The 71740-nt window shown below is 35.6% G+C and overlaps 5 protein-coding genes and 1 pseudogene across 7 annotated transcripts; 2 read left to right on the forward strand and 4 right to left on the reverse strand.

Moving 5' to 3' along the window:
* Nucleotides 1-2858: 2858 nt before the first annotated feature.
* Nucleotides 2859-4465, forward strand: LOC118036995 (translationally-controlled tumor protein homolog). The gene is made up of 5 exons (XM_035042870.2): nt 2859-3013; nt 3370-3443; nt 3559-3687; nt 3803-3960; nt 4131-4465. The coding sequence occupies exons 1-5, from the start codon at nt 2986-2988 to the stop codon at nt 4246-4248; spliced, it is 507 nt and encodes a 168-aa protein (XP_034898761.1). The 5' UTR covers nt 2859-2985; the 3' UTR covers nt 4249-4465.
* A 7861-nt stretch (nt 4466-12326) lies between these two features.
* Nucleotides 12327-20195, forward strand: LOC118036996 (kinesin-like protein KIN-13A). 2 transcript variants are annotated; one of them, XM_035042872.2, is made up of 13 exons: nt 12327-12612; nt 12720-12985; nt 13387-13608; nt 14477-14668; nt 15289-15390; nt 15546-15623; nt 15924-16005; nt 16365-16527; nt 17021-17350; nt 18580-18798; nt 18891-19482; nt 19576-19641; nt 19876-20195. In XM_035042872.2, exons 2-13 carry the CDS (start codon nt 12776-12778, stop codon nt 20056-20058), a joined length of 2439 nt encoding a protein of 812 aa, XP_034898763.1. In that variant the 5' UTR covers nt 12327-12612; nt 12720-12775; the 3' UTR covers nt 20059-20195. The 2 variants fall into 2 exon arrangements, with proteins under 2 accessions (XP_034898763.1, XP_034898764.2); XM_035042873.2 differs by lacking the exon at nt 12327-12612 and having other exon boundaries at nt 12814-12947.
* A 265-nt stretch (nt 20196-20460) lies between these two features.
* Nucleotides 20461-26174, reverse strand: LOC118036997 (ubiquitin-like-specific protease ESD4). 2 transcript variants are annotated; one of them, XM_035042874.2, is made up of 9 exons: nt 25097-26173; nt 24777-24856; nt 24604-24697; nt 24350-24448; nt 23731-23826; nt 23522-23641; nt 22497-22600; nt 21346-21418; nt 20461-21092 (listed from the first exon to the last, which is right to left on the reverse strand). In XM_035042874.2, exons 1-9 carry the CDS (start codon nt 25898-25900, stop codon nt 21030-21032), a joined length of 1533 nt encoding a protein of 510 aa, XP_034898765.1. In that variant the 5' UTR covers nt 25901-26173; the 3' UTR covers nt 20461-21029. The 2 variants fall into 2 exon arrangements, with proteins under 2 accessions (XP_034898765.1, XP_073267744.1); XM_073411643.1 differs by lacking the exon at nt 20461-21092 and adding an exon at nt 21107-21244 and having other exon boundaries at nt 25097-26174.
* Nucleotides 26175-38439: 12265 nt separating this feature from the next.
* Nucleotides 38440-40763, reverse strand: LOC118037003 (uncharacterized). Its single transcript, XM_035042880.2, has one exon. It carries the CDS (start codon nt 40755-40757, stop codon nt 38568-38570), a length of 2190 nt encoding a protein of 729 aa, XP_034898771.2. The 5' UTR covers nt 40758-40763; the 3' UTR covers nt 38440-38567.
* On the reverse strand, nt 40759-42274 carry LOC140954317 (receptor-like protein 32; annotated as a pseudogene).
* Nucleotides 42275-51971: 9697 nt separating this feature from the next.
* LOC118036998 (chaperonin 60 subunit alpha 2, chloroplastic) lies at nt 51972-57001 on the reverse strand. Its single transcript, XM_073411666.1, has 5 exons — nt 56968-57001; nt 53510-53619; nt 53202-53409; nt 52971-53116; nt 51972-52625 (listed from the first exon to the last, which is right to left on the reverse strand). Exons 1-5 carry the CDS (start codon nt 56999-57001, stop codon nt 52305-52307), a joined length of 819 nt encoding a protein of 272 aa, XP_073267767.1. The 3' UTR covers nt 51972-52304.
* Between the last annotated feature and the right edge of the window lie 14739 nt (nt 57002-71740).

Below are 71740 nucleotides of genomic sequence, written 5' to 3' on the forward strand. Positions count from 1 at the left end.
AGAATTTTTTTTAGTTTTTATTATAACAAAATTCAGTTGAGTTGCATAATAATTGTAAATTCTTCATATGAAATTCATAGTAAAAATATATATCAATTCATCAAAATTCATTTCACACCCCATTACCATGTAACATGTTGTACATAATACATGGATATGATGCAACAATTAAAATCAGGCTTGCACGCATGTGTTAATTCTTCTCCAACAAAATACAAATTGTTTAACGAAAATGAAAAAGAAAACAAAACAAATAAAATATGAATTATTTAATTATCTGTCCTGATTATTTTATAGAAAGGCACAAGAAAACTATCATAAAAATGATCAATTTGAAGCTAAATTTTTTTTAATTATGCAAATACCAATCTTTACTTGCTAACAACAATTTGAATGTTTATTTGTTTATCTCATGAAAAAATTTAGTTCCATATCATAATCAATTTAATTGCAAATAATATAACCTTTAATTAATTCAAAATAATCAAATTAATGTTTATTGTTCAAAATCTTCCAGTCTAATCCATTATTGTTCATCTTTAATTGATTCAAAATATTATATTTATCAAAACCTCTAAATTATTATAAATCCTAACATTTTAAATAACTAATTATAAAAAAATGAAACTAAAATTAAATAATAAAATAAATAAAAATGAAATTTTTTACCTAAAGTTGCTCAACTGGACGTGAAAAAAAAAATTGTACAAGGAAGAGAGCAGCTGGAAAAAAAGAAGTAGAAAAGCTCTTTGAATAGTTAATGGGAAAAAAAAAAGGAAAAGGTTGGGGAAATGAAAAATGAGCTGGGATGCTGCACATATATTATATATATTATTTATTATATTAAGACACAAGTCAACAAGAATAACTGTATATCAACCCTCACCATATTATTATATTAATATTTTAATATAAAAAATATTTCAAAAAAAAATTAAAAGGGCAATTTCCCTCTTTTGCTCCTTCACTGCTAGCACATTTGTACACACTTATACTTGGGTTAAAAATTATATTTAATTATTATCCAAGAAAAAAAAGAGAATAATAAAAATAGAATATACATGTCTTCATATATTTTATATTTTAAAAATATAAAATAAAATGACATGTTCTTATGTATTTTGTGTTTTAAAAAATATAAAAATACATGGTATAATTTTTTATATACTCCCTGTTAAAGTATTGTTTGATTATTGTCTCGAGATAGAAAAATAAAAATAATAAAAATAAAAGAGTCATGTTTTCATGTATTTCTATGTTTTTTTCAATAAAATTCAATATATATATATATATATATATTTATATATATCTTAGAAATACCAACTAGACACAATGTAATGAATTAGAATAAAACAAAGACAATAACTCATGTACATATCATATAACTCACCTTCCATTCAAAGAGGGCCGGGGGGGGGGGGGCAACAACGTTGCTGCTGAGACAAGAATAACATTAATATGCTAGAAAGATACTCCAAATATTGATTGTCAATAAATATATATGATAGCACGAACATGAAAATGGAATACAGTGACTACGAAACTTAATAAGATATTTGAAAGTGCAATAATAATAATTTTTTAAAATATTTTTTTTGTTTGGAAATGTAATAAAACATATATTTTTAAAATTATTTTTGATATTAATATATCAAAATAATCTTTAAAACATGAAAGAAATTAATTTAATATACATACTTTTAATTAAAATAAAAAACAAAATACCTCTAAAACACACTAGTATATATAGAAAGCATGGTTGCCTATAGGAGCTTGTGTAAAAAGAACCTCTTTGGATTGAGGTACTCGGTTAGCCATCATAAATTTAGATGGGCTGAATATCTAAAAGACAAAAGCATAGAAATTGGAATTGAAAATGAGAATGAAGAGCACCTGTACATGCTGCTTATAACTTTGGCATAGAAATAACATAGCATGGGCCAAGTGATTTTAACATGCAAACATCATTATTGGGAAAATTGTTTTGCATTTTTCTCAACAATGAGCCCATTTGACATTGTAATAAATTTTTATTTTAAAAATATTAAATTAATATTTCAAGTGTATTTCAATGATTTTAATAATTTATATCAAAAATAAAAAACATAATTTTAATATATTTTTTATTAAAATTACTATATATCACATCATCAAACATGCAATAGGCTGAGTTTGATTGATGACAAAATAATAGATACTGGATGAAATTAATCAAAACATGTATTAGAAAGAAGAAGGATTATATCAAACCCATTCAAAATAAATATTTTTGTTCATCTATTTATTTTCATGAAAGCATGAAAAATACAAATAAAACATGTACATCATAATTAAAATGTTTTTTTCTTTTAAAAATAAAAAAGGATACAATTAAAAATATAAAAAAAACTATTCGGAACCAAATTAATCAAAATACGTACGAGGAGAGGAAGGATTAAATCAAACCCAGTCAAAATCAATATTTTTGTCCATCTATTGATTTAAATCAAAGCATGAGAAACACAAATAGAATTAAAAAAAAAACTGACAAAAGGATATAATTGAAAAACATAAACCACTATTCGAACCTAATCCATAAATTTTACATATCTAGGAGGTTCCCTCAAAATTCTAAACAAAATCCATATCCCTTTCGGTTTCGGATTGTTCGAGTGCCGTGTCCAAGCAAATATTAAAAATTATTGCGAATTTGTCCCTTGCCCCCCCACAAAAGAGCAAATTCCCCACTTACCCCAAACTAAAAATAAAAGGTTAATCTTAATCCCACGGCCACAAGGACTCATTGGACAGTATTTAATTCTAACGTGCTTTCTTGTAATTTTACAATCCCATCTGATTACTCCTGGTTCCAGCGAAACCCTCGTCTATAAGTACATACTGTCCCTAGCCTGGCAAAGCCTCTCTCGCTCTCTCCTGCTCTCGCAATCGCTGCCTATTTGTCTGTCTTTGGGTCGATCCGACAGAGAAGAGCTCTTCTGCGCAATCATGTTGGTCTATCAAGATCTTCTCTCTGGTGAATTTTTCTTTTCTGCTCATTATTTTCTTAGACATATGAAAAGTATAATTGTGTTGGATTTTGGATCTAATAATAGTGTTAGGGGTTTTTGGCTAGTTCTCTGCGATCTATAAAGAAGAAACTGAGATGGGTTTTTTTTATCTGGTCTGATTAAATTTCCAGTGTTTGTTTCTTGATGATTAAAAATTTTGTATTTATTTGATTTGATTTTAAATTTTAAGTAAAGCACATCTGTTTTTGGTAGTTATAGACGGTGTCAGTAGTGTTTAGCACGTGGTATCTTGAATTATTTGGATTGATTTGACCAATATGCTAACCATAGGGTTGGTGTGTTTTTTTGTGATTTTTATTAGGTGATGAGCTTCTCTCGGATTCGTTCCCATACAAGGAGATTGAGAATGGGATACTGTGGGAAGTTGAAGGAAAGGTTGGTGTTATTAAGATTTTTTGATTTTGTGATTTGGACTGTTTATGTTTGAACTGGGGATGTTAGATTGTTGCTGGTTGTGTTTGTTGATTTTTATTATATGATTTATGTGTAGTGGGTTGTTCAAGGAGCCGTTGATGTAGACATTGGTGCAAATCCTTCAGCTGAAGGAGGTGATGAAGATGAGGGCGTTGATGACCAAGCTGCCAAGGTTGTTGACATCGTCGACACATTTAGGCTCCAGGTGAGTTTGTGTGCTATTTGTTGAATGGCTCAAGCCTTCTTTTGTTTCTTGTTTTTTTCTGTGTTGAGAAACTATTGGGGCAAAAGCTGATGAAAAGTTTGGTTGATGCTTTCAGGAGCAACCTCCATTTGACAAGAAGCAGTTTCTTACACAGATTAAGAAATTTATCAAGAATCTGTCGGAGAAACTTGATGAGGATCAGAAGGAACATTTTAGAAAAAACATTGAGGGAGCAACCAAGTTCTTGCTTTCAAAAATCAAGGACTTGCAATTGTAAGTTCCTTTTGATAGATTGATGCTCTCATCCGTTGTTTGCTTCAATGTGGTCTTCTATTGGTTTCCGCTCCACACAATTTGTTTTTGTGAACTCATGTTGCATGGCTTCCACTCAATTTGTTTTTGTGAACTTTCATGATATTTACGAGGTTGCGCTTGTCTTACAGCTTTGTGGGGGAGAGCATGCATGATGATGGTTGTTTGGTCTTTGCTTATTACAAAGAAGGTGCTACCGATCCGACATTCTTGTACTTTGCCCCTGCTTTGAAGGAGGTCAAGTGCTGAAGAGTGCCAATAGCTGGCTTTGATGTGCAACTGCTAGCTTTATTAGTTTTAGTTTTATCCCTGAATGCTCTACTATCTTTTGTTCTGGTGGACTTGAGGCTTTGCGTGTCCTATTTTGGTTTAATTGTTGTCTGCAAACCATTACAGGTTCTTTAATGGCTCTTTATGCTTTGCTTGACCAAATAATCCAATTTCTGGTCCAGGTGTGCTCTTATAATTTCCGGTGCATGTGGCTGTTTCATTAATTTACAATGTTATTTGCAAACCCCTTGTTTACAATTAATGGCACCTGTGCTGTTGACCTTCTAGTCTTCTACCGGAATTCTCACTTGTGTAGAAAGATTGGTGCTTGCAATGCAGCACGACGGCCCCTATGTGAGGGGAACTGTTTGCCAGGTAAAATGACAGTAGCGAGGAATCTTTGTTTTAGGAGGCAAGACACCTTGATGAAGGATTTTTGTACAGCTAATTTGTCTCAAGGTTGCTGCCAGTACAGTACAGCTAGAGGAGGCGAGTCGATAGGTTGCAATGCTTTATTGCAGAAGTGCACTTTCACTCTGAGTCGTATCTTCGAGTTAGGTTACGCTTTAAATAATTTTAAAGACGAATCCTACATGAGTGCTGCATTAAAATATTACGAGGGCGTTATATATATATTTAAAGGTGAATTATTCTTCACTCGCCAAAAATGTAGCAATAAAATATTAAAAATTCTCATCAAACACTTGTATGTTATTTCTAATTGTTTTGTTTTAAAAGAACGAAGATAAAGTCTAAAACAACACAGCAAATAAGTTCAAAGCATCATAGAGATAAGGAGATTGGAATTGCAAAAGAAGAGGGTGCAAACCTGGGGATGAAGAAGAGGAAAGAGAACATCACGAACACGAAGACAGCGAAAGAGCCGAGGCTATCCCTTATCTTTATACTTATCTAGTCAGTTCCCGATAACCTTATCTAAGTTAGAATTCAAGTAGTTTTAAAACCCTTGGTTTTTGCATTTCTGTTTTTTTAAAAAATAAATTTTTTTAAAAATTTTCACTTTAAATTAAAATTTTAAAAAATATTTTAAAAACTAAATGCTATCAAAATACTTATTTTAATGGGTTGTCTAGAGATGCACTTCCTTGTAATGGCTATAGATACCAAACATTTCAATAACCTAGATATCAAAGGTGTGTTTTACAATGTAATGACGATTGTGATTTAAAATATTTATTTTTGTTAAAAAATATATTAAAATAATATATTTTTTAATTTTTTAAAAATATTTTTGATATAAATACATTAAAATAATTTGAAAAAATAAAAAAAAATTAAATAATTTTTTTTAAAATTTAACGTAACAGGCTTTTAAATACTAAACCAAGGAGCATTACTGTTCTTTGGTGACATGGTTATGGATGCAAGAGTGGAAGGAATTATCCTCCTGTTGTTTTGGCAAACACAGAATAGTGTGCATTACGAGCACACAGTAAGTGATCATTGTCACTGCCCACGAGTGCCCTGAAACATAAAAGCTTCTAGGGTTTCACAGGATTCACATTTGCAATGAAATTAGGATAAACTTTGAACTCCAGTACGCTTTTTAACAGCTCCATGATCATGGCCGCCACCTGTTTCCTACGTGGATGCATGGTTGCTGGCTATTACTTACAAATTCTATTTATTTTTATATTATTAAAAATATTTTAAATTTTTTTTATTTTTTTTGTTTTAAATTAATATTTTTTAATATATTTAGATATTTTAATATGCTGATTTAAAAAATAATTTTAAAAAAAATATAAAAAAATATTATTTTAATATATTTCTAAATAATAATACTTTAAAAAAATAACTATAACTACATTTTCAAAAAACATCACACATCACGTTCCTAGCATCACCCTCTACTGCTTCTATTATCACATCATTTACCTACAAATTAATAATCATAAAAACAAATTATAAGAGTTGCCACCTTCTCCCTCTTTTATTAATAAAATCAAGCAGTTAAATTATTTGTTTTTTTTTGGCCTTGGGTTGAAAAATTTGATGCCTCTAGTTTGAAGCAATTCAGTCTTTTTTAATGATTTGTTATTCATTAAAGAATCGTTTAGAGGTATATATGTAATTTCAAGTTTTTTATAATAATAAAATGACTTATTTATCTAAGATAAAAAAAAAAAAAACTGTTGATCAAACAATTTATATCTTTTTATTTTTTAGTAAACAATTAAAAAAATATTTTTGCCTTTAAATAAGGAAAAAAAAGGCAAATGTAAAAGGGTCTTTACATCTTTTCATAGAGGATTATTTATTATTATTATTATTATTATTATTTTAATTCCATATTGATTCATGGAGGATTTTTTTTTCGCTATGTTGAATAATTAATTTAAAATTTTTAAAAGTTATTGACATGTGTTGCTGCTCACACATCAAACATGTGAGAGGCCATGCTTTTTTTTGATGACGAATGCGGCACCTTCGTTTGTCAAATATGCCATTCCCACCAAGTTATTTGAAGCGTCACCACGGTCCTTTTTTTTTTTCCACTCTCCTGCCTCTAAAATTACACCTCAATCTCTTTTATTTTTTGGCATTTCAATAGTTCAATTATAATTTTTAATATTATTATTTTTTTCAATTCGGTTATTATTTTTTTAATTTTTTAATTTTATCCCGGTCCTTTTATTAAAATCTTATTGGTTTTCAGATTCATCCTTCAATTAAATCTTATGGTGTATTTTCTTCTCAATTTAGTCCTTGTTTTTTTGATTTCTTTTACCTTGTTTAAAGTTTTTTTCTTTTCAATTTAGCCCTCCAATCAAATTTTTTTGTTACTGTCTCTATTTTTATTTTTCACCCTCATTCTTTTAATTATATATTTGTATATTTTATTTTAGATCCTTTTTGTGTAATGATTTTCTCCCAGTCTCATCTTTAAAACATTTGATTTGTTAGGAATTGAACTTCATGGTTTCTTATTTTATTTATTTATTTATTGTACTTTTGGTCTAAATGACTAGGTCATGGATTTGAATAGTTAACAGAGTTAACACCCTTTTTTTGGTCATTTTCTTTTTCCGGTTTCATTGTTCAATGTTTTTTTTTTTTTAAATTGGCTTTATGATTTTTTTTAATTTCATTTTTATCGGGTCATCATGATCTCATGACTTGGATCATGAGTCTTGTAGGATAACTCGCCCCTTATTACCTAGGTTACATGTTCATTGTGCTAACTTGGGTTGAATTTGGTTATTTCTTTGTTGCTTTTTTTTATCCAATTCGTACCCCCAAGGGTTTTCCCAAGTTATTAAGATCTTTATATATATCATGTTTTATTTTATCATCTAATTAAAATAAAATTAACTTATTAAACCGGTCGAGCCTATTATTAAAGTCAATTGTTTTTTTTTATTATTTGTTTTTAAACATGCTTGCAGCACGGAGACTATCGATCATTGCCTTTTTTTAATGGGAGCACTAACTAGGATATATATGGTAATTCATTCAAGAAATCATTTAACTTCAATTCTAATTTTCACTCTTAAGATGATATTTGAGAATATGGTTGTGGTTGTTTTTTAAAGTTATTTTTACTTGAAAAAACATCAAAATAATATATATATACTTTTATTTTTAATATCAACACATCAAAACTATCAAAAAATATTAAAAAATCAAATCTATTTTAATAAGTTGATTTAAAAAATATTTTTCTTTAAAATAAAAAATATATTGTTTTAATATATTTTCTAAATAATAACACTTTAAAAACAACCTGTAACCACATTTTCGAATAACATCACACATCACGTTCCTTGCATCACCCTCAACTGCTTCTATTATCAACATTCATTTACCTACAAATTAATAATCATAAACAAATTATAAGAGTTGCCACCTTCTCCCCTCTTTCATTAATAAAATCAAAGCAGTTAAATTGTTTGTTTTTTTTTGGCCTTGAGAAAAATTTGATGCCTTTAGTTTGAAGCAGTTAAGTCTTTTTCAATGATCCGTTATTCATTAAAGAATCGTTTCAGAGGTATATATGTAATTTCAAGTTTTTTAGAAATAATAAAATGACTTATTTATCTACTATACAAAAAAAAAAAAAACTGGTTGATCAAACCATTTATATCTTTTCATATTTTAGTAAACAATTAAAAAATGTTTTTGCCCTTTAAATAAGGAAAAAAAAAAGGCAAATGTAAAAGGGTCTTTGCATCTTTTCATAGAGGCTTTTTTATTTTTTTTGTTTAATTCCAGATTGATTTATGAAGGATATTTTTTTATGTTGAATAATTAATTTAAAAATTTAAAAAGTTTTTGATATGTGCTGCTCACGCATCAACACGTGAGAGGTCCCCATGCTTTTTTTTAACGATTGTGGTGTGGCAACCTTTCGTTTGGCCACATATGCCTTTCCACCAAGTTATTAGAAGTGTTACCCGTCCTTTTTAATTTTAGTAGTGTGGCATGTGTCAAGCGCGATAGATGATAGACAATTTATTTCCGGTGACCTTTTTTTTTTTCTTTTTCTTTCCCCTGCCTCTAAAATTAAACCTCAATCCTCTTTATTTTTTGGCATTTCAATTGAGTCAAATTATAACTTTTTATATATATTTTTTTTTAATTCGGTTCATTATTCTTTTTAATTTTATCCCTAGTTCTTTTATTAAAATCTTATTGGTTTTCAGATTCATCCTTCAATTAAAACTTATGGTGTATTTTTCTTCTCAATTTAGTCCTCGTTCTTTTGATTTCTTTTACTTTATTAAAGTTTTTTACCTTTCAATTTAGCCCTCCAATCAAATATTTTTTGCTACTCTCTATTTTATTTTTTCACTCTCATTCTTTTAATTATATATATGTATATTTTATTTTAGATCCTTTTGTGTAATGATTTCCCCCATAGTCTCATCTTTCAACATTTAATTTGTTAGGGATTGAATTTCATGGTTTTTTTTTTTTTATTATTTATAGTGCTTTTGGTCTAATGATTGGGTCATGAATTTGAATAGCTAACAGAGTTGACATCCTTTTTTATGGTCATTTTCTTTTTCGGTTTCATTGTTTTATGTTTTTTTTTTAAATTAGCTTTATGATTTTTTTTAAATTTTATTTTTATCGGGTCATCATGATTTCATAACTTGGATCACGAGTCTTGTAAGATAACTCGCCCCTTATTACCTAAGTTACATGTTCATCGTGCTAACTTGGGTTGAATTTGGTTGTTTCTTTGTTGCCTTTTTTTTATTCCAATTCGTACTCCCAAGCTATTATTAAGATCTTTATATATGTATATCAATCATGTTTTATTTTATCATCTAATTAAAATAAAATCAACTTATTAAACCCGGTCGAGCCTATTACTAAAATCATTTGTTTTTTTTAATTATATTTTTTTTTAAACATACTTGCGGCGGGTAGACTATCATTGCCTTTTTTTTCATTGGAGCACTAAACTAGGATATATATTTAACTTCAATTCTAATTTTCACACTTTTAAAATGGCGTTTTGAGAATGTGGTTGTGGTTGTTTTTAAAGTTATTTTCACTTGAAAAAACATCAAAATAATATATATATATATATTTTTAATATTAGCACATCAAAAACTATTCAGAAATATTAAAAAATCAAATCTTTACCAAAAACAAGTTGAAATCCAGTGATTAAGTCTTTATTGTTACTTGTTGGATCCCAACCTCCATCGGATCGCATGCTTTAAGTTAAAGCAAGGTGCTGCAAGGTTGCTGCATTGAAAAGGGGCGGTTTTTTTTTTTTTTTTTTTCCTGGTTACACGACGAGATCCACCAAGCATCATTCTTCTCATCGAATGCCCCGCTTGACCAGACAGCACGCCCTTAAAAAACCTCATTTCAAGCTAATTACAACCGTGTTGTCCATTGCAAACACAATCCCAGGTCAAGCTTAGGGGAGGAGGAAGCTTATAGATGCATGTTTCCTGCCTTCATGAATTTTCATATCACATTAAAGTTTATATAGAGTATAGAGTACTCACTGCCTATCTTGTTTTTCTAGACATTGTTGTCACCATCATTGGAAAATTGCAATCAACCTTTTGATTTATTTATTTATTTTTTATTATTATTACACATTTAATAAAAATAAAAAAATACTAAAAAATAATATTAATTTCATTTTTTTTCATGTTAAATATACTTTTAAAAAAACACTTAAAATTAATTTTAAACACGCTATAAGTATAGAACGATTAGATTGCACACCTAGCCCCAAAAAAAATCCATACACGCTTAAGTTTGCAATGCCAGGCTTGCAAGCTTGGCCCTCTCGAGGTTTTTTTTTAAATGAATAAATAACATGTCGTTTATTTATTTTTTAAAATAAAATGCTCGATACTTTGTTTTTATATTGTGTTGTTACTAATTTAGTTTTTCTACCACTTTTATTGGTTAACATGTCGGGTTTGAAGGTTTTTTTTAATTCAAAAAACTTATTTTAACTTGAAAATACATACAAAAATTCTATAAATAAATCTATATTAACCCAAAATACCATAAAACTGGTCCAAAAATAAAAATATAAATCAATTTAAAAATAAACTGCATGTATCTATATTTTTTTAGAAAAAAGATGAAACTCTACCCTCTAAAGAGAACCCATTAATATTATTTATTCTGATATAAATAATAAACTTCCTGATGCTAAGATGAATGCTGGTACCTTCTCCCTACTTGCAACCCTGCCACGACGATTCTCGTGCGCGCATATTTTTCAGAGCCATCGGAGAAAGCCAGACCCACACCTGAATCACGATTGAACAGGAGGCATGCCTATCGCATGCAATTTGCTCTCCAGACCAAACATTTTCAACGGTTACAATTATTTTTGATCGCGGTTAAAATATAATAACATGGAAATAAATCTGTTTTTAATATGAAAAGAAAATACTTTTTAAATTTTTTATTAAACAATGAGAGAAATACAGTATATATACAATACCACTCAAACTAATATGAAAAAATAATTATATAAAAAAACGAAAACCTAATAATCAGGAAATTAATTCAAGGGCATTCTTGTATTCCTGTAATCTCTTCTATCATACATGTAATAATAATAATAATAATAATAAACTCATTATTTTGATTTGAAAGGTAGGGGAGGTTGTTGACATGCTAGATCTTATTTTAATAATTGGTTTTGAAATTAATTATTTGACTTGGCGTAGAAAAAACATATATGTCTTTACCTTTTACCTGAACAAACAAACATGTCCATCCACGCACCTCTAATATTTTAAATTCAATTTCTAGCATATGGTGTTGGTATTTTTTTTTTTTTGGATTTATTGCGGGGTGTTCGGGTTAGTTTGCACATATTTTGATTAATCTTCACGAGCTCTGAAGTTAATAACCAGATAAATTTCTAGTGACCATCAATATTAACAACTATATGGCTCAAGAATTTTAGATCATAGAAAAAGCAAACTCTTTGATCCTAAATTTTTATTATTGGATCACCTATAGATGATTTTTATGGTGTTGGTATTTTGATTCCTCCTCCAGTGCCGTCCTAACAAAGGTGAATTTTTAATATTTACATTATTATTTCAAGTAATTTATTACATATATTTTAGTTGAAAATATTTTAAAATATATATATTTTTTATTTTTTACATCAACCCATTAAAATAAAAAAATATCTTTAAAATATAAATGCTCCAATGTCATTTTTTCATTTTGAGATAATAAATTAGTATTTTTAGGATTTTGTTGAAAACCAAATTAATAATCAATTCCAAAAAATAAAGAAAGCTTAAAAACAATCTTCACCTTGGAATGAAAAAAAATCATAACATATTCTTTTAATATTATTAATATCAAATACATTTTAAACCATCTATCCTTAGCCTTTTTATTTTATTTTATTTATAGAATTCTTTTTTCAGCCGTTAAATAAGTGGAAATTGTGAAAATAAAAGGAGGGGCAGATTAGTCTTTAAAAAGAAATAGCCGTTAAATAAAAAATTTGAAAACCATAATACTCCAACAAGAAAATAAAATTATCAAGTACTAATGTCCCACGTCAGCATCACATCATCACAAGCGTTCCCTCCCTCCCTCTCTAGTCTAATGCCAATAACATTTCTCCTCCTCCTCTCAAATAACAGCAAAATAAATTCACATTAGAGCAAAAAAAACTAAAAATTAGGGTTTTGTTTTCAGTTTCAGATCTGAATCACAAATTTCTATTTCACATGGTAGATCTCTCTCGTCTCGATTAAGAACTTCGTCTTCTAAGTTCGTAAACAAATTGAATTTCATCGGAATAATTGGGAATCAAATTACGTTTCATGTTCTGTTTTGGATTCGGATTCTATCCTCCTTGTAAGTTCTGCTTCTCTAAAAAATTAATTTATTTAGTAATTTTTGTTTTAATTTGTTTCTGCATTGCTAATTTTGTTTTGTTTTTTGTTTTTAATTTGTGTGTGAAGCGGTGGTGATAAATAGATCTTGAAAATTGGCTCCACAGAGGCGATCACAGCGCCACATGGGCGGCAAGATGCAGCAAACGAATGCTTCTGCTGCTTCCACCGCACTCTATGATCATGCCGCCGCCGGTGGTTCCTTGGGCCCCTCTGCTGATGCTGGTGATGCGGTCATGGCTAGATGGCTTCAGTCTGCCGGCTTGCAGCATCTGGCCTCTCCCTTGGCTTCTACTGGTATCGATCATCGCCTCCTTCCTAATATTTTAATGCAGGTATAAAAAGGAAACTTGATTCACTTTTAATTCGCGTTCCTTGTAAGTTGATGGCGGTTATTTGTATTGCCATTTGTAATGATTATGATATCTGAGGGAAAGGAATATACATAATTTGTTGTGTTTGTGGGTTTTGGTGCCAAGAAGTCACATTTGGAGTGCGGACTTGTAGTATTTTCCAGATCATTTTTTTTCTTCATATACTGGATCAAGTTCTTGATGCACAGTTGTTGTTCAATCTTCTTTATGTCGAGTTTTCTACCTGTGAAATTCATGCTTGTTGTTCTTGGTTTTCGAGTATTAGAATAAGTAATCAAATCTGGTTTGTTGCATGTGCTTGGATGGATTTGTGGTTCTGCTTGGATCTGAGTTGGATGGTTTATTTTATGTATTTGTTAAAGGGTTATGGAGCACAATCTGCTGAAGAGAAACAGAGGCTTTTAAAGCTTATGAGAAACCTCAATTTTAATGGAGAGTCTGTTTCTGAGCCTTACATCTCATCTGCCCAAACTTCAGCTGGCGTGTCTGCCTCAGATGGCTTTTATTCTCCTGACTTTAGGGGGGATTTTGGAGCTGGCCTTTTGGATCTTCATGCTATGGATGACACAGAACTTCTATCTGAGGTACCGCATCTAACTTGGTGGGAAGAATTTACGTATACAGCTTTCATGGGTCCCAACCTTAAAATGAGCAACCAGTAAAAGTAATGTATTCATCTTCTGTGTTTGGTATTGAACTGCATGGTGCTTTTCAAAAGTGTATTTTGCTTGAAAATGCATCAAATAATTTTATTTCAGATTTTGTTTTTATATTTGACATCAAAACATCAAAATCACTAGAAATCAGTAAAAAAAAGCATCAATTTAATGTTTTTTCATGCCAAACGCACTTTTGAAACACACCTAGACATAAGTAGAAAAGCAATGCCAAACAGATTCACAGTTCCTTGCACCAAATTGTTTACTTACACTAGATGATAGGTGGTATTGTTATTTGCTTCTCCCTCTTCCACATGTCAGTGATGTGAAACTCTGTTCACATTCAAGTATGAAGAACATGAGGAAAAATAGCTGTCTATTTGATGATGCTCTTTAAGATAGTGATATTGCCTTTGGATTTTGAACCATTCCACTCCCACAGTCCCTCTTCTGTCCAATAGCGGGCCTATCTCTTTTTTTCCCCTTTTCTCTCAAGGGGAAGCTGGTAGTAACTAAATCAATTTAACTGGAAGTAGGTAGTAGTTGCTGACTCTGGAATTGGATTCAGGAGTTTAGAATCAGTCATTGAGGCTATGGAATTCTGATAAGGCCTTGTTTCTCCTTGATGGATTTTTCCTTAGCCATTTTTGCTGCACTGTTTATCATTTCATACATGCTAATATATTCGTTGGAATGTTTAGTGTTGTCTTTTTTCTCACTCTCGTTGTTTTCTTGATATTGGGAGGATACTGCCCCTTATTCCTTTTCGTTATTGTTTTTGTAACGTTTTCAGCATGTCATCTCAGAACCATTTGATCCATCACCATTGATGCCTGGTGTTTCAAAAGGATTTGAAAATGACTTCAATTTGACTAGTAGCAGACAGCAAAGAGAGCAAACTGATGCAGATTTGTCAGTTCCATTCCCCACTAATGAAAAGGAGAACAGCACAAAGGAAAATAATGCGGCAAAGATTAAAGTTGTGGTAAGTTGATTTGTAGGATTGTAAGTCTGCGTGTTGTTATATGTGTTCATTTGAATGCCTGCATGCAGAAATGTGGTTGAGTTGTGAGCACGTGATTTTGATGTGAAAACTTATCATTTTTGTTGGGTGAAGAATTACATCATCGCTGATGATATAGACATAATTTGCTAGTTTTGGTGAATTTACTGCTACATCTTCCAAGCTCAACTCTCAGATTCTTCTAGTATTTTATTCTAACTTAGCAAACGTGTCTTGCTATTTGTAGTATTTAGGAGAAGCTATCTTAGATGCCTTGTTTGTTACTCAACTCAACCAAGTCAATCCCAAACCTGTGGGTTTTTAAGTAGAAATGTTGGTGCCATGTGCAATAGTGCTTTTATTTTCTCTTCTTAGATAGTATTTGCAGAATCACATTATACTAGCTTACTTGACAGACCAGGCAAACATTCTTTAATTTTTTTTTTTGGTTTCTCACACTCTGAATCCTTTCTCTTCAGCCTTGGTGAATACCGGCATATGGATGATATCCTGTTTGTCTTTGTTCTGTTTGTCATTTGCTTTATTCACAAGCACACTAGGAAAAGTTTCCTGGAAAGCTTTTAATAATATTTGTGCCATAGGTACGTAAAAGACCACTAAACAAGAAAGAGCTTGCTAGGAAGGAGGATGACATTGTAACGGTGTATGACAATGCTTTAACTGTCCATGAACCCAGGCTAAAGGTTTGTTTCCTTGATGTTGAAAAAAAGTCTTACAGTATTTCGTAAGATTTTTCATATGCAGGTTGGAATTTTTTACTGAAGTTGTCCTGGTATTCTGTTCTCTTCCTCTTCATTTTTCATTTTTAGAGGTCTGATATTTCTTTCTGATATGTTAGGTGGACTTGACTGCATATGTTGAGAAGCACGAGTTCTGTTTTGATGCTGTTCTGGATGAGCGTGTGACCAATGATGAGGTAATGTTTTGCATGTCAGGGATAAAAGTTGAAATGTAACAACCACTATGAAATCATGCTTGGTTTTAGTCACAAGAAAGTGTAAATCCTTTAATAATTTTTGCTATTATTTTAGTTACGAGAATGTGTGAATCATGGCAGTTTTTAAATGAGCTATTTATTTTATACCTGTATTCAGCTCTTATGACATTTTTTGCTATAATCCAAATCATCTTTCTGCATGTTATTATTGAAGTAGTGTTCCTTTGTAGTTGCTAATTGGTTAGCTCAAAGAAATGATTGCTTCCCTTGCTGAAACAGGTATACCGGGTTACTGTGGAACCAATTATTCCCACTATTTTTCAGCGAACAAAAGCCACATGTTTTGCATATGGTCAGACAGGTAGAAATTCTGTCTTATTGTTCTTGCAACAGATGTGCTATATATTTTTTTCTCATCATGTCCCTTTTTTTTGTCATAGCTGCATTTTCACATATAAAATGTCCCAGTTTAATTTTTTGGATCTACGTTTCCATGTTTCCTGGAAGAAAAAAAACTAGATTTTCCCTGCTGCACTTGTTCTTGTTTTCATCTCCTGCATATTTATTTTGGTTTCCTTTGAGGTGGAATGTGCATGGTGGGATGATCCATTTCTTATTTCTACTTTGAAGTTTTCTTTTCACAGATGCTGCCTCTTCTGAAGCTAAGTTTAGCTCAAACTGTTGTGGATAACTGAAATCCTGATACTGCTTTTATTTCAGGTAGTGGTAAGACATTCACAATGCAGCCGCTGCCTCTTAGAGCTGCTGAAGATCTTGTTAGATTGTTGCATCAGCCAGTTTATCGTAATCAGAGATTCAAATTGTGGCTTAGCTTCTTTGAAATATATGGTGGAAAACTCTTTGATCTTCTCAATGAAAGAAAGTTAGTATTTCCCTGTTTCTTGTTGGTTTATTTCATTTGTCTTCTCACAAGTCGTGTCTTCAGAACTTCGTATCAATTAGATTCAATTTGTAATGGGGTAAAGATGACTATGAAATCTCTGCTGATATTATTCCTAACACGCACCATGTGTTCCTTGGGTGCTTGCTATTGTGACTTGAAGTCACCCTTTTATGAGTTCATCTGATGTGGTTGTGGCATAAGAAGTAATAAAAAAGACATTTTTTTTTACAAACATTCTATAAGATTCATTTTCTGTGTAATTTCACCTTTTACTTTTGGCTAGCTCAGCAACTTAATTTAATTGAAGTAACCATAGAAGATGCATTGTCCCTTGTCAAACATGCATTATCTTTGCTGTATGTTTTCTTCAGAATCATTTTTATGTGTTTATTCATGTATCTAAAAGTCTTAAGCTGTGAATGGTTAATGAGTTCAACCACACATGCTGAATGACATTATTCTTCTCAATTAGGAAACTTTGTATGAGAGAAGATGGTCGGCAACAAGTTTGCATTGTTGGATTGCAAGAATTTGAAGTTTCTGATGTACAAATTGTTAAGGAATTTATTGAGAAAGGGAATGCTGCCAGAAGTACAGGATCTACTGGTGCCAATGAGGAATCTTCAAGGTCACATGCTATTTTACAACTTGCTGTTAAGAAGCACAGTGAAGTTAAAGACTCCAGGAGGAACAATGATGTGAATGACTATAGAAGTGGAAAAGTGGTTGGGAAAATTTCATTTATTGATCTTGCTGGTAGTGAACGAGGTGCAGACACCACTGACAATGACCGGCAAACAAGGTATCCTTATCTGAACTACACTCTTCTATTTCTTCTTTTGTTCTAACTGCAAGTTTGTCACTATAGTTTTTGACAATTACTTACTTGAGTTTTTAAGAATCTGTTTATTGGATTCCATGCTGATCAAATATGATCCGGTGATTATTTTATAAACAACACCATTTGCTGCACCACTAGTGTGCCAATAGGGCGTGTTTCCTCTGAATTCTTCTCTGTCCAGCTTGGGCTGTCTAAAGATTTTGGGAACAGAAAAATACGAGTTTCTGTGGAAGAGATGCTAAACACTCATTTATTATGACTTGTTTGGTAAAGTTAATGTGGGGAAGAACCTTCAGGATTTAAAAGTAAATTCATAAGAAATCAATAAAAATTTCTAAATTTTCTAGAATGAATATTAATAAAGACACTTCCATTCTTTCTGCACCTCTGTCAGTGTTTAACTATTAAATGGATTTGGCTTTTGTGATGAAAACTGGTAGCTCTAGCTATTGCAATCAAGTTGCCTCTTTGGCATTGCCTGGTAAATTGGACTCATCAATCAGCTGAGTATCGTTTACACATGCTTAGAACTCATTGAGCTTGAGGTGGAGAAGCAACTTTTCTTCTAATTAAGGTGCTGGATTTTAGATTGTATTATCTAGTTGTTTAAGGAGAGCCAGGTCTTGTTATTTTTTTGGTATCTTGATCCATTTTAATGTTGATGTGAGCATTCTGTTTGCTGTGGGGTTATTTAAAGATTTCATAAGAGATCCACCTTAGGACTTCCAAATCTTTTGCATATTTTCTTTTTCAGTTCCTGGTACCAGAACTAGCAATATAAGTTCTGTACCTATTGATTCACCAAAACTACCTTGATCTATTTTAATGTTGATGGGTGAGCATTCTGTTTTCTGTGGGGTTATATGTAAAGATTTCATAAGAGAGCCACCTTAAGACTTCCAAATCTTGTGCATGTTTTTTTTTTCCATTCCTGGCACCAAAACTAGCAATGTCAGTTCTGTACCTATGGATTCATTCTCCAGATGCTACCTTAAACTTCATAAACTAGATTGGCATTGTCATCTCGCCTGATGTCCATCCTTGTGGTGACTGATGATGGATATCTTTTACTCATTGCAAAAAGTTATCTTGCCTGATTTGGCAGTTAAACAATCACTAGGTCTTTGAACTAGTTGTTGCAAGGTAAGCTTGGTTTTGCACTTCTTGATGCACCTTTTGGTTCTTTGCAGGATTGAAGGTGCAGAAATCAACAAGAGCCTTTTGGCTCTTAAGGAGTGCATTCGTGCTTTGGACAATGACCAGATCCATATACCATTCCGTGGGAGCAAACTCACAGAAGTACTCCGTGATTCCTTTGTGGGCAACTCTAGGACAGTTATGGTCTCTTGCATTTCCCCAAATGCTGGCTCATGTGAACATACACTCAATACATTGAGATATGCGGATAGGTAAGTGCGATCCTATTGCCTCAAGTGGATATAGTTGCAGTTGTCTCTTGTCTTCACCTTTGATGATAAAGCATGCTTATTTAAATGAACAGGGTTAAAAGTCTTTCTAAAGGCGGAAATGCAAGAAAGGATCAGGCTGTAAGTTCATTACCGCCAACTAACAAGGATGCTTCCTCTACATCATCACTGCCGGTCTCTGTTGATGTTGATGTTGATGATGTTTATGAGCAACAAGAGGTCAGGGTGCCAGATATGGGTAGAAGGGTTGTAGAGAAAGAAACTCCATCTTACAATCCTTCTGTTGATTATGATAAACAGCCCTCAGGTTTTTCCTTAAATGAAAGAGAAGAAAATGGGTTGAGTTCTGGCATAGCAGACAGGGAGAGGTTTGAAAGTAGCAGTTCCCATGGTGGTTTGGCAAGTCAAAAAGTCAATTCATCATACACCCAGCTCTCAGCTGATACAGAAGAGAAAGTGCCGAAGGTGTCTCCACCTCGCCGAAAAATATCCAGGGAGGAAAAGTCAGAAAAATTTGGAAACTGGTTGAAAAAAGATGGCAGTGGATCTGATCTCCCCACCGCAATCCCAAAGCTGCAGAATACAGGAAACTATAGTGCAAGCAACACTGGATCACGACAGTACAAACCAGACCCTCCTGTTGGGAATATAAATGCAATACTTGAGGTTGGTAGCATATTTGGTATTTATACTAATTTTGTGGTGTCTATTTGAAAGTTTGTTATGCCCTTAGATGACCATTTTATTGGTATTTTTTAGGAAGAAGAGGCCCTAATCGCTGCTCATAGAAAAGAAATTGAGGATACAATGGAGATTGTTCGTGAAGTAAGTGAATGCCCATCCTCTTCCCTTGCTTAAATTCTGAAACATGTTTTAAGCTGCTTTGTAATAACTCGGGGTGTTCTTTCTTCTTGTCTATCTTCTTTCCTTTTTTGAGCTGGGGGTGGTGGTTCAATTTGGCATTTAAGACAGTGTTTGGGAACGCTGTCCGTGTAATCCTTAAGTTTTAATTGCATGGTTAATATCCTTGTGCTAATGTTGTGTGGCTTGGGGTACCAGGAAATGAAACTGTTGGCAGAAGTTGACCAACCAGGCAGTCTCATTGACAACTATGTAACCCAGTTGAACTTCGTGCTCTCACGCAAGGCAGCTGGCCTGGTTAGCCTCCAAGCACGCCTAGCTCGGTTCCAGCATCGACTAAGAGAACAGGAGATACTTAATCGGAAGAGAGTCCCTCGTTAATGCAGCACTTTCTATACCTGCTAAACTAAAGGCTGTCTTGTAATTCCAAATCTCATGTATTTCACTACTACAATATGATTTTGTCCTTGTTGATTCGATATGATCAGCTCCCAGCAATGGAAATTTAATTTCAATTACCCTTGCATAAACTCAAATTTAATTCTTGCAGTCAACTAGCCGGGAAAGGTGTTTGGTTTTTGTCATGATCTTATGCAACTTGGCCGCCGTTGACAGCCAGGCTTCCAACTGTTGTGGTGGGGCGGGATTCACGTTGAAGGTAACTGGAACATGATTATGAAAGGATTTAAAAGAGAGAAAAAAAACTGAAATAGAAATTTTTTTTTGTTCTCCTGCAATTCCTCTTCTTCCTATTCCACTATATGCTTTTAAGCGTTTACAAGAAAAGAAAACTTGGAGAAATATGTGAAACTTAAGTAGTCTCAGATCATGCGTGAACTGAGGGAATTTACACGCCCACACACCCAGAATAGCAAAAGAATACCCTGTAACTACAGGCAATCACTGCCTATTATGTAAGCAAAGAAACCAGATAGAGCAAGGTAGCAACACCAGGAACGTGACCAGTTTTCCCAAAGAACACAGAAGCCAAAAAACCTGACCATGCATCTCTTCCCCCCCAAAGCAGGACTTCTATCATTACAATTATGAACCCACCAAGGGATGGCTAGAATAACTACTAGGCTGAATGAATCAAACGGGTAGAGTAAGAAACCAGCCACAGGTCCTGCCTTGTTCAGTGTCAACATCGGTTTGCATGACTGCACAAGGAAAATAATCCTTAACCCATCAAGCCAACAGGGCAACCTTGAACTGCTTGCCTTGCTTTGCTACCACATCGACACTTGGACGGAGGCTGAAGGACACCCTCTATTCACAAGAAGGCAGATCTGCTGCCTGCAGACTCACTAATACAAAATAATGGATATTGAGTAGCACGTTTAAACTTTCAATCAGTCAGCTTTCAGTCTCAGAATCTCCTTGGCTGTCCTCAACCGAAAATAGGGCATATGCTCCTGCAAAACAGAGATATACAGATTTTGGTTCACTGGCTTGAAACCTTGAAGAAAACATGAAATGATATTCACCACAATGGGCTGTTGGAGAAATAGAGGCCATTGCTTATCTATGACAGGTGGGTGGGCTTTCAAAATTCCATATTTTTAATCTTCAACAAATGCAGGTCAATGACTATAAATTAGAGACCTAAGCAAATCTTTTCGATACAGAAGAAATATATCAGCATTGTCAAAAGCATAATCACCTTACCTGGCCAAAACACAGTCCTAGACCTCTGCTATAAAAATCAGCATATTTGATCATAAACACGCCACAGTCATACCTGCTTATATGGAAACGATGTTAATACTAGAAATAGTTTAAAATAGTTGATAGTAAAAAGCTTATTGTGGATTAAGGTATTCAGCAGAATTGAATTGGGAAAAGCCATGTGAGCAGGTTGAAGCCACACATGCAGTGTACATGAAGAAAATACACTAGTTCGTTGAGGAAACTCTTAAAAATGGTTTCATCATAGAAAAGAATAGATGGAGATACTAAGGGACTTAGGCACCTCAGCAGTGAAGCATCAAAAGTAGCCCCAGTGTAAATTTGTTGCGTGGTTTCTTCAAAACAGCTACGGCATAGACAAGAACAAAACTATTGAAACTCAGACTAAGTGAAGCAGTAAATTGAGGTTCTTTTATCAACTGATCCATCATGTTCTAAATACCGAGTAAGCATTCATTATACACATGCCTATTTGTTTACTCGATTCTATAGTAACAATGAATATGATTCAGGACTAAGAAACCACATCGTAGAACTTGACAGTACATCACATCCTAAAATTTTAAAGCCAAATCATATTACATTAGATAAGGGAAAGTGTAGCATTTAAGACAGGTGGAGAAAGAAAGAGAACAATATGTTGCATCCATCTTCAGGCATGTTAAATTTATTCTGACTCCTACAGACCAATTTTTCAGGAAGATAACTCACTGACAAGTAGAATCACTGACTGTAGAGCTGATTTTAACCGTAAAGCCAGGGAGGAGACCATGGTCAAGGAACATTTTCCAGAGATTTCTTTCATTTATTCATACAACATCACAACAGCTCACAAAAAATTTTAGTCCACGGGATCATGATAGAACTGAATAGTGAAGGCCAGTCCATTCAGCTGACCCCAACTATTTTGCCTCTGAGCCTTAGTTCAGTTAAGTTGTATTTCTTTTATGATTCATTCTTTGTTGTATAAGTTATGCTTCTATACCAAGGTACTTATTTTTGATCCTCTAACAAGCTTCAGAAGACGTGATAATTTAAAAGAGAAACCATTTTTTCTTTATAACTGATAACAGAGTAAATATCTTGCACCTGATTCCAAAAGAAGATTACTAAGAAAAAAGAATACACACCCGTTCTGCTGTTCAGGAAGGTCTTCAACAAATTCACGCTCCCAATTACTTATGTCAATGTCTTTCTTACTTTTGTCTTTCACTTCTTCAGCATAGTATTTAGCCTAGTACGCATCAATTAAAAACATCAGCCAAGAATTGAAGAAGTTGTGAGTAAATATCATAGTTGAGCATTTTCCCATATATTTTTCATTTTCCCCTCCTTTTCAGTTTTGCAACTGCCAGCAACAAGAATAAATATTTGGAGCCACTGAAGTGCTAGATCACAGATTCACAACGCAAATTTCCTAAATACAAGAAAACCATCTTAATACTACAAAACCACAGCTGTTGCAGGGATAGAAGTTAAGATTTGCAACCTTAACTTCACAACATACATGAGCAAACCCACAATCCTTGATAAATTTACCTTTTTTTATAAATCCTTAATTTACAAACTTTAGAATTTAGTCAAAGTAAAAAATCAAAGAAAAACTTTTTTGTCATCAACTGGACTTGAGAGTGTCCTTCTTGTCATCAACTAGACTTGAGAGAGTAAATTTTGCAAATAATTATACCAATTCCAAAACCTAACCAACTTTCAGAAGATCACCGAACCCTTTGTGAGATGATTTTATAGCATCAAAACATAGAAAGAATCATATGCATTGGTTAGTACTTCAAAAATAAAACCCCTCATCCCAACATTTGAAGCTGTCTATATAGTTAGATTAAGCAAGCATCTACTACGCACTTTGGGAAAATTGGAAAGGTATAAAGGGCACAATCCATATCTTTCATTATGTAATCCAACTTTTTAAGCTTCAGGCTTCCAATATTAAGAGTTTGGTCATGGGGACAGGCTTTTGTCAAAAACAGAAATGGCTGGATTCAATGGTCCATTAGCTTCTAAAGTAGTCATTAGGACAATCAAACAAAGGAACTCTCAATGGAACCTTGTCACTTGAAAATTAGAGAGATTAGTGCTTTAGCGATGATGTCCTTGGAACTAGTTAGGAATAGATAGAAATCAAAACAAAACATACCAAACTTTCAAGAACTCTGATGTCCCTTCCTTTGAGTGAATCGAGATATTGGAACTTGTGATCCTTTTTATTAATGATTGCCAAACACCAATGTATCTCTTGGTGAACAGGGACAAATATCTGAGCACAAGCAAAAAATGAGAATATGTGCAACTTACAGTGAACAAAAATAAGTACTCAGAAAATGGAAAGGATTTGCATCGTTTTACTTTGTCACAGTCAATCAAGAAATATCCCAACTTTTTTTCCGTGGTCCATCTTTTGACAGCTCTATAATCAAAGCCACCCTTACCTCCACCTGTTAACTGGACATAAACATTTAGGATAACATTCAGAGCTTCAACAAAAAAAAAAAAAAAAAAAACAAGAAGAAGAAGAAGAAGGCAAAAGCACAACAAGCACAGTTAGCCGCAAATAATTATAAGTAAAGTTCTGAACTGTAATAACATATACAATCAGCATGAGATGAAAGCAGTAACAATTTAAAATGAACAGCTCCATTCAAAGATTTCCTTTTTTTTTTTTTGGGAGAGAGGTGGGGGGATGAGCTTTGAGAATTAAAACCTTTTTCTACCTGTTGCCAACTACGAACCACGGACTCAGAATCACTTATTTGCATTCAGAATGAGTACTCATATTAAAAAGATGAACAATGTAAAGGGGAAAACATGAAAGCAGATGAACAGGCTCGAAATTGACATCTCAAACTTCACTAATTCTCAAGAAAATTGAACGATGGCTGCCAAAAGAGTACTATTTTTAATATTTCAATGCATTACATCGAGACTAACGTTTAAAAAGATTGAAGGACAGAAAGTAAAGTCATACCTTTTTGTAAAAGAAAGTATTGAAGAAATGGCATTTCAAGAACTTCTTCGGTTCTCTCCTTTCTCTTTCTTTAAGCAACTCCATGTACAAATTTATGACCTGCAAAAAGAAGAAAACACAAACCTATCAACAAGACCATATTAGCAGCTAACCAGTACCATTGCATTTAATGAACCATTCAACTTCAAACTACAAAAAGTGGGAACACATTGCTAACTAGAACTATAGAAAAAACTATAATCCAAAAACACCACCTCGTCATTCAACCATGTTCCCGGTGCAAGGCAGCGCAAAGTTTGTCCAGTAATATCAATACCGGAATTATCATGACTGACCAAGACCCTCCTCCTGAAGGAATGAACAAGATAATGTTATAACAGCAATATCAACAACTCAAACATCAAAAGGAAATATTGATCAAATATACCTATTGTTGGGCAAAAATGCACGCTTAACCTCGGCTTCTTCCTCAGGTGTGAGAGGGATAAAAGGCTCACGAGGTATCTCCTGAAAGTAAAACACACTTTTAATAGGATAGAACAAGAATAAACACCCTTCCACATCATTTTTTTCCCGGTAGAACAACACTCCATTGGCCAAAAAAAAAAAAAAAAAAAAAGCTTTTAGGCATAATAAGAAAGGTACTTCTTCCGTTGCCAAAAAAGGCAGATTCTACTCAACCTCGCAAACAAGAAAATGTATGAAGACCTGAAACTCAAGTTCGATAAAACAAATAGAACAGCTCACCTCTACAGGTTCCTTCTTCACAGGCCGCAACGCCTTAAGCGAATCCCACCTTTTCTCATTGTAATCAATCTCAAATTCCAAAGATGTCAACCTCCTGTTCCTCCTCTCTGTATTCTCCAACAACTTCTTATAAGCCTCAACACCCAAAACTTCAACTTCATTATCCAATGCCAATGAACCCAGCATCTTCCCTGCATCCTCCACCCCTAAATCCCCATCAATAGTAACCACTGATCTCTCCTCCAAAATCTTAACATCCCCACTTCCCAACCTCTGGTCCAAAACCGTGGACCCTCCCTCGATTCCATCCTCTTCAATGAACTCGACTTCTTCAATACTAGAATCCTCAGACACAATTTCTTGCTCAATCTTCTCACTCTCATTATCAACATCAACCACTTCTTTCTCTTTAACCAAATACCTAATCGCACCAAACGCGCTTTGTTTCGCGTAACCCAACTTTTTACTCAAAAACTTCCACATTAAATCGCCACCACCACTACCAAAAGTTCTCTTCTTTTCACTAAAATCACTACTTCTAATCTTTGACAAGCCAAATTTCTGAGGTCTACAAGGGGCGTGAACCTCTCGGCGAAACTTTGTAGCTGATTCTGGGTACCTAGAGATTCTAGAGGCAATACTGTTAGAGGGACCTAGGGTTTGGTTGTTGTATTCAGGAGTTTGATACAAAGTAGAGAATCTGGGCTTTTTAGAAATGTGAAAATCTGGAGAATTTGAAAATAGGTTGTCGTTGTTACATCGGTGGTCTCTTTTGTGGTTACTACTACTTGTTAGAGCACCCATTTTTTGAGAAATCTTAAACCCATCTACAGAATAAGAATTCCTGGCAAAATTAGGGTTTTGCAGTGAAGATTTGAATTGGGGGGTTTTAGAAAATTGAAAAGAAAAATAAAGTTTGGATCTTTTTGAAATTTGAGAGGGCTGATAGGAAATGTTTGACGGGGCGATTTGTGATTGTGATTTGAGATTGGGGTGGTTGTTACATTTTATTTTTGTTTCGCGGCACAGTTGTATTCTGGCAGGGTTTTCATGTTGTTTAAACTGTTGAGCTTATGATTATTTTCAAATTTTGATTAGGTTTGATTTTACATTTATTAAAACCGAATAGCTCCGATTTGAATTAACGAGATTTTAGTTTTTTTTTTTTTTGGTTTGAAGAGTGACTGTTTAAAATAAATGTTATTTTTAACTATTATTTTTTTAAAATAAATTAAAATAATTTTTTTTATTTTTTAAAAATTATTTTTAACATGTTAAAATAATTTAAAAATATAAAATAATTAATTTAAAAAACATTTTAAATAATTTAATTCATTTATGCACCTGAAATTAAAATAAAACATTTAAAAAATCATTTAGAATCAATTTAAAATTATTTTAAATAATTTAATTAATTTACTCACTTAAAATTATTTTTATATCACAATCTATTTCCTAACTCTCAATTTTTAAAAGATTGTGATTAGCGGTTTGTTGCCATGTGTATTGCTAGTGTTTTAAAAGATAACAATAATTGTTTTTAAAATGTTTTTGAATAAAAAATATATTAAAATATAAAAAATTTATTTAAAATCAATCCATCAAAATAATTTAAAAACATTAAAAATAATTTTTAATTAATAGAACGAATGATCCAGATTTCCCAGCCGCCCAATTGCTTCATCGACAGTCAGAGGTGGCATGTCAAGGTGCTTTGTGTGAACAGCCTGAAAATGGTGTAGATAATGAGTCTATGGCAGACAAGAATAACATGTCCAGGTGGGCAAAGGTTTACCTAGCCAAAAACATGCATCAAACTTGAAGGTAATGGAAAATATCTCTTACACTGACACCCAGTTGCAGAGAAGAATTTTGAGTGCGAAGCCATGATTTGGAAAGATGAAGATGGTAATGCGGTTTCCTTTTGCAACAGTCCATAAATATCTATCAAAGAGAACCGATATGGTATTCGCAATAGTTCACAAGTTATAATGCTAAAAAATTATATGCAAATTACATGTGCCGTAGTAATCACCAAATGGTGCAAAGGGGAAAGCCCTTGTTGGATATTAATGAACTATTCACCACAAGTCTATATCAATTAACTCACAAGAGTACATAAGACTTTACATTTGAAGATATGAAGCTACGGATAGTAACTAAATGCATATAAAACAACTAAGACAACATAAATAATAAACCGCGAACAAAAATGTTAAAGAGCCCTACCTCATCAAGATTGTCGTCATCTTTTTGCTGTGAAACTGTATCTGCATCATTATTAAATCCTTTCATGTGTCTACCATGATCGGATTCCTTGTCCTTAATCTTCCTCAACTTGTTGAATAATTGACGACACCAAATCATTACTTGCTTAGATTTCTCAATATATATATATGCAAAATAATGTATAGTTTGCCAAACTACGTAATAATTTACTCTACATTGTTTAAAAAGGATTACAAGTAGAACTCTAGCATATTAATCCCATTGATCCTCGCAAAATCCTTATGTTGTGGAAAACCTTGACAAATACAATGATCTATTTGGCTTTCCTAATTAGTTGGCGTTTGCTGGCTAGCTGACTACCTGATGCGAACCTTGTGATTACGTGGTCACGCAACCAACAATCAAGATTGAGATCTGATCCCGGAAAGCCGAAATAGGTCTGATAAGAGTATGACACAATGAAAACCTGTCCCAAGGCACCAACACTATTGGAATGAGTATAATGACGTCACGAAGCCAGTTAATCTTCGATAAGTCAGATTCAGTTTGTTCAAGAACTGAAGAATGCAAGAATCACTCTCACACGTTAAAACTGAAAAATTCAGAATAATATTCATCAAAGCTGCCAAAATTTTGGCCTACATGAGTTTAAATAGTTCTTGAAAAGTTAACCCTAATGGACCCGTTATGTGGACTTATATGAGGTCCACTCAAAACTGACCCAAAACCCTAAACTGAAAAGCCCATAACTTAATCCAAACAAGCCTTGGGCTGTAGCTAATAAAATAAAATAAAGGCACTAATATTAAATCCATGTTCTGCCATGAGAAGAAAAGAATGAACTAAAATAGTACAAAACTGATTGAAAGCTTATTTATAGCCTTCCATGTAGCCCCTTAATCCTAGAAACAAAAGGAAAAGGTTTCCAAGTTGTAGTAGGATTCTTTTGTTTCCTTTGCTGTCCTTATCTCATGGCCCAAATAAAACACCTAAAGTTTTTGCGACCCTGCAAAGTCTTTCAATGACAATACATCTCATTTTCATCCTTGGCCAATAGAAATGCTCATACAATACATTTCAAGGTTTTTTGCGACCCTAAAAGTGGAAAACCCATTAAAGAAGCCACCCCCATGTGCTTCTTTTCACGAACAAGCAATTCACGTAAAGAACTAGCAGGAACACACAATCTATTCTATTTGAACAAATAACCATCCATCAAATAAAACTTACCAAAAGCTGAATGTCCACATGCATTATAAATCTCAGCAAAGTCAGAATCATTATCATACAATTTCTTCACATATTCAAAACCTAACAATTTAGTATTCATGGTGTGTAAAAGAACATACCTGCGCGAAAGTGCATCAGCTACGATGTTCTCTTTCCCTTGCTTATACTTGATTACGTAAGGAAAAGTTTCAATGAATTCAACCCATTTTGCATGCCTCCTATTCAACTTACCTTGTCCTTTCAGATGTTTCAAGGACTCATGATCCGAATGGACTACGAACTCTTTTGGCCACAAGTAATGCTGCCATGTCTCAAGTGCTCTTACCAAAGCATATAGTTCTTTGTTGTAAGTAGGATAGTTCAAGGTCGCTCCACTTAACTTCTCACTGAAATACGCAATAGGTCTTCGATCCTGCATCAAAATAGCTCTTATTCCTATTCTAGACGCATCACATTCTATTTCAAAAGCTTTCGTAAAGTTAGGTAAAGCCAAAATAGGTGCAGAACATAGTTTGTCTTTCAAAAGAACAAAAGCCAACTCTTGTTCCTTCCCCCATCTAAACCCAACTGACTTTTTAACAACTTCATTCAAGGACGCAACTATTGTGCTGAAATCTTTCACAAAACGCCTATAAAAACTAGCTAGCCCATGAAAACTCCTTACCTCACTTACCGATTTGGGTGTAGGCCAATCCCGGATGGCCTTAACTTTCTCCTCATCCATCTCAATACCCTGTGCAGTTACAACATAGCCAAGAAACATAATTTTCTCCATGCAAAAGGCACACTTTTTAAGATTAACATACAATTTCTCACTACGCAACACACTAAGTACATTACGCAAATGATCAAGATGCTCAGTTAAGTTCTTGCTATATATCAAAATGTCATCAAAATACATAACCACAAACTTACCTATGAATGCACACAACACATGATTCATTAAACACATAAACGTACTAGGTGCATTTGTAAGTCCAAACGACATTACTAACCATTCATACAAACCATGCTTAGTCTTAAATGCTGTTTTCCACTCATCACCTTCTTTCATCCTAATTTGATGGTACCCGCTTTTCAAGTCAATTTTAGAGGAAATACAGGATCCATGTAACTCATCTAACATGTCATCAAGCCTAGGAATGAGATGTTTATACTTTACCGTTATGTTGTTGATGGCTCGGCAATCAACATACATCCTCCATGTTCCATCCTTCTTTGGCACAAGTAGCACAGGTACAACACACGGGCTCATACTCTCACGAATGCAGCCCTTTTCCATCAGCTCATCAACTTGCCTTTGAAGCTCCTTTGTCTCCTCAGGATTGCTTCTATAAGCTGGTCGGTTAGGAATTGAAGCTCCGGGTACGAAATCAATCTGAAGCTCTATCCCCCTCAATGGTGGTAATCCGCTAGGAGTATCGTCGGGAAACACATCATCAAACTCCTGCAACAAAGAAATAGCAACACTAGGCACAATATGATCAAGATCATTAGTATTAAAGTAAGCCTCTTTATACACAAGTAAACTCATTGGCTTGTTTGTGAAAAATGCAGATCTGACCTAACCCTCTCTAGCATAAAAATTGGGTTGTTTCTTTAGTTTTTCCACACAATCCTCATCACACTTACTGACTTACTTCACTCCTCTTGTCTTACCTCCACTCTCGGCCAGATTTGGGTATTTTTGAGTTGTGGTCGAATGGTTTGATTTGTTTGGAGTGTTGGCTAAATATTTGCTTGTGTTTGGATGGGTGGCCGAATGGGTTGTGGTGGTTTGGGTTTTAGCCGAATCTGATGTTCTTCTCTCCCCTTATTCCTCACCTTAATTTTCTCTCCCCATCACCTCATGCTTACTTTTTAGCTTTATTTGATCATCATACACCTGTTTGGGTGTAAGAGGTACAAGAGTGATGGTTTTACCATCTTTTACAATGGTATACCTATTTTTAACCCCATCATGAATTGCCTTCCTATCATATTGCCATTGTCTCCCCAACAAGACGTGACTTGCTTGCATTGGTACCACGTCGCACGGAACTTCATCAACATATTTCCCAATAAAAAATGGAACCACAACTTGTTTATTCACTTTCACTTCACCACTATCATTCAGCCATTGCAATCTATATGGTTTAGCATGCTTAGCAGTACACAAATTTAGTTTACTAACAAGGGTGGCACTACAAACATTAACACAACTTCCACTATCTATAATTAAACCACACACCTTGCTTTGTACATAACAACGCGTATGGAAGATGTTCTCCCTTTGTTCATTAGTATCATCTTCCTTGACCTGAACCTGAAGCGTTCGCCTTATAACCAAGGACTCCTCAACCGGTAATGCTAACTCATCCCTATCACTATCCTCCAATGGTGGCATGCCTTCACAATCAGAACTGTCACTTTCAGATTCCTCATCACCATTATCTCTAATCATCATGATTCTCTTGTTTGGACACTCTGAAGCATAATGTCCATGTCCCTGACACCTGAAACATTTAACATCACGAGTACGTTTAGGTTGAGTTTCAGATTTACCTTTGGCATCAATAGGGACATCAACTTTAGCCTTTGGTGGTTCAGTTCTAGAAGGACCAAAGGATCTTAGCCGGATAGTACCCTCTCTCTTTAGATTTGGCTTCCAAGATGATGACGAACCCAAATTAAACGCTGGCCGAGCATGCCCCTTCCTAAGTTTTCTCTCCACCTTCGTCGCCATGTGAACCATTTCCTCTAGCTCCACATAGTGTTGTAGCTCAACCACATTAGCAATGTCCCGATTCAACCCATTAAGAAATCTAGCCATGGTGGCTTCTCTATCCTCAACAACATTAGCCCGAATCATTGCTATCTCCATCTCTTTGTGATATTCATCTACTATCTTATAACCTTGATTCAGACGTTGGAGCTTCAGATATAAGTCTCTATAATAGTGGTTTGGCACAAATCGTCTCCTCATTAAGACTTTCATCTCCCCCCAAGTCTGAATGGGTCGCTCCCCATTCCTCCTCTTACTGATTACAATCTGATCCCACCAAATCAATGCATACTCCGTAAACTCAATTATCACCAATTTCACCTTTTTCTGTTCAGAATAGCTATGGCAATCAAAAATCCAATCTACCTTTTTCTCCCACTCCAAATAAGCCTCAGGATCGTTTTTATCTTGAAAGGTAGGAATTTTTAGTTTAATGCTGTCCAAGTCCCCATCCATATCTTTATAAGTGCTCATGCCACAGAAATTCACATTCCTCCTAGCCTTGTTTGGTCCAGACCTGATTCCTTGGCCAGCTGATGCAAAATCATAGTCATCTTCACCCCCATCTGCGTTTTCATCAACAAACTCTTCAAAATCAGATCTGACATTCCGTGCCGCCATACAGACCATATTTCCCCGACGATCAGCCCCACTATTTTGTTGCTTTATCGAATTCACCTCATCTTTTAGATCTTTGTACGTCCTAGACAATAACTCAAGTTGCTGGCCTATGGATCGTAATTGGAAAGCTACGTCAATGTTTTGTGTCGCTGATTCGTTATTTTCAGACATTCTTTGAATCTGCAAAATTTGGTCAGTAGCACAAATATATCCTCACACCACACCTCTCGTGTATCACACAAAACAAAAATCAAGGCTTTTCACTCTATTAAGCTTTCTACGCCTTTTACCTTACAACTTGCTTTCTTTTGGTTCTTTAGGAACTGAAATCAACAAATCAAAGTCAGTAGCTTTCACGGCGCACTCTAATTATAATTTTCAAACTCAAGAATGAAAAAAATACTGAAAACAAAGCAAAACGAAACTACGATTATGATTTTGCGAGTAGCAATGCAAATTCGTGCGAATTGTGGACGAAACGAAGACACGAAATAAAACAAAAGCGAATATTAGCGAAAACAATTACTTGACTCCTAGATAACCCAAATATAAGAGAAATTAAAAGATTCAGACAAATCTAAACAATATAGATCATGTTCTCAAACTTGACGCAAATCTATCCTATTACGCAATTTTTACGTAACATAATTAAAACCCAGACCAAACGATCTCCAAATGACCTCAAATTCAATATTTAGTAATAGAATACTATGAAAACACCAAAAATCAATTTATAGGTCGTTCTCTTATGTCTAGGTACCCAAACCCCTTGTATGATCAATTTGCGGCAGAATTGAACCTCCAATTAAAACCTCCAAAAACAGATATCAAAATAATTCCAAATTTAATATGTAGTGCGATCGCATACCCAGTACTCAGAATATGAAGTTTCAATAGATTCCAAGGTGTTTTACCTAGGGTTCACTAAGAGTAGTGTTTTTGCGGCAGAATTGAAACTCGAATTCAAACCTCAAGCAAATAATATCAGAATAAGGCCAACTTTGATATATGATGCGATTCCACCCCCAATAGACTGAATATGAAGTTTAAATTGATTCCGAGGTGGTTTGCTTATGGTTCACCAAGATTTGTGTTTCTGCGGCAAAAATTGAATGATCCTTCAAATTTCAACTAATCACTATTTTCTTTATTTCTTTCTGTTTTTTTTAATAAACTGATATGATTAGAGACAATAACCAAAAGAAATATAATTTTTTTTTTTTTGCTTAGATGACGCAGACTCGAAGAACAAGAAGATGGATGCAAACACTGAAAAATTTAAGGGAACACTAAAGAAAAAAAAATGAAAATAACAGAATGATATGACCTTGTTTCGGAGCCTAGCTCTGATACCAACTGATGCGAACCTCATGATCACGTGGTCACGCAACCCACGATCAAGATTGAGATCTAATCCCGAAAAGCCGAAATAGGTCTGATAAGAGTGTGATACAATGGAAACTTGCCCCAAGGCATTAACACTATTGGAATGAGTAGAATGACGCCACGAAGCCAGTTAATCTTCAATAAGTCAGATTTAGTTTGTTCAAGAACTGAAGAATGCAAGAATCACTCTCACACGTCAAAACTGAAAAATTCAGAATAATATTCATCAAAGCTGTCGAAATTTTGGCCTACATGAGTTTAAATAGTTCTTGAAAAGTTAACCCTAATGGACCCGTTATGTGGACTTATATGAGGTCCACTCAAAACTGACCCAAAACCCTAAACTGAAAAGCCCATAACTTAATCTAAACAAGCCTTGGGCTGTAGCTAACAAAATAAAATAAAGACACTAATATTAAATCCATGTTCTGCCATGAGAAGAAAAGAATGAACTAAAATAGTACAAAACTGATTGAAAGCTTATTTATAGCCTTCCATGTAGCCCCTTAATCCTAGAAACAAAAGGAAAAGGTTTCCAAGTTGTAGTAGGATTCTTTTGTTTCCTTTGCTGTCCTCATCTCATGGCCAAAATAAGGTTGTATTGGACCCCTCTTGCACATGGATAAGATGTACTAGGATCTCCTTTTGATACTCCAATGGACCTTCCAATTCTGACTTGGTGGAAACCTTCAAAACCAATGCATTCAATGCGTCTTTCAATGTCTTTGTCTTGGACCGAGTCATTGGTCCATTTGGAACATGTAATGGGTCCTTTCTGGTGTTTCTGGGCTGGTCCGCATCACTACCTCTTTGTATTAATTTTGGAGCAATCATGTAGGTTAGATACATCCATTTATTGATAAATCTTTTCCAAGAGATGTTGCAAGAAATTTGAAAAACCTAACAGAATAAGCAGAACATGATATCATAAGAGGGGAAAAAGCAGGAAAAAAAGAATGACATCATAAGAAGAAAAACAGCTGAATTTCTAAACAGAAACCACAGCGAAAATCCTAGGGAAATGGGAACGGGTCAATGTTAATATTGATAGCTGCAAGTTGTCTGCAGGATCAAATCCCAATTACCAGATAAAAAGAAAACAGCCTTTCCTCGACGTTTGAATTGAAGCAGAGAAATTTGAGGAGAAGGATCGACGGTTAAATTGTTGGATTGAAGTGCAACGGAAACAAAATGGAAATGAGAAATTGAGTGACGGATAATGAATAAAAAATAAAGTAGTTCGTAGACTTAGCTTTCTTGACTCAAAACTCAGCGAGACCACAGATTATATGTCTGCAAAATAACGCAGCAAAATAAAGTACAGAGATTTTAGAAGAAAGAGTGAATTAAAAGAGAAGAATTAAATGCCAATAATTGAGATTAAGTCTCGTCCTTGGATGATCTGAGGATGCAAAACAAAGTATCATTGGATGATCTGAGGATTACAATTACAGAGAAACAAAGTATTGGTCTGGTGTGTTTAGAGAAATTCAGACCGATAATTAATTAATCTAATCTAATTAGAATTTGAAGATATAATGGAAGACATAATTTACAAAAGGGTCTAAAACAAGAACTCTAATCATAGTTTATTACTAATAATTTACTCTACATTGAGTGTTATCCAGCTATCAGATTAAAAAATATAAATATATTTGCTAGGTCTTTCAATGAATTAGTTGTAATAAATTCGTATTCGATTGATCATAATCAATATCTGATTTCTTTAATTTTTTTTTTTAATTTTCATAAAGAAGAAATTTTACTTTCTTATGTTGTGGAAAACCTTGATGGGGTGTCCATTATCGGGCCGTTGCCTGATAGAACATGATCAACAAATACAATGATCTATTTGGCTTTCCTAATTAGTTGGCGTCTGCTGGCTACCTCTTTGTATTAATTATGGAGCAACTGTGAGTTAATGATATATGTAGAGCTTTTAATTAGAGAACAAAGAATAGAGAGCAGGGAACGAAAGAACAGAGGTGAAAAAAATTAAAGAGCAAAGAGCAGAAACACACGGGGGTGAGATTGCTGCCATCGCTCCTGTTTTATTTATAGAAGAAATAACAAATTAACATCATCTCCTTTATTTAAAGAGATATATGTAACTAACTAGACCGAACCGAACCGAATTCAAACCAAAAAAACCAAGATTTGTGAAATAATATAACTTTGTGATTGTTAGAAATCAAACTCTCTTTTTTCCACTATATATCCAGGATAAGTTTACAAGATTTGTGATTAGATAAGTGCATCAGATTAGATTCCATGCAAGCACTTCAGCATTGGCAATAACAGCCACTAATTACTATCAGTCCTAGTATGAGAAAATAGAAGATATATAGCTAGGAATATCCTCTATTAAAAGGAGCCTAGCAGGATCAAACCTCGTATTTCAATGCCAGATAGGTAATGCCATGTCTATTCTTCCTTGTATATGTTCATAAACAAGAAGATGAGAGAAGGGAAGAGGTTCATAAACAAATGCCAGAGGATCTTAGCCAAGTCCCCAAAAGGAGGCAAGTACACTTGCAAGCCTTGTGCTGCTTCTCATAAATTCTCACATTGCCGATGCTTGAATTCACATGAGAGATGCATTTTTTCTCTCTCTGAATGCGTTGCTGGTTTCTTTTTTCCAGATCACCCGAGAAATCTAAAAAGAGTGGTTCATCTCATCATCTGTTATTCTTATAATAGTTATACCTAGTAGCAACAAAAGTGGGAAGAATATTACCAAAAATGGATTTGTTCTAAACTCCTGAATTGATAGCTGCAAGTTGTCTGTAAGATCAAATCCCTTACATTTGTCTACAATGCCTCCAGCACCTGAATTCGTTTGTCACTTACTCCCCTTTGAAAAAGGTAACAGAATTTGGTGTTTCGAATTCAAGCTCCCAATTACCAGCTCAAACCCTGATTCTAACCCTTGATTGATTGAACATGGAGCATGATCATTATTAATTGTATTGGTAAAATCCTGCCCCAGTGGTGTTTATCCATTGTTGAACCTCTTGTTGACACAACAACAGCCATGAGACCTCATGTACTGGTCTTCATCATTTCTTTCAACATGCTCCAGATGATGGAATATAAAGTGCATTATCTGATATAAACATGAGTTTTTTATCCTGAAAAACGTAGTTTTAGCAAACGAACAGTTTAGGCAGCTACTGATTTGTTTTTTAAGATTTTTGATTGCTGGGGGTTCGATTTAGTCACTCATTTGCTCACAGATTATGATGGTAACCATCTCAGCTCACTCATTTGCTCACAGATTATGATGGTAACCATCTCAGCTCAATATCTTTTGCAGCTTCTTTCAGTCTCTCATGAGTTCTTGAGTTTTTGCCAAATCTTAAACCATGTTGTCAGCTCCTTAATCTGAGCTATAGTTAAAGTTAGATGCAGGGTAGTTTAATCCTAATCACACGAAAGAAAGTGTCAGGTGTGCAGTAAGAGCGAGACACCTTTTCTACAAATTTTCTGAATTCTAATGAAATCTACGGCAATTTGAAAAAAAACCAACTCTCTGCAGGCAGGAGGGAGAAGAAAGAAGCGTGGAAAACAGGATCGTTCTCAGGTATCATTAGAATTGCTTCTAGGAGGAAAAAGTATAAGGTTAGGTTTCTTATTGTTGGATGCATGGAGTTATTATGGGTTGGTGGAAACTGGAGACCAAGTTCGTTTCGGATATATTGGAACTTTTGTACTGTCGTGTTGACCTCTGGGCTGGTGCTATAGTACTGTTGTCATTGTTTATTCAACCATCCAGTTATAATATTTCCTGGTGTCTTCAAACTTGCCATTTGTTTTCTAGGCTGTCTATACTTTGTTGGCTGCTACCAAGCAACAAATACTCAGTTTCTAATGTCAACTGAATATATGAAAATATCCATCATATGGAGTGGATTTGAGTCTCTGCTATATCATAAACTAATGGCACATGATTAGTTCCATTTATGTGAGTCCACCTTTTTTGAAAATGATACTATGTGAACGCTGATGGCTGCTATGCTCAGTATTAGCCTCTTGCGTGACTGACTGGGAGGGGTTCACAGTTGGAAGGAATTAAATTTGAAGACTTGGCCTTGAACCAATACGATTGCTATAACTGGAAAATATAGATATTAGTTCTTTCTATGCCTGATGAAATTTGGATTCGAAAACCAACATTTCAATTATGAAACCTTCTGGCTGCAATTGCTCTGTAGAAGATTTAAACTGCTTCGTAATAATCAAGCCTATCCTCTAAACACTATTGAATATGGCCATGTTCTCATGTTGAAAATGTAATTGATTGGGACAGAAGCTTTAGAATTTATGGTCGGTTTAATGGTTTATCAATATGCTGCAATTGTGTATTTTTATTTTTGAATCAATTGGAGGGTTGGAATCTATCAAGAAAGCTTTGTATGAACTGGTGGTTCTTCCTCTGCGGAAACCTGAGCTCTTCCCACATGGGAAACTTCTTGGTCCACAAAAAAAGGTATTGTTATATGGACCTCCAGGCACAGGGAAGACCATGCTTGCAAAAGCTATTGTCAGAGACTTTGGAGCTGTTTTTATAAATGTGAGGATCTCTAATATGATGAGCAAGTGGTTTGGCGATGCACAAAAGCTCGGTGAGTATGCATTTGAATTGCCTCTCTTGTGCTTGAGCTTTGTCTTGCATTAGCAAAACAATTATGGTTTAAAATTATTGCATTGTTATTCTAAAACTTGCTGTCACCCACCGATTATGTTGAGTGAAATTTAGTTTCACTCTGATAATGAAAGCAAGGTAGTACTTTGTGAACATTCCTAACTAAGATTAAACATTCCTAACTTGTCCTTATTGAAGGATCTTTATTAGCAGCAAGATTTTGTCTGATGCTCTATTAACTTTACAAGAATTGCTTCAATCCGTTTATAACTCTATCACTTTCAAAATACTCCTAGAAACAGAGATGTATTTAAGTGATTTTATAGTTAACACAAACTGGTTACATGCATGAATTCTTTTTCATAGAAGTATTATGTAAACTACAAAAAAAAATAAAAATAAATCCAATACTATATATGAATTCGCCACCCTATTGTTGATCCACTTGATATCTTGTTTGTACGTACTGCAAAATTAGAAAGGTAAGAATGATCAAATGAAATAGTAAAGAAAAGAAAGCCTAACATAAACTGTGAACATAAAATTTGAAAAATCAAATGCTTGCAAAACTTACCTGAAAATATCAATTGCATTATTTAGTTTCTTCTAGCACTATATCTGCCAGCATTCTTCTTTGTCTTTTTGCTCTGGAGATTCCATTTATCTTCAACCATCCTAAGAAACCATGAAGGCTTTTTTGTTCTAAACACAACGTATCCCGTTGCAACTCCAAACACAAACCCGCATCCATACCCCACTGTCACAGCTTTCCATCCAAATCCTTCTCCAAACAATGTTGAATCATCTCCTTCATCAAAGCTTGATGGCGGTAATGATGGTGCCTCATCACCGTAACATTTTTTTAGTACTTGAGATCCACATAAACCCAAGTTTCCTTCAAATGAGCTTGCATCAAAGGTGTTGAATTGCTCTCCACTTGGTATGGGCCCCTCGAGTTGGTTATGTGAAAGGTTTAGGATTGCAAGAAATGTTAGACCCCTCAGCTGCGTTGGAATCCTTCCGGTAAGCAAATTTGAAGATAGATCTAATGATTCCAAACTGGTCAAATTTCCTAATGATGATTGGATATGACCTGCAAGGTAATTATGAGAAAGGTTGAGCTGTTGGAGTGCTTTAAGCTTTCCTATCACTTTTGGAATCTCTCCGGTGAAATTGTTGTTTGACAAATCAAGTACTCTGATAGTACTTCGGATCTTTGTAAACTCAATTTCTACACCTTTCCATGTAATTTCTATGGAATAGACATAGCCATTGTAATTTGCTGCCCTCATATAAATCATGTTCTGATCCGAGGCCATCATTGCTTCAAGACTATTGAAATACCCGGTTGGCAATGGCCCACTAAAATTGTTGTGAGAGATGTCAAAAATCCGTAATTTAGAGAAGGAATTATATGCAGTCGGACCCTTCACAAAACCTTGGAGTTTATTGGATTTTAGGACAAGAATTTGGAGCTCTGGAAGCGTTTCTAGAAAGTTGGGAAATGTATCCTCAATCTTATTGTTGCCAAGATCAATAACTTGCAGCATTGTGCAGTTGATGATAGACGGTGGTATTTTCCCTTTTAATTCATTTCCATTGAGGTTGAGATATTCCAAGCTATTATCCTTTGAAAATGTTGAAGGGATAGTGCCTTGAAGATTGTTCATGCCTAGATGCAATACCGAGAGCATGCTGTTGAAGTTCCCCAAACATTGTGGCACAGAACCACTCAAGCTGTTGGTGGACAAGTCCAGGACCCGAAGGAATCTCATCTTGCAAATAGAAGAAGAAATCTCACCTATCAAATTACTATTGGATGCAAGAATAAGGGTTGTCAACTTCTCTTGTTTGAAAATCGAACTTGGGATTGGACCACGCAAGTGGTTATTGCTCAAATCAAGGAATCTTAAAGAATCATGTTGGAGTTCACTTATATTACCTATGAAATTATTGTTATGTAGGTCAATATATTGTAAAGAAGGAAGAGCAAACAAAAAGGATGGTATTGTTCCATTGAACAAGTTACCATATAAAATTAGATATTGTAGATTTGAAAGGGTATTTAATTGAGAATGGATAGGGCCTTCGAGTTGATTATTTGATAAAATTAAATATGAAAGATTGACTAGGCTACCAAAAGAATATGGAACTTGACCCGTAAATTTATTGAAAGAGAGATACAAGTATTGAAGCTGTACAAGGTTTCCTAGTGATGATGGGATCTGACCGCTAAAATTATTACCTGAGAGGTCTAAAGAGGTGAGTTGTGTGAGATTACCAAGTGATGATGGGATCTGACCGCTAAAATTATTACCTGAGAGGTCTAAAGAGGTGAGTTGTGTGAGATTACGAAGTGATGATGGGATCTGACCGCTAAAATTATTACCTGAGAGGTCTAAAGAGGTGAGTTGTGTGAGTGATGATGGGATCTGACCGCTAAAATTATTACCTGAGAGGTCTAAAGAGGTGAGTTGTGTGAGATTACCAAGTGATGATGGTTCTAGACTCATAAAGTCATTGTCAGATAGATCAAGTGAAACCAATTTGGAGAGGTGAGTTATTTCCGAAGGAACTTGTCCTGCAAAGACTGAGTTATTTAGGTTAAGAAGTGTGAGGTTGGAAAAGTGGCCAAATCGAGAAGAAATATGGGAGAAGTTGAAATGATTGTCAGAGAGGTCGAGCTTTTGAAGATGATGCAGGGAGAAGAGGGTGCTATTGGAATGGAGGGTGCCATAAAGCATGCTGCAAGCAAGGTCCAGTCCAGTGACATGCCCTGTTTTCATGTCACAGGTGATGCCATCCCACGAGCAGCAGTGCCATAAAGCATGCTGCAAGCAAGGTCCAGTCCAGTGACAAATCAAGTACTCTGATAGTACTTTGGATCTTCGTAAACTCAATTTCTACACCTTTCCATATCATTTCTATGGAATAGACATAGCTAGAGTAATTTTTTGTCCCCATGTAAATCATGATCTGATCCGAGACCATCATTGCTTCAAAACTATTGAAATACCCAGTTGGCAATGGCCCACTAAAATGGTTGTAAGAGATGTCAAGAATTTGTAATTTAGAGAAGGAATTATGTGCAGTTGGACCCTTCACAAAACCTTGGAGTTTATTGGATTTTAGGATAAGAATTTGCAGCTTTGAAAGCGTTTCTAGAAAGTAGGGAAATGCATCCTCAATCTTGTTATTGCCAAGATCAAGAACTTCCAACATTGTGCAGTTGATGATAGACGGTGGTATTTTCCCTTCTAATTCATTTTAGAAGGGTATTTAATTGAGAATGGATAGGGCCTTCGAGTTGATTATTTGATAAAATTAAATATGAAAGATTGACTAGGCTACCAAAAGAATCTGGAACTTGATCCACAAATTTATTGAAAGAGAGATACAAGTATTGAAGCTGTACAAGGTTTCCTAGTGATGATGGGATCTGGCCGCTAAAATTATTACTTGAGAGGTCTAAAGAGATGAGTTGTGTGAGACTACCAAATGATGATGGGATTTGACCACTAAAATTATTACTTGAGAGGTCTAAAAAAATAAGTTGTGTGAGGTTATCAAGCAAGACCAGATCTGACCTTAAAATGTTACAACTACGAAGAGACATATATTCTAATGACTTTAGATTATTGATTAAGTCGTTTTCTAAATAAACTGAAATTATTGTATTAGAAAGATCCGAATGAGAGAGGACATTACTCAAATTGGACGAAGGAAAAGAGCCAATGAGGTCTTCGTTGTATGACAGATCCAGTGATTTAAGGTTTGGGAGGAGAAAGATGTTACCCGGGAATTTCCCCTGCAATCCACAATCACTGAGGGAAAGAGATGAAAAGGAAGAGGATAGATTCGTCAAGGAATTGGGTACAACCAGTGATATGTTTACCCCACTCAAATTGAGTTCTCTAAGATTGGTTAGGTTTCGAACAATCTTGTCAAAAGAAATTGGTTCTAGACTCAAAACGTTATTGTCAGATAGATCAAGTGAAACCAATTTGGAGAGGTGAGTTATTTCCGACGGAACTTGACCTGCAAAGATTGAGTAATTTAGGTTAAGAAGTGTCAGGCTGGAAAAGTGGCCAAATCGAGAAGAAATATGGGAGAAGTTGAAATGATTGTCAGAGAGGTCGAGCTTTTGAAGATGATGCAGGGAGAAGAGGGTGCTATTGGAATGGAGGGTGCCATAAAGCATGCTGCAAGCAAGGTCCAGTCCAGTGACATGCCCTGTTTTCATGTCACAGGTGATGCCATCCCACGAGCAGCAGTCTGTACCCTCTTTCCACGACTCTGTCTTGGGATGGTGGCAACGCACTGAAGCAGAGCTATTAATGGAAAAGGATTCTTTGAATTGGAGCAAAGAAAGGCTTTGGTCAGGAGCACAGAAATGAAATATAATGCATGTTATTCTATTATTTTTTATTTTTTATGTTGAAAGCAGAACTACTAATGAAAAATTTAAAGGAGAGAAAGACTTTGGTATCACTGGGACAACAAGAGACCCTTTTTAGAGACCAAGTAGCAAACCTACCCTTTGTCTCACGTAAAAAGAATATAACTTGCCTTTAGGATGTATGCTCCGTAAATATTTGTTTTGCATCTGAGCAAGCCCTTCTTGAAACATCTTGAATTCAGGACTTATGGGGGATAAAATGGTCATCACTCAAGAAATTTCTATTGTAGAGTTTGATCAAGAATAAAAATTCTTGTTTCACCATGCAAAAGTTACGACCATATGTCATCCCTCGAAGGGCAAGTTCATCATTTAGATTACATGTCATACATTTATCATGCATGTACCGGGATGAAAAATAGGTTCCCCTATCCGAGGTCTACCACACTGGACTGGAAAAGACGGATAATAAAGAGGGGTCAAAGCGAGGCTCATTGTAAAAAAAATAGAGATCATCAAAGGTGAAATGGCTAGACGCACATCTGTTTGAGCAAGCGGTGAGCTTTAGGAAATAAAAAGGGAATGTCTGCACAGTCGTCTGTAGGAACACTGCGTGTCCACGTCCCATTGAAGCTGAACCTCTCTTTTTCAGTCATGAATGACAACAATGCCTTCAGTCATCAACTTATGACAACCTGGTGCATTGGCCTTCTTTGAAATCATCCCCATTGTAAGCCATTCCAGTCCAACAACATAGGATGCTGATATGAAAAACGGAAGAAGATTGAAACTTCAACAGAGCCTCTACAAGTGCCTGTTTGCTGCACCGTCAGTGAGAAATCGAAGAGAAGACAAAGGAGTTTTAGATTCATCAGGTGCTCTTCCAATAGGGACAATGTGTGATTCCACATGTCGGTAGTGGTGATGCTGCAAGTTTCTGGGCATTGCCAAGATTACCAAGCTGTGGAAAGTTTTCTAACAATCCTCAAACAACCACAACAACATTGGCAGATTGACACGATGTCGAGAGGATTGCGGAAAGAATTGAACATGCTATTAAGATGGGAAAGATTGAAGGCTCTACCGGGGATTCCAGAACTGTAAAGAGAGTTGAATCAGAAGATAGTCACTCTCAATTGAGAAATATCAGTTATTTTGCCTAGTCAGGTCTTGCAATAACATCAACTACTCAAGTGTCTTTGCCAAGATTGACATCCATCTGCCCCTCGAGTTTTTTTTACCAGCATCTGTTAGATTCCAGAATTGGTGCCCCGACTTTGAAAAATTACATCCAACCACTGTGACATAATTCAAACGAGAAGTGAATATCATGATAGGGTCCGCGACCATTTTTAGTTGAACAAATACAAGAGTTTCAAGAGTTGAGCTCAGTTTGTGAAAGATGATGTCATCAATCATGTTCAGAATGACAAGTGATCGGAATTGCTTGGCATAGATATTGCCAGAGAAGCTGATCCAAGAAGCAGTTAAACTGTCAATCATCTTTGTTATGGATTTTTGCCATGTTGCATTTTTGTTCTGGGGTCACATCTCATCCTTGAACGAAGTATGTCTTTCCTTTGTCTTATTGTTGTTTTGAAATCAAGAGATACTTTTTTCAATGCGTATTTTGACAAAATTTATGATTGAACTCCAACATGCAAAATTAAGGCTAGTCAATCCTTAAAGATCAAAACTGCTTTGATTACAAAAATGACTTGATGCTTGAAGATGACATGAGGTGACCAAACAATTTTGAACTCATACCTCCTGAAACTGAACCGCCCATTATGTAGCTATGTTTTAACAGTATGCATAATGACATGTAGTGGATTCGGTAGCTATGGACTCGTGAATCATTGACTCTTATAAGTTCAAATCATTACACTGGATGAGGTCAAAATTTATCGGTTTTAACTGACCTTGCTTGAAATGAGAAAAGGCCATCTTTGTTATCCTTTCACGTTTCTTGAAATATTATCCCTTGCAGTCCCATTTTGAGCCTAGTGAAATATTTTCTTTCAAAAAGAAACCCTGACTAGGATCACACCTCACACTGGGGGCAAGTGAGAGATATTTTGAAGACGTTGATATGATTAATGGATAAAAGAAAGGCTAAAAAAAAAAAGTCCAATGATTAAGAAAGGGCCAAAAGAAGAAAATCCATATATTAAGGGTCATCCAAGAAAAACTTTGAGGAAGGCTATGCTAAAAAAAAATGTAAAAAAATGGAAAGGAAAGAGAATGTCTATCAATTCTAAGAGGGGCAAAAGATGTTTCAATTGAAGAAAGACACAACAAATGCCAAAAGTCAACACCAAAAAAAATATAAAGTTTCATGTCTTTTGGTGTGTCTAAGATAAAGCCTTTAGTGTCTTCAAAAATTGATTGATTATTCATCAAAGAAAAAGTTGGATTTACATTATGACCTATGTTAAGAGAATTTCATAGGCTCAAAAGGTGTCTTCAAAAAGGTTTGAGCCTATGAAATTCCTTTCTTTTATAGCCATGAACCATAGCCTACATTACGTGCTTGTAAAAGCCCTTTTTGATCAAGTAAGCAATCTGAACCGGTAAATGACGATCTCAAAACTTGAAGAGTTTGTCTATAAGAGTCATGGCTTCATGAATTAAACTACTGGTCATTATGCATGCTAATAAAATTGGTGCTAAAAAAGAAAAACAATCTTTCTTGATGAATCCTCAAGTTTTGACTTGAGCCTTTTGTTTTCCTGGAAATTCACAAAAGGTCACCTCATCGCAAACAATCAAAAGATATACCCAAGATCACAGATTAAAATAGACATAAAAAACCAAGAAAAGTCATTTTAATCTTACAACGGGTCATTTTTGTTTTCAAAATACAAGATAATCAAAGGACTGCATTGAATAGTGTGTGTGTTGGGTCTTTGACCAAAGAAGCTTGAATTTCAAAAAAAAAAAAAATACTTTCAAAAAGAGACATCTCTCTGATTTCATTTCAACAATTAGACTAGAATAGACATGATCGTTGAAATATGAGAGTTGATTCCAGAACAAGAAAGATTTTCAAACAAGAATATCGATCAAATTGGCAAAATCCTTGATCAAAATGACATCAACATTTCTTGACACTCCTTTAAACGTTGACCACCTGGGAGCAATACAATGGACCCTTAGAAGAAAAACAAACAGCATTCAGATTGATTGGGGGCAATGTTGTTCAAAGACAGTTTGTGATTTAATACACTTCAACAACAATTGAAGAGCAACGCTGCACTTGAAGGATATTTTCATATCTTCATCTTGGTTTATCGTCTTCAACATGGCTATGACTTTTGATCGATGTTATCACATAGTTGCATGTGAATGAACGCTGTAAGGATGCACCCACCAAGACTGACTGTGGGGCGATCTGTTTTGAAGCTCAAAGGTGCATTTCACCGCATGAATATGGGTGAAAAAATGGATCATTGATGATGCCAATGCATTTCTTTTCACAAATCTGATTTGACAAGCTGAGAATAACTCATCGAGGAGAGCATCGGGAATGCAACAAAGAGCTTTTTACTGCAGGCTATGAGATGCATGTCTAGATGACTTGATAGTTTTCAAGAAGGTTGATGATAACATATACTTGAAAAGTATTGTTTCAACTAGAAGCAATTTCATGACTGGTTGACAATCTTGATGGGGTGTTGGCATGATACACACAACCAATCAGAGGATAATTCTCAGAAGAATTCAAGAGAGAAAATCCTTCATAATGAATCAAGCAACACCACACTTAGGGGCATTGTCAAGCTTGATAAACAGCAAGAGCAGTAATCGTCGTGGACAACCTAGGATGGGCACTGTATTTTCAGCTGAGTGGATGGCTAGCGCATAAATGAGCCAATGCATCGAAAGAACAAAGAACGCTTTGGAATGCAAGCAAAGGCACCCTATGACGTTGGAGCATCAAAGAGGGGGGGATCTATATTTTTCTCAGGTAAGTATACATGCATATTGACCATAATGCATTGCTTTCAACATTGTCAGATTGGTGTCTCATCATCATCTCTTGGGTAGTGTGTTTTCTAACCCTACCTCATTTCGAGTGCGCCTTTGAGCCCTCATTTCTCGGGTAGTGCGTTTTCTAACCCTACCTCATTTCGAGTGCGCCTTTGAGCCCTCGCCAACATTTTTCTGGGTAGGTCACCCATCATAATGAGACCATCATTTTTCCTGGGTAGGTTACCCATAACAATGAGACCATTTCTTTTGAAAAAAATCTTTGAATTTTCTTGGGTGGGTCACCCGTAACAATGAGACCACTTTTCACTTTCCATCTGGGTAGGTCACCCGTAACAAATGAGACCACTTTTCTTTTCATCTGGGTAGGTCACCCATAGCAATGAGACCATTTCTTTTGAAAAAAAATCTTTGTATTTTCTTGGATGGGTCACCCGTAACAATGAGACCACTTTCCACTTTCCATCTGGGTAGGTCACCCGTAACAAATGAGACCACTTTTCTTTTCATCTGGGTAGGTCACCCATAACAATGAGACCATTGTTTTTGAAAAAAATCTTTGCATTTTCTTGGGTAGGTCACCCATTATAATGAGACCGTTTTTCATCAAGTTTCATCTGGGTAGGTCACCCATAACAATGAGACCATTTCTTTTGAAAAAATTATTTTTTTCTGGGTAGGTCACCCATAACAATGCGACAATTTCTTTTGAAAAAAAATCTTTGCATTTTCTTGGGTGGGTCACCCGTAACAATGAGACCACTTTCCACTTTCCTTCTGGGTAGGTGATTAGTACTTAAAAGTGCATACTTATCAAGGTTTTATATCATCATTTTGCATTTAAAGTATCAATAACTCCTTAACTAAAATATGTTTTATAATAACAAGTCTAATACTATAAAATACCCTAATATATGGTAAATGTTCATCTTAAATGCAGGTCTATCACATAAATCAAAGTATTGATTGATGAATTCAACTACTGAAATTTGTGAAGATAAAGAGAGGGTGAAACTTGGAAAAGAGATGTTGGTGCAGTCCAAACTGGAACACTGTTCGGTAATTGGGTCATATCTCGAGTTCTAAATGTCCAAATGACCTCAAATGTTTACACAAATTCAGTAAGACATAGGCCTACAACTTTTATTTGGACATCAAGATCTAAGAAGGTCGTTTTCAAGTCCAAATTATAGCAACAACGGAGAAGTCTGAATCTGTCCTGCAGCCCAGACACTATTCAGTGTTCAGCCCATATCTTGAGTTCTAGAAGTTCAAATGACCTCATCTTTTTTTTCCTGGAAAGCTAAGAGAATTTCGTAGAACTTTCATTTGGACATCTGGACTCAGTTCTGATGCTAGCATTTTTGTTTTATTAAGACAAGAAGATAAGGATTTTCACCAAGTCAAAAGGTGGCCACCCACTCAACAATTAGTCATCAAATCAATAATTCCGAATTTTGGCCTATAAAAGGAGGCATTTGCCATGTATTTTGGGGCTTGGTTGTTCAGATCAAGTTCATGCTCTTTATTTCTCTCTTTATATTTTTTGTAATTCTTAAGTTTTGCTTTCATTAATTTCTTGTTTATGCTTTTCATTTCCTTTCATTTCCTTAGTTAACTTGTATTTTATTTATGTTCTTGTTTTGTTTATTTATGTTTTTTCTTCTTCATTATGTTTAGCTAAGTTTATTATGTCAAGGTGAAAAGATTACATTAATGGTGTAAGAACAAGTATGGTGTAAACTCAACATGAACCTTAATGTTTAATATTAACATGTCTTATCTTTTTATCTTACTAATTCTTAATACCTTGCTTGTTAAATGGTTAATCTAAATTTGTGTTGTATAATACTTGGTACAACAAATGCTTGGCACTCTCATAGCCCAACCGTATGGTATTACCTACACCTGGGTTATGAAAGGAACTTGATTTGTTGTTAACATCAGTTAACATCATGAATTCCTGACAATATTTAAAAGTTTGGTGTTATGTAAATAAGATAATTAATATGATCATGTTAATAATTTATAATGAGCTTTTAATGACAAATCATCCTACTAGAACCTCCTTCGTGTGTGGTTTCCAAATTGAGTAATAAGAGTTTATACTATACTTGTTTGAAATACCATTGGTGGATCCTCTAACCTTGACATTTTTCTTTATCATTGTTTAATCCTTACATTAATCTTCCATCTCAAAGTTCTCATTAATTTCTTCCTCATCTTCTTTTTATTGTTATTATTATTATTATTATTATTATTACTAATATTATTACTATTATTACTATTATTATTATTATTTACATTCTTGTTATATTTTATGTACGTTAAGTATGCGCTGTGTTTGATCAAGGATTCTGATATTGTTGGTCTTGCCTTGTTCATTCGCATCAGAAATCTGTTTATATTATATAATATATCTCTTTGATCTTTTCATAAACTCAGTATATAGACTGGAAACCTGTGACCCGATCTTTTAGATCATTCTCAGGTATAACAACGCCACGTACTGAGTATTACTATTACTATTACTATTACTATTACTATTACTATTACTATTACTATTACTATTACTATTATTATTGTTGTTGTTATTTTTGTTATTATTATTGTTGTAGTTGTCTTGTTATTTATAATTTATACAATTAACCTCTCTGTGGTTCGACCCCGATCTTGCCGGGTTATTTATTACTTCGACACTCCTGCACTTGGGAGAAGACATCAATCTTTTGGTCGTGTCAGTAGGTCACCCGTAACAAATGAGATCACTTTTCTTTTCATCTGGGTAGGTCACCCATAGCAATGAGACCATTTCTTTTGAAAAAAAATCTTTGCATTTTCTTGGATGGGTCACCCGTAACAATGAGACCACTTTCCACTTTCCATCTGGGTAGGTCACCCGTAACAAATGAGACAACTTTTCTTTTCATCTGGGTAGGTCACCCGTAACAATGAGACCATTGTTTTTGAAAAAATCTTTGCATTTTCTTGGGTAGGTCACCCATTAGAATGAGACCGTTTTTCATCAAGTTTCATCTGGGTAGGTCACCCATAACAATGAGACCATTTCTTTTGAAAAAATTATTTTTTTCTAGGTAGGTCACCCATAACAATGAGACCATTTCTTTTGAAAAAATCTTTGCATTTTCTTGGGTGGGTCACCCGTAACAATGAGACCACTTTCCACTTTCCATCTGGGTAGGTCACCCATAATAATGAGACCAATTCAAATTTTGATCGTATTTGTCTAGGTAGGTCACCCATCATAATGAGACCATTTAACAAAAAAAATCTTTTCATTTGGGTAGGTCACCCATAATAATGAGACCAATTCACATTTTCATCATTTTTCCAGTTGGGTAGGTCATCCATCATAATGAGACCATCATAAATTTGTATTTGGGTAGGTCGCCCATTATAATGAGACCACCTTTCATCTATCATTTTCCATCTGGGCAGGTCGCTTGTGAAAATAGACCATAATGAGCGTGTGTGGGCAGGCCGCTCGTGAAAACAGACCACAGTGAGTATGTGTGGGTAGGTCACCCGTAAAAATAGACCAGCATGAGTGTGTGAGCATGTCACCCTTGAAAATAAACCACTTTTTCTTTCTAAATAGTAGGTCACCCAAGATAATGAGACCGTTTTCTTTTGAAAAGCGAAGTCCTTGGCTGAGTGGATCACTCAATAAGCCAGGAAGACCTTTTGTTTTCTTTATAAGCTTATTATGCAAAACATTGAATAATTTTTGCTTCGTAAGCATTGTAAAGACGGGGCATCTGTTGCTATCCAATTTTTGACCCATATTTTTTGATAAAATTTCAAAAAAAAATAAAAAAACAACAAAAAAAATCAATGAAAAACCCAAAAAAATATATATTTTTGATATATTTGCATCGTTTTTAACATTTTCAACGCAATTTCAAAAGAATTTAAATTTTCAAAGGTATTCTGAACGCGTTCAACGCGTAAATTTTATGATCATCGATTTTTCTTGTTGAGTCGACGTTGATATTGCCCGTTTTCAAAAATACAAAAAAATAAGAAAATCAAAATTTATAAAAAAGAAAGAAAAGAAAAAGAAAAAGAAAAGTGGAGGGACTAGTTTGAAAATACAGCAATATTTTTGCTTATATATATAAGCTACAGTGAAAAACAGAGGAAGGAGAAAAATTTATTCACGGAGGCAGGGGCGGAGAAAATTAACAAGGGGACATCAGCTAAAAAGACAAACCCTAAAAACAAAAGGGGGACTTTCTTCTCCAAATTTTTTAGCAGCCGCCCCCCCCTCCAACGACGGTTTCCTTTTCGTTCTCCCCTTCTCAGCACAACTCCCTCTCGTCCCTCTCAGTTGCAGAAAACACCTAAGCCCGGCCGCCCTCGTCTTCCTCTGTTTTCATTCCCAAAAACCATCCTCCAACCGCGAGCTCCTCTGGCCACAACAACCACGAAATCGCAGGAGCTCCCCTCTCTGGTTTCCCCCATTTCCTCTCTCGGCTGACTCCCCCAGCAATAAAAAACCTCACCCTCTCACTCTCAGCAAAACAGACTAGCCGGCAACCCCAAGCTTTTACAAAAAAAAAGGAAAGACACGGCTTCGTCCCCCTGCTTCCTCTTCCTTCTCTCAGCCTCCCTGCTCAACAGCTGCTCTCGTCTCCACAGCGAAGTCAGCCGAGCAGACGACAACAACAGCAAGGTCATCCGCCGCCGCCACCAACAGGAGTGAAGACCATCTTCACCGTCAGCCGTAGCAGCTCCACCCTCACCAGATCTTCATCTCCTTCAACCGGCCTCATCATAAATCAAACGGACCGAGAGGGGAGAGAACAAGAGTGAAACAAATTTGAAAAGGGAGAAGACCCGAGAGATCTGAAAAAGAGAAAAAACTAAAATCGATTGCTTGCGATTTTGGGTGTTTTTGCAGGTGGCGTCACTTCCCACCGCCGGTGAGAAGGGGAGAGGAGGAGAGAACGTCTCAGATCCACCCAGCTCCCACGTTGTGCCCGCGGCGGCGCGCGAACCCACGCAGTTCCTGAGGACCTCCTCTGCAGTTCCTGGGCTCTTCAGGGACCTTTTTGTAATGTTTAAATGTGTGAATATGTATTTAAATTGCTGTTACATGTTTTTAGTTTATGTTATGTTGTAAAAAAATTGTAACATAGTAAAAAGTGACGTGGAAGTGTGTGTTTGTATATTTTTTTTTATGTAAGTTATTGAATTATAAAAATAAAAAAGATAAAAAGAATTAATTGTTAATTTAAATATGGTTAAATATCTCAAGAACAAATAAAATTAAGTTGTATTTTTCATTAAAATATAATAACAAGTTTCTACATATATTCTGGGATTTAATAACTGATTTATCAAAGTCTTGAGAATTTAATTAATATTTTAAATTTTCAAATCACATCAAACCGTAAAGTAGCTTATCTCGGGTAGGGTGTAGTAGGGATGTTAATACCTTTTCTAGCCACAACCAGTCCCGTACCCTCGAATCTCTGACCACGACCAGTAAATCCGAGTTTCCTATAAATTACTAGGTGGTGATTTTCAAAACTCCAAATCAAGCAAAGGAGCGTCAAATCGCTGCGCGGGTGACGAGCGACAGTACTGATCAAAGGATTTTACAATCTTAACAAAGCATCCAAGTAAATCATTTATTGTTTCTAGTGCATGAAAGAGATTAATAGTTCTTATAATTGAGGAGAGTAACGATTCTTATGTTTGAGACCTAGGTAATTATCAAAGGATATCTTAAATTAACATGATATACTCAAAAGTTTATGCACCTGCAAGGGTCATACACAAACATATAAGAACATCCAGTGCACACATAGGAAGGCTCGCACATGTAACACGAACCCAACTCACGAGGAAGATAAATAATTCATTAACTGATATGTCAATATATTTCAATAGAGCACAACTTAGAATAACCAATTTAAGTTGGAAAGAAAGATGCAAGTTCACCTGTCATAAGAGCAATGTCTTGCAACAATGCTTTCTTTCGATCTCCAAATCCAGGGCATTTGACAACAGCAACATTGAGCAAACCTTTCATTTTGTTCAACACCGGCTTTGAGATATCCTCAGCAATGATTAACAATGGGACACTGAGTTGGGTAGTCTTCTCCAACACAAGAACTATTTCTTGGACATTTGCAATCTTCTGATCCGTTACAAGGACTTTGGCCTTGTCAAACTCCACCAAAGATTTTTCCTGGTTTGTGATGAATTGGGGTGACATATAACCCTTGTCAAACTGCAGAGAAAGAACACCAAACTTAACTGGAAATGAAAACATACATACTTCATAAACAGAGAAAAAGTTGAAAAATTTATCCACTCATAGGAGGCAGAGTGTTTACACAAGTATTGCTACCCTGTTACTGAAAAAACAAAATAGTTAACCTGGAAAGTACAAAGAGCAGAAGCTCAACCAACCTAAATATTTACAGATAATAAATGGTTTAACCATTCAGACTATGACTAATGATATAACATAAAATCATAAACTTCTAACATAAACTTTGATGTAATGCCAATTTTCCAGTGATTTATCTGACAGGATTTTTCAAACCATATTGAGAACTAGCAGCTTAATCACCTTCATTCCTTCTTCTATTATCACAAATGTATCAGAGGTTGAAGATGATTCAAGAGAGATTACTCCATCAGAGCCAATCTTCTCTATAGTTTCATCAATTAGGTTCCCAACAAATTCATCATTTCCAGCAGAAATTGAAGCGACCGCTGCAAGGAGAAGAAATTCTAGATTGTAGTTTCCAAGTCAAAATGATGGTTTTGAACAAAGTTTAAATAAAGATGGCATAGAGACCTTTTATATCATCCTTCCCTTTTACTGGAAAACTATTCTTCTTCAACACTTTGACCAACTCTTTGACAGCCATATCCATTCCTTTCTTTACAAAAACAGGGTTAGCCCCAAAACTGACTGCCAACATCCCTGTTTTGATCATTTCACGAGCCAAAATAATAGCAGTAGTAGTGCCATCTCCAGCCATATCATTCATTTTACTAGCAACCTGCAATAAGTCACTTCAATATCACATTTATCATCGATCAACATCAAATAACACATCAACAAAATATTAAGGAGAGGATAATGTAGCAACCATGAATGACCTCTTGGATTAAAATTGCCCCAATATTCTCCATTGAATCCGGAAGCTCTGTAGCACGAGCTATTGTAACACCATCATTTACTACTTTTAGCGTCTTTGAATCCGAAAGAACTGTTAAATAATATTTATGTTGTCTTATTTATTAAGGGTAGAATAGTACTTTCAGTTTAACCTATATATACTTTATTTGTAATTAGGTTAAGACTATGCATTCATAATATACAGTTTATTCAGAATTCTAGCCTCCTTTTTGTGTTTGATCTCAATTAGTTTAACATGGTATCAGAGCTGGTTTTATGGAACGAATCTTAATTCCAAATACAGCTTCGCGGATCCAACTTTTTTTTGGAGTGATATTTTGTCTTCCGCTTCTGCAAAATTAGGTATTTCGACAGTCTCTGCAATTATTTTGGTATTTCGACAGTTTCTGTAATTATTTTGGTATTTCGTCTTCCCTTCAGCTTCTGCAATTTGGTATCTGCGTTCAGTTTTTGCAAATTTGTTTTGTGTTTTGGGAGTAATCGTATAATTTCGAGAAGATATTTGTTTAGTTTCTGCAATTGAGTATTTTGTCTTCCGCTACTTTTGCATTCTGGTTATCTGTGATTGTTGATTATAGCTACTGAAAGAGATGATTCACTTCAGTATGTGAGTGTGAGGTTGGATGGGAAGAACTATTCATATTGGAGTTATGTAATGAGAAATTTCCTTAAGGGTAAGAAGATGTGGGGGTATGTTAGTGGAACTTATGTGATACCTAAGAATATTGAGGAGGGGGATGCTGGTTTGATAGATACATGGGAAGCAAATAATGCAAAGATCATTACTTGGATCAACAATTCTGTTGAGCATTCAATAGGTACGCAATTGGCGAAATATGAGACAGCAAAAGAGGTTTGAGATCATCTGCAAAGGTTATTCACACAATCAAATTTTGCAAAACAATATCAATTAGAGAATGACATACGAGCTCTTCATCAGAAGAATATGAGTATTCGAGAGTTTTATTCTGCTATGACAGATCTTTGGGATCAATTGGCTCTTACAGAATCAACAGAATTAAAAGCATGTGGTGCCTATATTGAGCGTAGAGAGCAGCAAAGATTGGTACAGTTTTTAACAGCACTTCGTAGTGATTTCGAAGGACTTAGAGGTTCAATTATGCATCGTTCTCCACTGCCTTCTGTTGACTCTGTTGTCAGTGAGTTATTGGCTGAAGAAATACGTTTTCAGTCTTATTCTGAAAAATGAATTCTTTCTGCTTCAAATCCTTCTGTACTAGCAGTACCTTCTAGGTCATTCTCTAATCATCAGAATAAGTCTCACACAAGGGTTGGCTTCGATGAGTGCAGCTTCTGTAAGCAGAAAGGTCATTGGAAGGCTCAGTGTCCTAAGTTGAGACATCAGAATCAAGCTTGGAAGCCTGGCAATCAGTCACAATCTAATGCTCATAGACCACCTTAGGGTTATAAACCACAACACCACAATACTGCAGCAGTAGCTTCCTCGAGTTCTATTACCGATCCTAATATTTTGGCTGAGCAATTTCAGAAGTTTCTCTCCTTGCAGCCACAAGCAATGTCCGCTTCTTCTTCCATAGGTCAGTTGCCTCATAGTTCCTCAGGTATGTCACATTCTGAATGGGTCTTGGATTCTGGTGCTTCTCATCATATGTCTCCAGATTCCTCATCTTTTACCTTTGTATCCCCTTTGTCCTCCATTCCTGTTATGACTGCTGATGGCACTCAAATGCCCTTAGCAGGTGTTGGTTCTGTTGTCACACCTCACATGTCTCTCCCTAATGTTTATCTTATTCCACAACTCAAATTGAATCTTGCGTCTGTTGGTCAAATATGTGATTCTGGTGATTATTTAGTCATGTTTTCTGGTTCTTTTTGTTGTATACAGGATCTGCAGTCTCAGAAGCTGATTGTGACAGGCCGTAGGGAGAATGGACTATATATTTTGGATGAGTTAAAAGTGCCAGTTGCTACTGCTGCCGCTGCTACTACTACAATTGATTTGTCTTCCTTTCGTTTGAGTATTTCATCTTCTAGTTTTTATTTATGGCATTCCCATCTAGGTCATGTTTCGTCTTCTCGTTTGAGATTTTTGGCATCCACAGGAGCTTTAGGAAATTTGAAAACTTGTGACATTTCTGATTGTAGTGGATGTAAATTGGCAAAATTTTCCGCCTTACCTTTTAATCGAAGTATTTCTGTTTCTTCTTCACCATTTGATTTGATTCATTCTGATGTATGGGGACCTTCTCCTATTGCCACAAAAGGAGGGTCTCGATATTATGTCTCTTTTATTGATGATCATACTCGTTATTGTTGGGTTTATTTAATGAAACATCGTTCTGAATTCTTTGAGATATATGCAGCTTTTCGAGCTCTTATCAAAACTCAATATTCTACTGTGATCAAATGCTTTAGATGTGATTTAGGTGGGGAATACACTTCTAATAAATTTTGCCAATTGCTTGCCCTAGATGGAACCATTCACCAAACTTCATGTACAGATACTCCTGAGCAAAATGGTGTTGCTGAAAGAAAACATAGGCACATTGTCGAAACTGCTCGTTCTCTCTTGTTGTCTGCTTTTGTTCCTAGTGAGTTTTGGGGGGAAGCTGTTCTTACTGCTGTAAGCTTGATTAATACAATTCCATCTTCTCATAGTTCGAGTCTATCTCCTTTTGAAAAGTTATATGGGTATGTCCCTGATTATTCCTCATTTAGAGTCTTTGGTTGTACTTGTTTCGTTCTGCGTCCTCATGTAGAACGAAATAAGCTATCCTCTCGATCCGCTATTTGTGTCTTTTTGGGCTATGGTGAAGGTAAAAAGGGTTATTGTTGTTTTGATCCAATAACTCAGAAACTTTATGTGTCTCGTCATGTTGTCTTCCTTGAGCATATTTCTTTTCTATTCCATCCACTACTCATAACCTGACTAAATCTGATCTTATTAGTATAGATCCATTTTCTGAGGATTCTGGTAATGATAGCTCTCCCCATGTTCGATCAATTTGTACTCATAACTCTGCAGGTACTGGTACTTTACTCTCTGGCACACCTGAAGCTCCATTCTCATCTACAGCCCCTCAAACTTCATCTGAGATTGTGGATCCACCTCCATGTCAATCCATCCGCATTCGTAAGTCCACAAAACTACCAGATTTTGCTTATTCTTGTTATTAATACTTCATCATTTACTTCCTTTTTAGCCTCTATTCATTGTCTTGTTGAGCCCTCTTCCTATAAAGAGGCAATTCTTGATCCGCTTTGGCAGCAAGCTATGGATGAGGAACTTTCTGCATTGCATAAGACAGATACTTGGGATCTGGTTTCTCTACCTCCTGGTAAGAGTGTTGCTGGTTGTCGTTGGGTGTATAAGATCAAGACTAATTCTGATGGGTCTATTGAGCGATATAAAGCTAGGTTGGTTGCCAAAGGATACTCTCAACAATACGGTATGGATTATGAGGAGACATTTGCTCCGGTTGCAAAAATGACTACTATTCGTACTCTTATTGTCGTAGCTTCGATTCGTCAATGGCATATTTCTCAACTTGATGTTAAAAATGCCTTCTTGAATGGAGATCTTCAAGAAGAAGTTTATATGACACCCCCTCCTGGTATTTCACATGACTCTGGATATGTTTGTAAGCTTAAGAAAGCATTATATGGTCTCAAACAAGCACCCCGTGCTTGGTTTGAGAAATTCTCTATTGTGATCTCGTCACTTGGCTTTGTTTCTAGCAGTCATGATTCTGCTCTTTTTATTAAGTGCACTGATGCAGGTCATATCATTCTGTCTTTATATGTTGATGACATGATTATTACTGGTGATGACATTGATGGTATTTCAGTTTTGAAGACAGAGTTGGCTAGACGATTTGAGATGAAGGATTTGGGTTATCTTCGATATTTCCTGGGTATTGAGGTAGCATACTCACCTAGAGGTTACCTTCTTTCTCAGTCGAAATATGTTGCAGATATTCTTGAGCGGGCTAGACTTACTGATAACAAGACTGTGGATACTCCTATTGAGGTTAACGCAAGGTACTCTTCTTCTGATGGCATGGCACGATATTCTGCTTCGGTGGATCCTACCAAATAATAACCTTTGATAGATCCTACTTTATACCGCACTATTGTTGGGAGTTTGGTATATCTCACCATTACTCGTCCAGATATTGCATATGCTGTTCATGTTGTTAGTCAGTTTGTTGCTTCTCCTAATACTGTTCACTGGGCAGCTGTTCTTCGTATTTTGCGATATCTTCGGGGTATAGTTTTTCAAAGTCTTTTACTTTCATCCACCTCTTCCTTGGAGTTGCGTGCATACTCTGATGCTGATCATGATAGTGATCCCACAGATCGCAAGTCTGTTACCGGGTTTTGTATCTTTTTAGGTGATTCTCTTATTTCTTGAAAGAGCAAGAAACAATCTATTGTTTCTCAATCATCCACCGAAGCAGAATATCGTGCCATGGCATCTACTACCAAATAGATTATTTGGTTACGTTGGTTACTTGCTGATATGGGAGTTTCCTTTTCCCATCCTACTCCTATGTATTGTGACAACCAGAGTTCTATTCAGATTGCTCACAACTCGGTTTTTCATGAGCGGACTAAGCACATTGAAATCGATTGTCATCTTACTCGTCATCATCTCAAGCATGGAACCATTACTTTGCCTTTTGTTCCTTCTTCATTGCAGATTGCAGATTTCTTTACCAAGGCGCATTCCATATCTCGTTTTCGTTCTTTAGTTGGCAAACTCTCGATGCTTGTAGCTGCCACATCGTGAGTTTGAGGGGAGATGTTAAATAATATTTATGTTGTCTTATTTATTAAGGGTAGAATAGTACTTTCAGTTTAACCTATATATACTTTATTTGTAATTAGGTTAAGACTATGCATTCATAATATACAATTTATTCAGAATTCTAGTCTCCTTTTTATGTTTGATCTCAATTAGTTTAACAAGAACAACATTACGCCCTGCATAGTTTCACATCTTACTGACTTAACACCGTCACCATCAATAAAGACCGACAATTTACCATGCAATAAAACAAAAATGATATTTTTCTCTCAGAATTAGTCCCTCTTATGGTTGCACAAGGAATTATTTAAGTAGTGGTTTTATTATTTGAACAACAACAATTACAAATGTGTCGTCTTGTAAAACTTAAGCTGGAAGGACCAAAATTTAAAAAACAAAGAAAAATATCCATACAAAACATGGAAAAGAAGCAGAACTCAGTTTACCTTTAGCCCCTAAAGTGAGAGAAACAGCATCAGCAAGCTTATCAATTCCTGCCTGCAAGGCTTCTCTACAATCTTTACCAAAAGATATCTTCTTTCGACCTGCTCTTACCACTAATTTATTCACTACTTGATGGTTTCTCCATATCCCACTTGCCCTTTTGTTCCCACCAAGACTCTGCAACAATATTCCATGTTTACGCATCAAAATCAAAACACTCAGGCACCCACATATCCGCAAACACAGACACAAATACAGACATAGAGATAGATGGTGAGAGCGAGATACTTACAGTCTACAGAGAATAGGGGTTGTTGAGGGAAGGCAAGAGGTTTGGAGATAAAGAAGGAGAAGGACATTTTTCTGCTCGTTTGTTGATTGAGCACGTTGTTGGCTTTGAGAATTTAGAGGGGCTTAAGAGCGCATCGGGACGACGACACGTGGATTTAGGAGACATGTCACGGTGCCTCCTAAATATTATATTTATTCCAAATTATATTTTCAAATAATAATATATCCAAAAAACTTGAGCTCGAGCTTCTTTTCATATATAATTAATGTTTTTAGTTGAATTTGTTTTTCTTATTCTTTCCTGTTATAATAGTTTCCAACTTGTTTTGAAATCCAAGATAAAATAATTTCTAGATTTAATTTTAATAAATCCATCCATAGATGTATTCACAAAAAAAAAAAATCTATTTTAGATTTAATTTAAAACAAATCATGAATTCTAAATAAAATTATTAGAGCTCATTAAAAAAATATAACTTTCATAACTCCAACAAAATTTCTTTAAAATTTAAATTTTCAAGCTAAAATGATAACCCCTATCAAATAAATTTTCAATCAATGCAATTAAAAGCTATTTACATTAAATTTGAAATTTCATGAATTTTTAGTATTCCTACAAGTCACTCACAAATCTGATGGTGAGTGCCATAACTTAGGCCCACTTTGAATTTCACAGTTAAACCAAGACAAGGAAGGCCCACTTGGAAAAAAGGAAATCTTAGGCTCTGTTTGTTTGCAGGAAAGTTGTTTCCTTTTGAAAAATGAATTCCGGGAAAAATGAATTCCTGGAAAGTGAATTCCGGGAAAGTATTTTTCGATATTTAGCAGTGTTATGAAAAATGAACTGGAAAACACTTTCCAGTGTTTGTTTATGTTATGGAAAATGAACTGGAAAATAATTTATTAATGAATTAATTTTTTTTTCAAGTTTATCTAATATATATATATATATATATATATATAATATTTAATCACTTACAATAAAATGTTTCTTTTGCCTCTTTTGTCATAACCTAATTTTTTAAATAAATAATACAAAATGAATGGATAAAAATATATTTGAGAATGGGGTTTAAAACAACACAAATTTAGAGTTCATGGATGAAATTATCAGATTTGAGAGTAAATTGGTGAAGAATTAATAAATTTGGAAATTTAGTTAAAATCTGGATTAGTTTATTTAATGAAATTAGAAGAATTAATAAGTTTGTGGACTTTAATTAAACTTTGATTTAATTAATTAAATAAATTCATGGACTTAATTGAAATTAATCCAAGGGTAAAATTAAAAATTTAATTGATTAAGGGACCCAATTGATACATTTCAAAATGCCAGGGACCAAACTATAATTTGTCATTTTTCTTGCCAAATGACGCTGTTTTGGGTCCTACTGTTCACCATCTGTTGGCTGAAGACCGATTCAACAGGGGAGAAAAATCCGACAGATTCAACAGGGAAAATCCAGCAACTCAAGGCCACTGCACCATGTCTCTTGCCCACGATCTCGTTCGTGGATTACATAAGAGTCTTGCAAAGAAAAACAGAACCCAAAAACAAAGCAAATCACAGAAAAGAAAAACAGAGAAATAAACCCAGAAAAGGAACACACCAAACAAACCGAAAACGAGAGAGAAGGCCACGAACCAGTGGGGAGAACACTGGGAAACAAAAAGGAAAACCCAGCATAAAACGGGAACCCAGAAAAAAAACCTAGGACAGGAGGCAGCAACAAGAAGGCAAAAAAAAAAACCAAGGGGGGTCAGCAACATAAGGGGACAAAAGGGAACAACAGAGAGCATACAAAGGAACCGAAAACAAGAGGAAGAAACCGAACTCCAATTGAAAAGCACAAACTGAAAGCTTTCTTCCAAAACACAATCTCAAAGAAAAACAGGAGGACTAGAAACAGGGAACACTAAAAACCAGAGAAGAAAACAGTTGATTTTTGCCATTATAATAACAACAAATTAAAAATAAAGAGGATGAAAACATAAGATAAATAAAGATATTTGAGAAAAAAAAATTACCTGGAAGATGAGAGATGCTTGCAATTGATCTGCGTAAATTATTTGTTAGGGGAGAAAGACAGTCTTTAAACAAACCAAGGGATTTGTTTTTTTGGGCAGGAGACACTTTTTGTTAATAAAGAAAAAGAAAGTGTTTTTCTTAAAATGAGGAAAGGAAAACACTTTCCTGCTGTATAGCTTCATTTTTTCCATTAATTGGAATTGAGTTTCCTTTGACCACTTTTCCTTATGCTTGCCAAACATGGAAAAGTGGGGAAAATGGTTTTCAGGAAAATGAATTCTTGGAAACAAACAAGGCATTAGGCTGAGAAGCTTAGCCATTTTCAAAACTAGGCCTCTAAAACGGAACCCTTTGCTTCTTTCAGACATTGCCATAGCATTCTCCTCGCCCCATAACCTAGCAAGTCTAGATTTTATAAGAAAATAAAAAACAATTAAATTAATGTGACTATGTAAAAAACCTCTTAACTTTTTTTTGAAAAAAATAAATTGAAAATAATATTATTTTAATTTTTTTAAGAAAATAAAATTTCAAATTAAATCAAGTTAATATATGCCACTTGTAACTCAAAACTCATTCTCAATTGAATTTTGAATTTAATAAAAATGTGTTTATTTGAAATTATTTTATCATTAATAATATATTAAGAAATTAGTTTCATTCTATTAATAATTAAATCTAAAAACAGATGGATTTTTTTATATAAAATATAGCATTATTAACTATGTTTATTTTGTACCCAAACGTTAACCAAAGTAGTTCATGTGTTCCTGTTCACCAATAGTTTGTTTTTTTTTTTCTCCGTCTTGAGCATGTACAGAACGTGTTCAAAACCAGCAAAACCCAACAAATATAATTACATAAGCGATAGATTAATGCAAGAATGTACAAATTCCATGCACGAAACAGAAGAATCAGACGGCAAATACAATCATCATAGGTCTTTGTTCTCCACGGTTGGCCTCTCAGCTCTATTTTAACCTTGTCTAAAGCACCATTCTTGTCTTTGTAGTTTCTTTTTTATTTTCTGCCCATTTTCCACACGTGTTGCTCTTCTCTTTATATATATTAACAAAACAATTTCTCTGTGTTAGCCTAAACCACCATACATACAATGTCGACAGACTCCAATTCTTTTTCCAAAAGAATTATAGCAGTTGGAGAAAAGGCACATCGTGTAGATCAACATAAATAAATACTGATTCAGATGAGATTATCTAGTTTACTTGTTGAGTTTTATTAATTAATTTGAATTTAAACTTAAAAAAATTATAAATATATATTGTAAGATAACATTTCAATCAATCAAATATAATTGAAAACACAATCCAATTTGGATAGTTTAGATGTAAGCAAGTTTTGTTTTTGTGTCAATATCTCAATTTAATCCATTATAAAAAGGAAAAAATTAGGACGGAATGAGTGTTTGGGAATATAGTAATTTTTTTTTTAGTTTATTTTAAAAATACATTTCATTTAAAAAAACATTAAATTTATGTTTTTTTTATTGTTTTTCGATAATTTTTATATGCTAGTGTACAAAATAAAAAAAATCAGGAAAAAATATTATTGTAATATATTTTCAAGTAATTTTTGTAAAATAATATCATCGCAATATCAAACACAAACTTAGATGGTTACTCTTAAACTTGATTATCTAACTCAAATCCTATGAAAAAGAAATTTCTCTTAAATGCATTAAATTAGTATCACTGAGTATGATAAGATTTTATGCACTTGTGATTTTTCAAGTGCTTATCGCTATAATGTCAAGAAATTTCACCATCACTCAAGGATTTCTCATTTGTATTTAAAAGACATACATGATTGGGACAGTTGAAAGAAGGTAATCCGGGGGTATTGTTTGAAGGAAACCAACAGAATGATAATCTCTGTTGGTCCTCTTAGCTCTGACTTGAAAGAAACCATGGTGAAGTCAGCGGTATTGCATTCAGAGTAACGCTATGTTTAAGGAAATTTTTTTAACAAATTTATAAAGAATGGACACAATGGCAGTAGTGGTAATTTAGTAAACTTTATGGTTGTTTATTTTATGTTTCTATTCGTTACATATTCATTTTACAAATCATTACTCTTGCATTTATGCTTGGCTTTTAAGTATGTTTCCATGACTCACAGAGGCACCAGTTTGCGAGAGTGAAGTTTGTTGTGGTAGCATAGAAAATCCACTTTGATTGTGTTTGTGTTTGGTGTGGCTTTATGAAGTGGCCTTGTACCGAGTAGTTTAAACTTTGAGCTAAATGGCAAATGCTCTACCACTTAATGTATGGGAGTTAGGCACATTATACCACTTAATGTTGTCTGGGTTTCCTTTGAGACTTTGAACCATGTGCTAGACCAATAGTTAATTAGTGTTAGATGACAGTTTCAAGATCTGAGTAAAAAATGAAGCCTATGGGCATAGGTTCCTTCTTTTCTCAGGAAACAATGTGAAAATAGTACGGTACAATCATGATTCTGAGGTTCTTATGAAGCCTATGGGCATAGGCTCCCTCTTTTCTCCAAACAGCATCTCAATTTCATTATCATTGTTGTAACCCATTTTTGGGTCCCCCACATAAAAAATAATAAAAATAAAAAAAATTCAAAAAATATATTATAAAAAAAAAAAACGCAAAACGGTGCCGTTTGGAAACGACACCATCGTCTTCTTCCCCTGGACACGCAGAGAACAGGGGAGAAGAATCATTTTTTTCTTCTCTTTTCGCCTAATTTCTTTCCCGGCTTTGGCGCAATAAGACGCCCACAATTCAGCCACTTGCATACTTTTAAAGGATAGTGGAGGGGCGGCCACTGTTGGCCGCCCCACCACATCGGCCTCCCCTGTTTTCCGATAAATACAGGAGGGTGGCCGAAAAAAAAGAAAAAAAAAGAGAAGACCAAGAGAGGGGGAAGAGAAGAGAAGGGAGAGCAAAGAGAGGGAGAAGAGGGAGAAGAGAGGAGAGAAGGCAGAGAAGAGAAAGGAAGAAGCAGAGAAGAAAACAGAGGAGAGAGAGAAGGAAAACGCAGAGCCACCGCCGGCCACCCCACTGTCAGCGCCGCTTCCTGTCGCCACCAGCAGCTCCGCCATCAACGACAGCCACCACAGGTCAGCCCTCAACCCCTTATCTCGTTTTACTGTTCATCTTCTTGCATGCAGAACGTGCACTGTGCACGTTCTGCAAGCCATGAATTAATTACCCGGTTACTGTGCATGGGCACAGTAACTGGCTAATTAATTCACTGGTTACTGTGCACACAGTAACCCGGTTACTATGTGCACAGTAACCAGCCCATTTGGGCCTGGGCTGGGACGTCAGCCAGCCCATGTAAATGGGCCAGGTTTGGCCCAACCCATGCAATTGGGGCCTGATCCGGCCCATTGTAAAAAAATAGAAAAAAAATATTATTGTTTTAAAAAAATATTTATGATGTTCCCACTGTTGATTTATGTTATTTTTATTAATATCGGGTAGTATTTTTTATGTCGTAAAACTACAAATCTGGTATTAAACTACCAGGTTTTTCATCAAAAACTTCCAAAAATACAAAAAAATTAAAAAAAAAAGGAGAAAAAAATGTTTTTTGTGCATACGGCCAAGTGTCTCAAAGCTAAAAAATCATATTGTATTTTTCATACACCAAAAAAACAATGTTTTTAGCATGCATTTTGGCTTTAATAACCAGTTTATTAAAGTCAAGAGAATATTGGCCAAAATTTCAAAAACAACAAAAAACTTTATTTTGTTTGTCTCTTAGTATTCGAGGTATGACATTATATGTAATGCATATTCTGGATATTAATTCTTTTTTTCCGGACAATCGAACCTGGGGTATGACATTACATGTAATGCGTATTCCGAACAATTACAAACCACAACAAGACTTTAGATTTTATCAGACAAAACAATGCAGCTTACCTTAGGTAGGGCGTAGTTGGGGTGCTAATACCTTCCCTTTACGCAACCAGTCCCCGTACCCGATCTCTAAAGACCAGTTAAGGTTCCTAGTAACCAGAATACTAGGTGGCGACTCCTAGTCCATATTTTCACATATAGAGACAAGAATTCCTTGTCTCTCCTTATTTTCCAGGAATACATATTCCGATTATTCCTTGAGGGTGGACGATCGCCGCGCTGCCGCACACGTGCGACAGAATGGCGACTCCACTGGGGATCTTGTGGACTAAGCTTTGTTTTTGTCTGATTTATTGTGTTTTTTGTTGTGGTTTGCGTGTTTATTTTTAAATATGCATTTCCTTTATTTATTTCTCACGCGCTTTAATTTTGTACATATTTGTTCATGCATTGTATAGAACTGCCTCATGTATCACATGCTTTATATTTGTCAAGCACACACAAGCTTCTAAGTTAAGTGGGGAATTAACGATCTGCCTTATGACTATTGGTCGGGTTCAGATGCGTGAAACACCCAACTCATATCTGAGTGCCTGCTTGGTAATGGTGGGCATACGTGTCTTAACTGTTCTTTGCAACGCCCCCATACTGCCTTTACGAAGGACGTCACTGGGCAGATATGAGACCCTTTTGAGACCAGGTAGAAAACCTATGCATGAATAGACGTTGTCTTTAGTTTGTATGCGTTATCTTTCTTTACAGAATATGTCATAAAAAAAAAAAAAAACAAAAAAACCATGTCACCCTTGAAGGGCAAGTGCATCATATAAATTACATGTTCATACATTTAACATGCATACATGACAGATTGAAATATAGGTCCCCAAAAAGTCTACAACACCCGACTTCGAGCAAGAAACATGGAAGATGAAGAGCGTGCTCAACGTGAGGCCTATTTGCACGAAGAGTTGGAGTCTCTGAAAATAAGTGTGGCTCACCTCACTAGCTTACTCAAGCAAACATTAAGAAATACCTCTGATGAAGGTCCTTCTAATCAACCGATCACCTTTGATCCAGCTCCTACTACAGTTCAGCCTGAGGAAAGAATGAGCGAACATGGTCAAGAACCTCAGCAAAATCCAACATTTGTGCAGTCAACGACACCTGCACCATCCCCAACAGTCGTGAAGGCATCTGCTAATGAGTCCCACAAGGTTAAGTTATCTGATAGCATTGATCAAGCTAAGATAGAGGCGCTGGAAGCCAGACTTAAAGCCATTGAAGGGATAGACTTATATGACCCGGTCCGGGCAGCAGAGATGTGTTTGGTCCCAAATGTGGTTGTCCCAAAGAAATTTCGTGTTCCTGAATTCATCAAATACAGTGGAACACAATGCCCCATGACTCATCTCAGGTCCTACTGCAATAAAATGGCTGAGGTAGTACATGATGAAAAACTACTAATGCACTTTTTCCAAGACAGTTTAAGTGGGGCAACTTTGAGTTGGTACATGAGATTGGATAACACAAAAATTCGCAACTGGAAAAATCTTGTGGATGCTTTCGTCAAGCAATACAAATACAATATGGACATTGCGCCCGACAGAACCAGTTTGTCCAATATAGAGAAAAAGGATAAAGAAAGCATAAGGGAATATGCTCAAAGATGGCGAGAATTAGCTGCTCAAGTACATCCCCCACTTCTGGACAAAGAGATGGTCTCTTTATTTGCCAACACACTCAAAGCACCATATTACGAACACATGATGGGTAGTTCAGCCCAACAATTCACTGATGCTATGATAGTGTGTGAACGCATAGAGCAAGGTGTCAAGAGTGGTAGAATTGCTGAACCAACCGAGAAAAGAGGCGTCGAAAGAAAAGAGGTTCACCATGTTGAAGATGGCTACATGGGCAAAACAAATACATCCCAAAATTACCATACTCCATCCCAAATTGCCAACATAAAAAAACCTGAACCCCAAAACTTTCAAGCCAAAAGCCAAATTGGAAATTTCCAAAGGGTTCAAGAACAACTACCTCCACTACCGTTACCCTTGAATGAGATGTATCAAAAGCTATTGAGCATCGGGCAAATAGCTCCAGAACCTCTGACACCTCTGCAGCCACCTTATCCTAATTGGTACAAGCCAGAACTCAATTGTGAATACCATGCCGGTATTACTGGGCATAGCATCTATACCTGCAACGCCTTCAAGAGAAAGCTTCTGCAATTAATCAAGGCTGGGTGGATAGAATTGGAAGATGCCCCCAATGTGAATACGAACCCGTTACCTAATCATGCTTGAAGCATATTAGGATGGAAAGTTTGGGGAATTGGAAAGCATCAATGGTCCAACATGATAGCTCAACTTTTGACCGTGGTGTTGTTCCGCATTGTCTTTGAGTCCTCTACGTAGAGCTTTTGAGAGGGAGGTAGCCTATGAACAAATTCGCCAAAATAGAGGAATGAAACCTGCCTTGTTATTGCCTTTTGTTAATGCTTTTGAATAAGACTTTCTCTGTTAATGAGCTTCTTTTGTGAAATAAGATCATGTGTTTTCTTGTGTTCACATCACACTCTTCTTTGTTGTTATTACATGTAAATAACATTTTGAGCGCAACTTTGCTCACAACACTACAACATGAAGTATCCTTTGGTGTTCCTTTCTTCCAAACCCATATATTAATCTCATATGTTTTCAAGGATATTTTTTTGGGACCTCCAAAGTGAGTACAAAAACAAAAATCGTGTTGATATTTGTCCAAAAACAAATGCATTTTGAAAAATTCAAGTGATTCCTTAAATAGGTACACATATACCTAGAAAACTTGAAAGAAAAAAGACAACAAAGACAAACAACACTATGAGGTGACTCAAAAGCTGAGTTTTATTTGATTGAATAAATCATTTGGCATACGCGCATGAAAGCAAGACCTATCGATCCTCAATGCAGTGCATTTGAGATGAGGAAAGACCATCTTTGATAATCCTTTCACAAGACTGAAATATATCCTTTGCAGTCCCATGTTGAGCCTAGTAGCATTTTTTGGAAATAACCTTGACTAGGATCACACCCCACACTGGGGGGCAAAATAAGAGAGTGTTGTTTTTATCATCCAGACAAAGCAGTGAAGATGGGTGCTGGAATTGATCATGTAATGTTTCATCTTTTACTGTGAAACAGTGAAGATAAATACTGTGATTGGTTAAAAGATTTGAGCTTCTCATAAAAACAACTGATATGATTGTGCTCAACGAAACAAAAACGAAGAAAACAAAGAGAAAAAGCCCAAACCCGACACTAGGGGGCAGGACAACTCAGTTTGAAAAAACAGCAAATCCAAAAGACAAAAGGTCAGGAAACAAGCACAAGTGATCCTTAGTCTTGAAATCCCTTAAACACCTTTTGAGCCTGCAACATATCCTTTTCTTCGTAACCAATAGCCAAAACCTACATTACATACCTGATAAAGCCCTTTCCGATCAAAGGCAAGCAATCTGGATAGGTAGGCAGTGCTTTCTCGTGTGAGTCAAATCATTATTCATGCAAATAAAATAAATGTTTTGACTCAATTCGGTTCTCAATAACCCTCAAATTGAAATTTCAACCTTTTGTGACCAACCAGATGTCACTTCATCTTTAAACCAAAAGCAAAAAGCTTTCATCACTTCAAGAAACCTGTCCATAGGAATCACTTGAATTTTTGAGAACAAGTTTATTTTGAACCAATATCAAAATCATTTTTGTGATTGGAATAACTTGGAAGTTCCAAAAATTTTGCATGAAAACATTTCATTGTACAAAAAACCCAAACCTACTTTCACATATCCTCACCCCAAACTAAACCCAAGTTGAACACTTGGGGGGCATGATCAAGCTGGGGGGCAATCAAACACACATGGTAGGACTGACTCCATAATTCCTATTCTAAGGAAAATGTCGGGCAAAATTGGTAACTCTTGAGATGGGTGAAGGACAAAGATGTATGATGATGACATCAAACCCTTCCCAGAGGTCAAGATCACAATATGTACCCCGAGTAAGTAGAAGTGGAAAAGCCGTTGAAGTTACTACCAACACTACAACTTTTGAGAGAAAAAAAGACACCATGAAGAAATGGGGGCCTATATTTCTCAGGTAAGTATACATGCATATCAATCATAATGCATTTGCTTTTCAACATTGACAATTAGTGTATCAACTTTTAGGTAGTGCGTTTTCTAACCTTACTCTTTGTTGAGTGCGCCTTTGAGCCCTCACCTCCATTTTGAGTGCGCCTTTGAGCCCTCATCCCTTCGGTAGTGCGTTTTATAACCCTACCTCCTTTTGAGTGCGCCTTTGAGCCCTCACCTCCATCTTGAGTGCGCCTTTGAGCCCTCACCTCCATTTTGAGTACGCCTTTGAGCCCTCATCCCTTAGGTAGTGCGTTTTCTAACCCTACCTCCATCTTGAGTGTGCCTTTGAGCCCTCATCCTCTTTTTGAGTGCGCCTTTGAGCCCTCACCTCCATTTTGAGTACGCCTTTGAGCCCTCATCCCTTAGGTAGTGCGTTTTCTAACCCTACCTTCATCTTGAGTGCGCCTTTAAGCCCTCATCCTCTTTTTGAGTGCGCCTTTGAGCCCTCACCTCCATTTTGAGTGCGCCGTTGAGCCCTCATCCCTTTGGTAGTGCGTTTTCTAACCCTACCTTGCCAACATTTTTCTGGGTAGGTCGCCCATTACAACACGACCAATTCTTCATGTTTTTTTTATCTGGGTAGGTCACCCATTACAATGAGACCGCACTTCATATTCTTTCCTTTTTCTTTGGGTAGGTCACCCATCATAATGAGACCGTTTTTTTCATTCTTTCCACCTGGGTAGGTCACCCATTACAATGAGACCGTTTTTTTTTTTTTTTTTTTACATTTTCTTTTGTTTTGGTTAAATGAGGTTGCCAGATGGGATCTCATGTAGCTTTGGGTAAAGGGAATCTCCATATGAGATTTCAGGTTGACCGAGCTACACACACAGGATTTTGGTTCTGGTTAGAGGGGATTGCCAAAAGGAATCTCAGTCTATCCCAACCACACAGGATTTTGGTTCTGGTTAGAGGGGATTGCCGAAAGGAATCTCAGTCTATCCCAACCACACATAGGTTTTTTGGTTCTGGTTAGAGGGGATTGCCGAAAGCAAATCTCAGTCTATCCCAACCACACACAGGATTTTGGTTCTGGTTAGAGGGGATTTGCCGAAAGCAATCTCAGTCTATCCAACCACAGGATTTTTGGTTCTGGTTAGAGGGGATTGCCGAAAGGAATCTCAGTCTATCCCAACCACACATAGGTTTTTTGGTTCTGGTTAGAGGGGATTGCCGAAAGCAAATCTCAGTCTATCCCAACCACACACAGGATTTTGGTTCTGGTTAGAGGGGATTGCCGAAAGCAATCTCAGTCTATCCCAACCACAGGATTTTGGTTCTGGTTAGAGGGGATTGCCGAAAGGAATCTCAGTCTATCCCAACCACACATAGGTTTTTTGGTTCTGGCTAGAGGGGATTGCCGAAAGGAATCTCAGTCTATCCCAACCACACAGAATTTTGGTTCTGGCTAGAGGGGATTGCCGAAAGGAATCTCAGTCTATCCCAACCACACACAGGATTTTGGTTCTGGTTAGAGGGGATTGCCGAAAGGAATCTCAGTCTATCCCAATCAAACAGGATTTTGGTTCTGGTTAGAGGAGATTGCCGAAAGGAATCTCAGTCTATCCCAACCACACACAGGATTTTGGTTCTGGTTAGAGGGGATTGCCGAAAGGAATCTCAGTCTATCCCAACCACACACAGGTTTTTGGTTCTGGTTAGAGGGGATTGCCGAATGGAATCTCAGTCTATCCCAACCACACATAGGATTTTGGTTCTGGTTAGAGGGGATTGCCGAAATGAATCTCAGTCTATCCCAACCACACATAGGTTTTTGGTTCTGGTTAGAGGGGATTGCCGAATGGAATCTCAGTCTATCCCAACCACACACAGGATTTTGGTTCTGGTTAGAGGGGATTGCCGAAAGGAATCTCAGTCTATCCCAACCACACACAGGTTTTTTGGTTCTGGTTAGAGGGGATTGCCGAAAGGAATCTCAGTCTATCCCAACCACACAGGATTTTGGTTCTGGTTAGAGGGGATTGCCGAAAGGAATCTCAGTCTATCCCAACCACACAGAGGATTTTGGTTCTGGTTAGAGGGGATTGCCGAAAGCAATCTCAGTCTATCCAACCACACACAGGATTTTGGTTCTGGTTAGAGGGGATTACCGAAAGGAATCTCAGTCTATCCCAACCACACAGGATTTTGGTTCTGGTTAGAGGGGATTGCCGAAAGAAATCTCAGTCTATCCCAACCACACACAGGATTTTGGTTCTGGTTAGAGGGGATTGCCAAAAGGAATCTCAGTCTATCCCAACCACACAGGTTTTTGGTTCTAGTTAGAGGGGATTAGCGAAAGGAATCTCAGTCTATCCTAACCATACACACATAATATTTTAGGTTCTGGTTAAAGGGGATTGGCGAAAGGAATCTCAGTTTAGCCCAACCACACACAGGAATTTGGGTCCGGTTGAAGTTTTAGGTCAATTAAATTTTGAGACGACCAGTTTCGAAAGACCAATGTTATTTTATCTTTACAACACTTACTATGCATAAATTTTTGCTCCGTAAGCATTGTAAAGAGGGGGGCAACTGTTGTAACCCATTTTTGGGTCCCCCACATAAAAAATAATAAAAATAAAAAAAATTCAA

The sequence above is a fragment of the Populus alba genome, chromosome 10, assembly GCF_005239225.2.
Source record: "Populus alba chromosome 10, ASM523922v2, whole genome shotgun sequence".
Lineage (NCBI taxonomy): Eukaryota > Viridiplantae > Streptophyta > Magnoliopsida > Malpighiales > Salicaceae > Populus > Populus alba.

Bases quoted from the DNA above. Each gene is read 5' to 3' on its own strand.
- LOC118036996 (XM_035042872.2), top strand. From the start codon at position 12,776: ATGGGCGGCAAGATGCAGCAAACGAATGCTTCTGCTGCTTCCACCGCA. The intron at 15,624-15,923 runs GTAATGTTTTGC...TTGCTGAAACAG, and splicing joins AGCGTGTGACCAATGATGAG to GTATACCGGGTTACTGTGGA. The intron at 16,528-17,020 runs GTTAGTATTTCC...CTTCTCAATTAG, and splicing joins GATCTTCTCAATGAAAGAAA to GAAACTTTGTATGAGAGAAG.
- LOC118036998 (XM_073411666.1), bottom strand. From the start codon at position 57,001: ATGTCTCCTCATAATCCATACCGTATTGTTGAGA. The intron at 53,117-53,201 runs GTCTCTATGCCA...TTCTCCTTGCAG, and splicing joins AGGGAAGGATGATATAAAAG to CGGTCGCTTCAATTTCTGCT. The intron at 52,626-52,970 runs GTGATTAAGCTG...CTTTCTCTGCAG, and splicing joins TAATAGAAGAAGGAATGAAG to TTTGACAAGGGTTATATGTC.
- LOC118036995 (XM_035042870.2), top strand. From the start codon at position 2,986: ATGTTGGTCTATCAAGATCTTCTCTCTG. The intron at 3,014-3,369 runs GTGAATTTTTCT...GATTTTTATTAG, and splicing joins CTATCAAGATCTTCTCTCTG to GTGATGAGCTTCTCTCGGAT. The intron at 3,688-3,802 runs GTGAGTTTGTGT...TGATGCTTTCAG, and splicing joins TCGACACATTTAGGCTCCAG to GAGCAACCTCCATTTGACAA.
- LOC118037003 (XM_035042880.2), bottom strand. From the start codon at position 40,757: ATGAAAACAGGGCATGTCACTGGACTGGACCTTGCTTGCAGCATGCTT.
- LOC118036997 (XM_035042874.2), bottom strand. From the start codon at position 25,900: ATGGGTGCTCTAACAAGTAGTAGTAACCACAAAAGAGACCACCGATGT. The intron at 24,857-25,096 runs GTGAGCTGTTCT...TTTTACTTTCAG, and splicing joins TGAAGAAGGAACCTGTAGAG to GAGATACCTCGTGAGCCTTT. The intron at 23,827-24,349 runs GTATGACTTTAC...GTTTATGTCCAG, and splicing joins ATACTTTCTTTTACAAAAAG to TTAACAGGTGGAGGTAAGGG.